Here is a 72,089-nt window from a genome sequence, read left to right on the forward strand (position 1 = left end):
TCTGCGCACCAGTCCCTGTTCAATCTCGCTGGAAAACATCAAATCCATGGCGCGAAAAAACTTCCTCGCGTCCTTCAGCATGTCACTATTCCCTGCCATCAGGGGCCGGACCCAGTCTCTAGCCCCCCCTTCGAGATGGCCAATCACAAACGCCACTCGCGATGCCTCATCGGGAAAGTCGTTAAACTGCAGTTCAAGAGCATACTGCATCTCTGTCCTAAAGGCTTGGTAGTTCCTGGGGTCCCCCCCAAACTTCTGCACCATTCCTGGCATCTTTCTTGCTAGTGTAGCGCCTTTTGCCTTTTCTGCATCCTGCGCCCTCCTTTCTTCTAGCCTCGCCGTTTGCATTGCTAGCTGGAGTTCCAAAACTCTGTACCTTTCTTCCAGAGTTGGACCTTCTCCAGCTCCTGCTGCTCCTCCGGCTCCAGCTGGGTTGCTCATGATGCCTCTCTGCACAAGCTGCTTTCAGGGACTGTCCGATTGCTGTGATGGGATGGTGAGCTGCTTGTGCGTAAAATCCTGATCCCTCAGAGTTTGGCTAAGTTCCCAAACCTCTGTCTGTGATGGAGCTCCTTAAGCATGGCTCCATCAATCGCTCGTTGGATCGGACAGTGGGCGTTTACGGAACTTCTTCCAGCATAAAAGCTCCTTGACGGAAACGCGTCTTCTGGACTCTCGGCGTGACAGTTTCCGCCGAGGAGTGGGTGTGCCTACGGGAGGTCCTGAAACCTCTCCACTGTTCCCGCTTGAAGTATCTCTGAGCTCTCCCTCCGACTCACTTTCCCTTGTAACTCCACTTCTCCCCCTGCTGGTCCCCTCCTCCGCTGAGTGGTCTCTCTCACCCTCCATGAGCCCTTTCACCTCCTTCGTCTCAGATGACAGTTCCCTGACAAAACCATAAAGAGTCAGAAATTTTAAAAGATACAAAATCACAGCCTCTGAAGAACAAAGGTGAAAAGGAGCTAGGAGCTGAGAATCATAAGGTCTAGGATATATTACAACATTCACATATGCTGCCTCCTCTTCTTTGATGAATTTATCAGACCCTTTAATGAAGAAACTCAAAAGGATCTCTAAGGCCCAATCAGGAAACTATCTCATAAGGGGATAAATGATGCATTCTGTCACCCCTTCATAGAATCTACAGTAGAAAAACATGAAGAGACTGTTTCAAGCACTAAATGGACCCAAGGACTTGAAGGGAACTTCAGCAAATCTGCCGTCTAGGATTTTGGAGAGTAAAATGTTAAAATGTGCCAACAAAACTGCTCTTCTTTACTTGGATAGTGTTAGAAAATAGATATATGGCATACGCTGGTTAGAGGCAGACATCCATCTCTTGCCTTCTGTTCTTAACAATAGATTTTGCTTCTACTAGGAGATAAGAATGGGACAAACCAACAATACATGTCTTTCTCATTAGCTCTTTTTTCCCTCTAGACAAGAAGCACCAAGCTGTTCCTATTATACCAGAGTCCCTGTCTTCTCACACTTCAGTTAAAGCTAAAGGGGATACTTCATGAGGCAACACCTCTCAAGGGCCTTTTATGAGATCAGCAAGCATGGGAAAGCTCTGGACTTCTAGATGTTGCTGAACTACAACTCCTATCAGCTTCAGCAAGAGTAGCCAATGGCCAGGAATGATGGAGGTTATAATTCAGGAACTTCTGGAGAACCAAAGGTTTAATGGGAAGAAAATCACACATGCCACCCTTTGCCTCCTCACAATGAGAACCAAAATTCTAAAGAAACTCTAGGGCAACTTTAAGTGAAATATGTGTGCACACATACACACACACACATAAGCAAAGCCTTCATGGAAGAAGAAAACTTCCAAGAAATTGAAGGGCATGTTTTAGCACGGCACTAGATGAAAGGTTTGCCATCCTATTCCTAAAAGTTGTGATTTTGGTGTTAGAGATATCAGTATGGTGTAGAAGACTTTGCACTATGGAACAAGACGAATTAATATAAAAGTTCAACCGGCAGAACCATTTTGTTTCATTAAAAGCCCTATCGTGATTCATGACCTTAACCTTACTGAAAAATTTAATGCTAACAAGAGGGAGAGTATAAATATTTTATAGCATTGTGAATCCATAGTTCAAAGTGAATCAGCATTTCATGAAATTTTAGGCCTTTTTTTAAAAAAAAAAATGAGGAGTGAGAATCCAGTTTACAGTGATTCTTAATGAGACAGAAGTGTCTTCCATATACATCTGAAAGATAGCATCAGGAATTAGTTCTTCATGAAAGGCGTAGGCAAATAATGCATACAGAGGTCACTAGTTTTTGAAAAATCCAGGAAGAAGGCCAGGTTCTATTCGACCTGACAATTAGTTCTTTATGTTCTTGGATGGCATGCATAAACTAAATGAATATTTGCTGACTGTGGATCTAACTTTCATAATTGCCGAAAAACTTGTAACGAAGATTCTGAGCAGAGTTGTCACTGTTCTGTTTATTTATTTAGCATAGCATGTCCTTCACCACAAAGTAGTTCTACTTTAAGGAAACTTCTACCTTAAGCAAACTTCAAGGCAAATTTGGAGGTTGTCCCTTGGGGAAAGCTCAGCGAGTTTCAATAAAATGAGCAAAATTTCTCAGAGGGGTTCTGCATCCTTAGGTTGTCACTGGATTTCACCTAAAGTTAAATATGCGGGGAGCACAGAAGTTTCTGTGCAGGCAAAATGTCAAAGGAATTTCAAACGAAGCCAAATGAATTCCAATCCCCTTTGTCAATTCCCCTGTTTAAATTTCTCTGAGGATTCTACACATCCATATTTTGGAGTGAATTTAGACTGTAGGTGCCCAGATACTTTTATATTCTCTCACACACTACTCGCTATCCAGACAAGCAAACCTGCCATTATCCAATTTGCTCAAGACAGCTAGAATATGGTCACATTCGCACCACGCTTTTAAAATTCCCAAAGAGCAATGGCTTCACCCAGAGAATCCTGGGAATTGTAATTTAGTTAAAGGCCTTTGAACAACTCTTAACATCAGTTCCCAGGATTCTTTGGGGGGGAACAATGACTCTTAAAATGGTATATGTGTGTTTTAAATCTGTGGTGTGGATGTGACCATATTCCTGGAAATACAGTGACTCGCCAAAGGGTTAAACCCAGTCTTTAAAATGTACTTTACTTTTTTTATATATAATAATATTTATTAAAATTTCAGAGGAAATACAAAAATATGAAAAAGAAAAAAGAAAAAAAGAAAAAAAAGAAGAGAAAAAGGAGACAAAAAATACAAAATACAGAAAAATAAAAATAATTAAAAACAAATCAGTCATTCCATATCCTATCTTTCATCTGTCTATTTCCCCGACTTCCTCACACCTCCCTCTTCTTGTATCCTGATTCAGTCATTGTTTCAGCAAATCCTTTCTATATTTTAGCTTATAACCAATTAATTTATACATCCTATCCATCTTTCACCATTTTCTGTTATTCAATTTACCTTACTTTATTTAACCTTATCTTACCATAAAATACCTTAACCTTATCTTACCATAAAATACCATAAAATACCTTAAAACTTAAAAACTTAATACTTATTTATCCTTATATCATTTCTGCTAAAGCCAGACAATTTCATTCCAACATTCTCCCTAATATTCATTAATTTTACACTAATTCCCAAAATAAAAATTTTTCTTTATAGACTCTTCCAATTTTCATCCAACGTCCCTTCTTCCTGGTCTCGGGTTATGTCAGTCCTTGCTATCCATTCCATCTAGTCCATCAACCTGGTAGTCTGATATCTGAGGCTCTTAAGTCTCTTCCATGCCCCTTCTGCAGATCTTTTTCTTCTTGTTTATACTTGCACTTTTCCTTGTCTTTTGTTGGTCTCTTTCTTAGTTTCTTTCCTTTTTCCTTAGGGAGTAGGTCTCTGGGGAATTTCCACCCATACTCATGTCCATCTCCCCACATCAGACCAGCCCATTCCCCACAGTCCCACTCCCCACAGTTATCAATATAATCCAAAAGATCTTTAACAGCATATTTCAAAATCTCTCCAAAGTTGAGAGCCTCCTCAGCTCCAAACTCCCTCTGGCCTAATTCAAGTTCATTCTTCCAAAACAGCGGCTTATACTCCTGCAGGGCCTCGGGTCTCTCCATTTGTGTTGCTTGAGGTAGCACCATAGCTTCCTCCATTATTATCTGCCCTTGCATTTGCCCAGTTGAACCAGTTTCCTGGATTAGTCCCTGTATGATTTCTGTCAGTATTCCCCATTTGTCCACATTCACTGATTACAACAGTCATCAAATCCAACTTCTCGTTCATCAAATCCAACTTCTCGTTCATCAAATCCACCTTCTCATGCAACTGCTCCAACAAAGCACTTGTCTTGCAAAAAGCAAGCACCAGGACTTCTTCCAAACACATTTGTATTCAAGGTCACAGTCTGGTCCCACAATGTTAATCTCGCAGCTGTGAAATCCCCAAGTGAACTGCAGCAACAATTTGACAAGCTCCCTCTAGAGGATACAATATCTATTTGTGTCCATCTTTTTAAATCACGTCCAACAAAAGAAAGTTACTTTCAATTTTCAAATATTTTGTTTCTTTAAAATGCAACAGGCAACATTGGAATCAATTTGTTTCTCTTTTTTCTTGCTATCTGTCAAAATGTTCCATTCACAGTCAATGGACGTCTCCGATAATTTCTGTCTCTGACACCCCATTCCCAGGTTTGAGACGGTGGAAACTTATTTTCCTTTACTCCCTCTCCAGCAGGCTTGAACAGTTTAATTCCCCCCCCCCTTTTCTCCTGCTTCCAAGGGGGTTTTAATGGTTATAAATGAAGGAAATTTTGACCTTTTTAAAACGACTTTCCAGGCTATTAGCTTACAAGATTTTTGCTTCAGTCTATTTACAGAAAGCGGAAGGCGGACTTCCTGTTTTGAACCTTCCCGCTTCGGTGCCAAATTAAGATATTTCTTGATCCAATTTTCCGTTTCTACTCACGGGTACTTGTTTAGAGTCCAATTGTCGACAGGAAAAAGCACTCTCCGGCAATGGCAATGCAGCTTCCCTCCGTGAAAATAGCAGTCAGTTCGCAGCACCGCGCCGATCACCCTACTTCACTCCGGAGCCTCAAAATGGGGTCCCCCGCGAGTAGGGGAGGTCTCCTGGTGCTCTGCCGAACCCCATGTTCCCAGGCTTCTTCCACCTGGGATTTCTAGCGGGTCCCCACCTTCGCCGTGGTGGGTAGACCCAGTTTCCACGGAGCCAGTTCCTCCAATCGGAGGAACTCCGCCATTTCGCCGATGGCGCTAACCCGGAAGTCCTTTAAAATGTACTTTAAGAAGGAAAAACAGACCGCTCTTTTGCATGTGTGAAATTCAGCACTGCTATTAAGATAGAAATGCAACACTGCAACAAATGAATAAAAACTTTGTTAGTATCATTATTTAATTAGATGCCTTACCCGTCCTTAACCATAAGGTCCTAAAGCCAGCTACATACAGAAGTAAGAACACAGTAATAAAATCAGTTATAACATTTGATCAATTTGGTTTGGGTTTAGGACTGAAACTGCCTTGGTCAACCTAGTGAATTAAGCCTGGATGGAACTATTTCACTCTGCTATGCATCCCCAGAGAACTGCAGGCCCTAGGGTATCTGTCAACTGCTAGATTCCACAGAACTCAGATTCTACTGTGGTTTAAATGCCATGGCTCATTCCAGTGCTCTCAAATGAGTGTTTTTCCTTGAAACACATTGAACTACAATAAAGAGTTTTGCATCAGTAAACAACAGAGCCATTTCTCTTATTTCTCCTCTTTATGTGAGGTGTTTTCCCCCTCCCTCCCATCCCTTATACATAGGACAAATGGAACATTGTCAACCATCATCATTGAAATCCTTCTGCAATGCAATGTGTATTAGCACCATACAAAAATTAAAGTGACATGGCCCTGCCAACAGACATACGATCTAATAAAACACAACATACAAGGAAAGGGAATTTAGAGGGAAGAAAGATTGTAGCTGTCAAACATTAATCATGATAATCATGAAAGAAAAGCAAGGGTTAAAATATGAGTTTCCCCAGTAACTTCTTAAATAAAGGAATAGACCAGTTGGATCAATGCTGAAAGGATGTTCTGGGCATACAGAACAGAGATAAAAAGAAGTGATCCAAATAGCAGCATGTGAGAGGTGAGGATGAAAAAGAACCTTCAGATTTCAAGAGTAGAGATACAGAGAAGAAGAAAACAGAGGTACAAAGTCATAAGAATGAACAGCACAACCCTAATTGTGTCTGTTCAGAAGTAAGCCATACTGAATTCAATAGGGTTTGCTCCCAGATAAGTGGGGTTGGGATTGCAGGCTTGGGCCCTTTGCAAAAAGAAAAAAGGAAAGGAAAAGCTAGATGGAATTTGATAAGGAAGACGGTTGATACAAATCAATATATAAAGGGGAAAGACAATCAACCCATAAGGAAAAGAAAATGAAGAGAACAGGAGAATCCCATTGAGAGAGATATTAAAGGCTTAAGAGAATAAATGAGAACACTAAATGAAAGATTACACAAACAATCAGTTCTGCAAATAATAAGAGACTGAATTAGGACTGGGTCGCCCCCATTTTTCTTTTGATAGTCTCCTGATTTGAGTGGGGGCAGCTTGGCTGAATCCTGAAGCGGGAGGGAAGAGGATGGCACAAAATTTGGAGGGGTGGGGAAGGAACAGCTTATATGGTGGCAAAGAGATACCTTACTCTGGCTTTCTGGTAACACAACAGCAACAGCAGAGCTCAGACTGCTACTATCTTCCTTCCCAGAGTATGTCTGAGAAGATACTTAGCAGAAATTCCCTTGCCTGCCCACAAACCATTTTAGGGATCAACTCTTGGCCCCCAAAATGGAACCAAAGCAGCCACACGCAGTTCTCTACGTGCAAATGAGGTGGCATTTGGGGATTACTGCTTGTGTCCAAACCCTGCCCTGAATACAGACTTACATTCCCAAGGAAGTCATCCTGGGGGCTATATGCCAGAGGACATCTGCTGAAGGGGATGTGTTTTAACAGGAGGCTGCTGCCACCCCATCTGCCATACTTCCCCATCCTGCATTGTAGCCAAATCAAGCCCATCTTCAGTAGCTGAGGGGCATCATGAAAGATAGGGGGCTGGGGCCAGACACTCTCTGTCCCCAACTGTAATTCGAGCACTAGGTTAAACTGAATGGCATGTGTGTATTTATGAAATCTAAATGTCCAGGCAAATGTCTGATTTTAGATCATTCCAGTTAAGCCTGATCTTCTATGCTACCTGTGTAGTATTTGCCAACAAGGAGAATCTTGAATAAAAGCTTTTTCTTGGTCTCTCCAACATTCAATTGTTGCAAACCGCCCTGAGATCTATGAATAAAGGGTGGTATGCAAATTTGATTGATTGATTGGTTGGTTGGTTGGTTGATTAACAATTCAGATCAGATCTCAGTCTCCAATTTAGGAGGGAGAACTCCAGCGTCAAAGAGAGAGATCCAATATTGGACCATCCCACTCTGCCATTAGTTTCTCTGAAGTTCTGACCCAACCAACATCCAAGCTCCAACATTGGTAGGCTACAAAGGGGACATTCTGGGGGTGTTCTGGGAAGTGGCTTGGAACTGAGGGTTGTAGCCAATGAAATTCTGCTAGCATAAGGACTTCTCCCTGCAGAACAATGCTTCCTCTCTCTTCCCCTGTACCTCTATAAATCTGCTCCGTGGGTATGGAGGAAATCCCAAAACAGGTTTGGGAGGGTGAGGGGGGACTCGGGGGAAGAAGAGATGGGAAGGAAGTCCCATTGCAAAGGTGAAAGTCCTTGCACTAATGAGACAACTTCATTGGTTAAAACCCTGAAAGCTCCAAAGCCTCCCCAGTCTACCAGCACGTCCAGAAATTCAAATATTTCTAATGGGAGTGGAACGTTTTTTAAAAATAAATAAATGCAAGAAACAAATAGAAGAATGAACTGCATTTTTCCAACCTCCTGCTTTGCCGGCTCAAGCCCAGCAAGGGCATTGAATATTTTGGTAGAATCATACTTGTCTGCTCCCCATGCACACACATTATGTTTGCAGCCGTAGCAGAATCAATGCTTCAAAAGGAATGGCTATTGGAATTATGAGGAAGGAAAAGTTGATACGTTTTTAACAAGAGCAGAAATGAGGAGCAAAAGAAAGTGTTGTCGAAAATAATTGCAGAACTGCAGACTTGCTGCAGAGACTATGGCAGAGAGAAGCACTATAGTCAGACAGAAGAAGAAGGAGAAGGTTTAGGAAGAAAAATGAATCTGTTCAGTTTTCTGCATATTGATCTTTGGTTTATGGTGAGACAACCATGATGAAATAGCCATCAGGTAGTACTTACACATTTTGAAGGACAGAAGAAGAAAGAGGTGGAATTTAAAGATACAACAATGCAACTCAATATACCTCGCCTAGAATCGATACAAATGAAGAAATAATGAAGCTGAAGGGAAGAAAATATATTTGAAAGCAGGACGTTGAGAGACACTGATAGCAGAATGGGGCTCGGGAAAGCAAGCCATTAAAAGAAACCAAAGGAGTGGTTAATGAGATTAGATCAAAACCAAGAAAAGAGCAAAGAGAAAACATAAGACAGTGAAACACAGAACAAAAATCCAGAAGGATTTGCCTAGAGAAAGAAAATTATGATTTAAGGTAAAATTAATAATTTTTAATCTAAGAAAGACGGAAGGAAGAAGAAAAGCAGTCTAGGATAGCCATAATCAAATTGGTTTATTTCTATACAATGTTTGTGCTCAAGACAGTAGCTGTTGGTTGGGCAGATCTGATTAACTGGCTTCATATTACCAGGATCACTACCAGTTCCTGAGAGGGAGACCTTGCACTTGTCATCTGAGACCCTTCTCTATCTCTCCGCTCCCAGAGAGGTTCAGAGGGTGGCAACAAGAGACCTTTTCTGTGGTGGCTCCCCATTGTGGAATGTTCTCCCCAAAAAGCTTCATTACATGTCTTTAGACACCAGACAAAAGCATTCCTCTTTTCCCAGGCCTATGGCTATTAAATAATCTATGGCCCATATTTTTTAGGAAATTCGCATTCTGACATGGGTTGCCGTACATCCAGATTCTCCTGGTCATTTCCTCCTGTACACTGCTTGTGTGGCAACCCTAATGTATGGTGATCCACAAGTAGCCCAATAAACACCTCACTGTTGTTGGCGCCTAGAAACAAATGGCTGTCAGGCATCTGGCAGTCTATGGGAGATGGCTGATGGTCTGGATCCATCTCGGTAGGTCACAAGTTGTTCCAGCCAGGCTTAGGTCCTCCCATGATGCAATGTGGGGAAATTTATTTTGGTGGAACGGTTGTTGCTGCTTTATTTCCCACAAAGCTGTCTAATAGAGATAAACTGGCACCTTCAGTTTGGAGAAACAAAACAGACACAAATTATATGTACAGAAATTGCTTGCAGGTAAACAGAAGGCTTTGGAAAGCCTTCCCTGCCGAATAATCTTTGAAGGCTTGATCTCCTCTCCATGCATCCACTCACTGTCGAGAGTTGCCTCTTTCCTCAATCCCATCCAGTGCTACCTATGAGTTAGCTGCAAGCAAAAGTTATTTTCATGGTAAATTGGAACATCTTTCAATGCATCAATTAATTAATTAATTAATTAAACTCATTATTAAATACAGAACTAAAAAAGCAACAACACAACAACCACTTTGCCCAGCCCCTTGCTGCAAGACACTCCTATGAACCTGCTATATTACACAGTGAAGAGGTTTGATGCCTTACCTCCCCGTGGAAGGCTGTTGCCGCAGGGGAAAAGAAGGGAGTTCTTGATCTCTCATGAATTGCTGCTCCTCCATAAAGAAAAGTCTCACTAGTATAAAACTAGATTTCAGGGAAAAAAGGTTTCTTTCCAGTGTTCTTCAGCCTCAAGTCCCCAGGCATTGTTGGGCCTCAGCTCCCATCATCCTTGACCATTGGCCATGCTGGCTATGGATGATGAAGGTTGTAGTCCAACAACATCTGGGGAGCAAAGGATAAAAACACTTCTATTCTAGCCTTCTCCCTCACATGCTAGTTTTCTGATTAGAAATGATACAATCCAAACACAGGTTTATATCCTCATTTTGCTTCTGTTCATTCATTCAGCATTTACTGGCATAATTCAGACAATGAAATAATAATAATGGGAGAGAGAGAGAGAGAGAGAGAGAGAGAGAGAAACATCCATAAAAATTTGGTAATTCAGACATATTAAACACATAAAACTTATAAAAGACTCAGTATCCACCATTAAGTAAAATTAAGTAGTTTTAAATTTGACTTTAAAAATCTTGGCTAAATATCCTGAAACAGTCTCAGTAGTTTTGGGTATGTCATCCCTTAACAGATACTGGATTACAAATTTTTTGCAAGTAGATAATTTCAGCTTCAAATGGGTCACCAGTAGGTCTCTCCAAAGAATGTCAAAGAGAGACCTTACCTCTGTTAAGGAAAGTGTTTAATGGGTTGATTTCACATGAGTGGGTAGTGCTGACTCATTCCCCACAATGCAACTGTCTGAATCTGGTAACTATCTTATCTCTGTGGCTGGGCAGAATTCACATGCAGCCCCTTTGTAGATAAGGAGCTTAAAATTACAGCATTCAGTGCTGATAAAATGTGGGAGATCTGAGCAGAGAGGACTGATTAGAAGAAAATGGAGCACTTTGCAAGGAACTGCAAAGACTTTGAAAGCAGCTGAACTCAGGACTTACTGTCGACTTTGAAAGAGCAAGAACCTGAAAGCAGAGAACCCTCTCTGGGATCAGAGAGGGCTGCCAACTTATAACTGTATATAGAGTGTATGTTTGTGTGTGCCAAGTAAAAGTGAAGTCTGCTGAGCAACTGTTTCACATGGTGAGCTTAACCACTTGACTGAAGCTTCCATGGTGTATATATAAAGAACACACCCAACAACCTCCTTGTGAAACCTGGACTTTAAAGAGCCATTGAACAATCACATTTTGGTGGCACTGATGACTTATGGAATTCTAGTGGACCATACGCCTTATCAACATATATTATGCTATGAGGAACTGGGTGTAGTACCCTCTGGGTGTGGGATGTGTTCTTTCATGACTGAAAGAAATCAAAACTGATGGATCCATCCATTCCTATGACTCAATAAGGTGCCTAGTTTGTGTCAAGCTCCTCCTTAAGCTTAGCCAGAGGAATTCCTCCAAGGTTTCCTGGAATACTTGAAAGTGAGTCACTAGGCAGCCAATACTAATGAACAGAATTAAAATTCAGTTTAACTCTGGAACTCTTTTATTTTTAATTAAAGTGTGGGGGACTCATACTCCTCTCCTTTGATATGTACCATTCACTACAATTTAGCCAGCCTCTATTCAGTTTTAATGGCATGGATTTGATGCCGCTTAATTTGGCTGCATTTAATTCTCTTTATCACTCCATTTGCTTTACTTTTCTACATCAAAATGTTTTCATCAACCTCTATTATCATTCAGATGTTGATGTGAATGGTCGTACAAATGAGTTCTGTGTTTGTGTGCCCGTTGGTGTATTCAGTGCTCTGGGAAGCTCTGAAATGTATTTAAGTTTTGAGGTGAAACAGTTGTACATTTAGGAAGAGCATTTCAATTAAATCTTTTTTTTTTCTTAAAAAGAAAAAAGAAGCTGCAGAGCTGAGCTGAAATCAGACAGCTTTATTTTATGTTTTTGTTAGCGGCATTAGTAGAAGAGAGAAAACCACTCAGCCTCACACCCGGCAAAGTTGCATTTTGCAATTAATTTAGCGCAACAAGATAAGCTCTGTTCTTGTGTTCAGAGGCAAAGGGTGTAAAAGGGTGTAAAGTGGAGAGACATGAGTATGTGTGCATACCCTGCTATCAATGTCCTCTTATACACCAGCTCCACCACAGACCTTCCTGCAATCAGTATAAATCCCATCCCAGCAGCCCAAGACAACATGGATGCTATCAGGGCTTTATTTCAGCTGGAACTCACTGGAACTCAGGTACAGCACCTCTCAGGTGGGCACCATTGCCATTATAAGAGAACAAGGGAGTTCTGGCACCTCTTTTTCCCAGAAAAAAATAGCATTGGTTGCAAAGTACTTAGCCTGGCACTGAAAACAGACATGCTGCCAGCCACAGAACTGTTATATCTCAAAGAGGGTTGTTTATTTGTTTGTTTGTTTGTTTATGGGGCGGGAGGAATCATGTGAAGACCTTTCTTTTTTAAGAAAGAGAGCCAAGTTTGTATTTATTCTCCATAAATAATGCAAAAGTAGCATCAAATTCATTTACGGGAAGCCAATCCTCCCTCTAAACCGACTGTTAATCCTTTGGCACCTCTGAAAATAGCAAGTAAATCCCCTGTTTCCCAGTCACTTTACCTAATTAGCCAATCTACTTCTGAAATATATTTCTCTTAGCTGTCCTAATCCGCAAGTGGAACAGATGGTGAAGGTTTTATTTGAGGCTAATTATTCATTAAAATAATACGTGTTCATTTTGCTGAAATATTTTTATTTTTGTTGATTGCATGCAAGCTAGCAAATCCATTAATAAATGAATAAGATTCTTAGCTGGAGTCTTAGATTGGTGTTTTTCGATCCCATTACATTTTACTTGATTTTGATTTTTTATGTACTATATTTTTTATTTAAAAAAAATAGTATGCTGCTTTGGATATGGAGTGGGGCAGGGAGGTCAGTGCAATGCAAGCAAACTAGTAGAGCCATTCCAGTGCTCCTGCCCACATGTTTGCACTGCAACTACCTCCTCACTACCTTGCCCCAAAGCAACAGTGGTCCACCTCCGTTGTGCCTCCACAGCAACTGGACAACCACTTCTACTGAAATGATAAAAGGTAAAGGGATCCCTGACCATTAGGTCCAGTCGTGACCGACTTTGAGGTTGCGCACTCATCTCGCTCTATAGGCCGAGGGAGCCGGCATTTGTCCGCAGACAGCTTCCGGGTCATGTGGTCAGCATGACTAAGCCACTTCTGGCGAACCAGAGCAGCACATGGAGATGCCATTTACCTTGCGCCGGAGCAGTACCTATTTGTCTACTTGCACTTTGACGTGCTTTCTAACTGCTAGGTTGGCAGGAGCAGGGACCGAGCAACAGTAGCTCACCCCGTCACGGGGATTCAAACCGCCGACCTTCTGATTGGCAAGTCCTAGGCACTGTGGTTTAACCCACAGCGCCACCTGCATCCCTATACTGAAATGATACCCATCAACAAAATCACATAGGACACCCCTGGAAATCATAATCTAGTGGTTGAGGACAAATGGGACCATTTACTACAAGTGTGGTAGTTAATTTATATGACACATTGGCAGGAAAGTTGTAGGTATCACATTATGGTGAGGTGTCGTCCCCCCTCCATGTGTGGGAGAATCAATGTGAAGTCCAGTCTGGGCATTCAATTTTCAAGTTATTAGAAATGCATAAGGGAGATGAGCACATTAGTTCCACTCCCTCAGTCCCTGCCCCTGCCATCACCATCACCCTTGAGATAGAGAGCTGAACATCTGCAGCAGAGGCACCAACTTCTGAGGAAGAATGGGGGGACTGACATCACATGTGTGACATCGTGTGCATGGCATCCCGACATTGCGCACATGATGTCAGGACACTGGAGAGCCAAGGGGAGGAGCCAAACACGTCAACAGCATGGTTTCAGTGGCCGCCAGCTCCTCCTGCTGCTGCCACCACCAGCGAGGAACTGCTTTCCCACTCCTTCCTCTCCGTGGCAGGAGGAGGAGGAGAAGGAGCTGGCCACTGAAGCTGCACTGGTCCCAGCTCCATTATTGGCCTCCTCTGCCCCCTATGAAAATTGGGGGGACTGGCTCCCTCCCAAAAATATTGGGGGCCCCCAAAAAGGACTCCGCCTCTAGGACAGCGGTTCTCAACCTGTGGGTCCCCAGATGTTGTTGGACTACAACTCCCATCATCCCTGACCACTGGTCATGCTGGCTAGGTATGATGGGAGTGGTAGTCCAACAACATCTGGGTACCCACAGGTTGAGAAACACTGCTCTAGGAGATAGTGTCCTTGACCTGTAGCAAGGGGCCATCTCTTCCCCTGGATGTTCTCAGCACAATGTAGAACCTTGATCTTCCCAGGGTTCCAAACAAAAGGTGATGAAACTGGTGGTGGAAGTAGACTCATCTCTACTCTCCCTTTCATCTCTTGAGCCTTGAACGTCTGAAGAGGACTCCAGAAGGAGGAGTTTCTAGCTTTGTCACCTAGGTTGGAATACTTTAGCAACAGGGAGTTTAATGTAAAGTTCATTGAGATGGAGGGCCATTGAAGTGAGAAAATGTTTACATGTCAAATGGACTGCTACAAATAAGCCTTTAATTTAAAATTAAAGTAGTAGCTGTTAAAAGTTAATTACAGATGATTAAGAAAAGCACATTAGTTAGCAGAGGAACTATGCTGAATCCTGCTCTCCTTACTGTTATCTCAGAATTACACAGGGAATAAAGTGAACATTTCTTGATTAAAAATTGATGGGTTTAATGATAATGCTCGAAAAGAAACCGCCAATCGCTAATTCGAATTATATGCATCATGAGAACTAGTTATCAAAATCCACAAAGTTCTGTTCTCATAAACATTCTGCTTGAAATCAGCCAAACTCAGGCGAATGGAACAAACTCCGCTTTAGGGTGGAAACAGTTGACCAGGAAACATCATGGTACCTGCATTACAAAGGAACTTAGGAAGCTGCCTTCTGCTTGATCAATCTGGTGCAGTCCTGTCCACATTGATTGACAGGGTCTCTCCAGGATTTTAGACTGAATCTCCCCACCCCCATCTCTACCTACAAATGCTAGAAATTGAAAGTGGGACCTTTGACAGTTTCCCCAAGATACAACTTTAAGTGAAAGCTATCACAACGTGAAGACATGGGTACCTTTGGCTTTCAGCCACATGATAAACTCACCCCAGCAATACAACCCATGCCACTTTTGCTAAATGGGAAAAATGATGGAATAAACTTGCTGAGTGTGCCTCTGTATTCAGAGTTATTTGTTCTCTGCATATGGAAGTTCCACTTAGCTTTGGTGGATGTGAACCATGGTAGCAAAGTGGAACTTTAATGTCTACAGGAGAAAACACACTTGTGACTATCAGGTTTGGGGGACAAAAACCATCCATTCTTTGCAAGCTTCCCCGATGATCTGGTTGGCTGCTCCTGGAAACAGAACACTTAAAGATAGGAACAAAAGGTCCAAGAGCCAAATATGGCCTGCCACACCTCTCAATCAGGCCCTCAGAATTCACCCCAGGCCATGCCTCTCACTGACCCTGCTTTGCCACACAAATGCTTTTGTCCGGATGGAATGTTTCCTTGAACTTTGATAATGCCTCTTGCTTGCCTGGAAACCTGGAAGATAGAGAGGGGTGTCCAATACAGCCTATTGTACACAAGCAAAATTCTGTATTCATTGCTCCACCCACTTTACCTATGGTTCCACCCACCAGTGACATGTGACCCCCAGAAGACCACTCAGCCCAAAGTGTGGAACATAGAAGGGATGGAAAGGTGGATGACCCCATGTTCCCCTCCTGTGATTCCAAGTCACACATGTTTAAAGGGCTAGAGACTGCCCCACTACGAGGAAGACCCTTTCCCAACAGGTCAATTAAAACTTGAGCCTAACACTTTCCAAATGGAGTACAATTGACAGTTTTAAGCAAGCATATGTTCATTGCAATTTAATTTGATATTTTTTGTTTTATGTGTGGTTTATTTAAAAAAAATTATCTGCCCCCAAACCCTGAGAAGGTTTGTGATGGACATTGAAGCACATGCACACATGAGTACATATATATGAAACATTTATTTTGTTCCAATTAGGCAAGATTCACACTTGGAGAATAACAACACATTGTTTTCCGTTTAGGCTTCTCTTTTCTGCCTCTCTTTTTATGAGCCTGTTGCCTCCCACTATTTTATGTATTTGTCCTTGTTAATGTTCAGCTGTTACTTCTGCAGCCTTCCCTTCATAGCTTTCTTTTGGGCTATTGGTGTTGCCCTGAGATCTGCAAAGATGCCTTTAGCTATTCAGATCCTTTGGGAAATACTTTGGCCCTCCCCTTGAATGGGAAGACTCCACGTGATGCAATTTGTGCCTCCTTTTCCCGCCAAGTTTATCGTAGGGCCCTCTCTCCTGCCCTACTACAGCAAACCTGCCTCTGGGTCTTCCTGCACTCCTGCATCTCTCTGAACAATCATACCAGCCTTTAGTGAAACTTTCTTGAGAGATTCTGCGTTCTGGAGGAAAATATGATCTCTCTCTGGAGCTCGGCAGGAAGGTTTGACTGTATACTCTGGCTGGCACACCCTTGCAATACAATGGGTCATCGTACCTGTATCTCTCGCAGTCTTGTCTATAGTAAAGGTATCTCCAGCCTGGCTCACTGGGGACCCTGTTTCTCAAATAATCATAGTCTTTGCTCCTTTGTTTTCTAAAGTGAGTTGAACTCTGAGACTTGGACTTGCTTATGTCTCTAGCCACAAAGCCCTCGCTTCTTAATGGCAGGCTGCTCCTTAATAGTAAGCTCATATCTCTTGACTTGGACTTTCTGGGCTCTCTTCTAAGTCTCTTGTCCCTGGAATAGTTTGAATGGTGCCTTCCTTCATGTGGATGCCTTGCTCTTCCTCTTCCTCCATGTTTTTCCTTGGGGGAAGAATAGGCTTCTTCAAAATTGTATTCCATATCCCTCAAAGTGCACTTTTTAAAGACACCCTTTCGGCCTGGAGACAATGCTGCGTGCCTCTCTGAAGATGAGCTTTTCGAGTGACCTATGGGGAAATCCAGATCTTTCCATTTGGTTGCTTCTTCCTTTGCAGAGTTGTGCACAGCCACCAGGCTAACAACATCATCATCATTAAAGCTAAATGCATTGTAATCTCCAGATCCTAAGACATTTGGAGAATTCTTAGAGACTTCAGTGTGCTTTGAGCTTTGGGTGTGGACAGGACGCAGTTCCCCTATACCCTCATCTTCCTCTCTGCATTGATGAGACTGGGGGTGAGATAATGATCCAACTGGTTGTGTTTTTTTACCGATCTTGATCTTCATAAAGCTGTCTGGTGTCCGTCTCCCTTTTTCGGTATCACTGTTGGACAAGTCCTCCAAATCATTTCCTTCATCATTCGCGTGGGATATTCCGTCTGTTCCAGCAAATGCATCAGTTAGATCTTTCTGTGAAGTAGAGTGCAAGCATCCTATGTCCCTGTCCTCTACATCACCATCAGTTTTGGGTGCCTCTTCATTATCATGCTCAACATCTGAAGATGCGGAAGAGACGGAAGAGTTAGAATCTTCCTGCGTGAAAGCAGGACAGGCATATGAGGCATTCCAGTCATACTTCTTCAAGTTGAAAGGGGACTGCACAAAACTGATGAACTCATGCAGGAAGTGGGCTGTGAATTGACGCAAGTGAGGCCGTAGCAGGTCCTCAAAGTCCTTGCTCTGCAGATCATGCTGAGTCATGTTGTTGAGGATAAAGTTCAGTAAGGTATGAATCAGTGGCCTCTGATTGCCACACAAGACTTTTAATTCTCGTTTCAGCCATGGAATCAATCTGTCAAAGCATCTTGGGTTTCTTCTGAATAATTCTGCTGAAGGAGTTCGGTTGAACTCTGGATTTTTAGTGGTTTGGACCTGGATGCCAGCACGGTATAGAGCTTTCCTGAAATGAATTACAGCTTGGGTTTTAAATTTCCCAAGGCTGATGACTTCTATATTAGCGTGTTTCTTTGTGACTGTGAACTGTTTCATGAGCTGGTAAAGATCCTTCTCTCTCTGAGACTGTGTTCCTTTAACTTCCTCATCCAATATGCCATTGTCAGGGGGCGATGCAGGTCTTTGGGTGGAAGCTGATGGGTGACCTTCCCCACAACCAGAAAGGGAGGCGCCCTTCAAAGGCAGAACATATTCACACAATGCACCTCTGGTGTTTACAGTGTGGAAAAAAGAATAGAAATGCTCCTTGCAAAGTGGGCATATCGCTTTCTTCCTTGACCACTTCTGGATACAGTCAAAGCAGAACCTGTGATTGCAAGGGTTCAAGTAAGTTGGGTCTCGGATTCTTTCCAAGCACATGGCACATTTTGAGTTTTTAGCTGTATCTGTTGGCATTCTCCTACCTAAAGAACCTCCACTTGAGGGTCTAAGGCCAGTTCTTGGCTTACATTCCTTATTCGGGGGTCTCATGATCTGAAAGAAAGCACACAGAAGACTTAACTTAGGCAGCAGAACACATACTCCACCTACCGTAGAAATCTGATCGTTCCCCAATGCTATTGGAACCTAGACTAAGGAATAAATTGGGCTGGATCAAAAATAAATGAGAGGGGAAATGGAGGGCCTCGGGTTGGAGAATGCTGCTTTGCACTAAGCAAGTAAAAAAAAATGCACTTCTTCCCTATATCCCCCACCTTCCATTGCCCCCAATTCACTTCTGCTCACCTCTTCCAAGTTATTATTTCTAAGAAGGTACTTGGTTTCAGCTGACTGTTCTCTTTCCCATGGAGACAACGTTCAATTTGAGTAAACAGAACACACTGAACGTTCTAGCTGTGAGCTCACTATGCAGGCAGACAAAGGATCCTTTTTTCAATCCTTGCATAAGATGGTGCTTATGAACCCATTGAAGGCGGTGGGCTTTAAACATCTGAACTATGAACAGAATTGCAGCCGTACCTATTAGGACCCCTGTTTAACTTATTGCTAGCATGTTTGGGCCACAGCCAACCTGACACTCCTGCCATTGTGTTTGCACTGCACTAACCTTCATACAGCTTGCCAGTAAGCACCAGTAACTCAGGAGGTCAGGTGAACGCAGCCACTCCACCATGCCATCCACTACCGGAAGTCTTCATGCTTGAAGTGCCTGTTTTGTATTTCAGTTCTTGCCTGTGCCATGTTGCTTCAGACCCCAGGAGAGGTGATGCTGGTGCAGTAAAAGGTTGTGACAATTGTGGGCTCCTTCCAGCTGATCTTGGCCTTCCAGTGCTATCAAATAAATTGGGAAAGGAGCCATTCTTCAGCAACTCTCATCTGGCTTGTTTTAGAAGGTTGTCTTGGAAGAAGGTGCCAACCTGTTACTTCTAGGGCCGAAAACTCCAAAGCTTGTCAGTTGGTTTAATTAAACACGACACCCTGTTTGCATTTGGTGAAAGTGGTTACTACTTAGCATATTGGCTCTCGGAGACAAGATCATTTTTTTCCAAATATGCTTTCAACAGACTATTCCTGCTTCAGCTATGATGGATATTCGTGATTTCCCTCATAATAAGTAGGTTTAAGAAATAGTCATCTGACTAAATTTCAAAGCTGCCATGGTTATTTGGGGACAGACCTTGTAACTTTAACTAACAACGATGCTTGTGGCATGCAGATCTTATGTCACCCTAAAATGATACTTCTGGATTTGGGTTACAGTGTAGGTCCGAGTGTCTGAGCTGCAAAAAAATTGCTTAAAGCACAGATTTCAGGAATAATTTGAAAAGTCATTGGCCTCTCTCAGCTCTCTAAAGTTAAGCATAAGTCCTCCTTTGGACCATTTGGGGGTGGGGTAAATGAAACTTTTCAAGTGGGAAGCTAAGGGAAGGGAGGAAGACATTTATCTGATATTTTTGAATATGGGTTGCTGCTTACCTTACTAAATCTTATGACATAGCAGCACCCCACAGAATTACATCCTATGCTCACCAGCTGGTAAGTGGAGAATTCAAACTTTTGGGTGCTGCTTTGGAAGCCCCTTCCTTTCAGCGGGGAGGAGTACATTTCCACACACTATTCAAAATGTTGGCGCTGACGTTTAAAGTCCTGAACAGCCTTGGCCCAGTATACCTGAAGGAGCGTCTCCACCCCCATCGTTCAGCCTGGATACTGAGGTCCAGCTCCGAGGGCCTTCTGGCAGTTCCCTCACTGCGAGATGTGAGGTTACAGGGAACCAGGCAGAGGGCCTTCTTGCTGGTGGCGCCCGCCCTGTGGAATGCCCTCCCATCAGATGTCAAGGAAATAAACAACTATCTGACTTTTAGAAGCCATCTGAAGGCAGCCCTGTTTAGGGAAGTTTCTAATGTTTGATGTTTTATTCTGTTTTTAATCTGTTGGGAGCCGCCCAGAGTGGCTGGGGAGACCCAGGCAGATGGGTGGGGTATAAACAAACAAACAAACACAAATAAACAAAAAATTCTGCATGGGGAATCTGTGACTGTTCAGATGTTGCCTGGGTTCAGCTTCCATCAGCCCCAGCCTGCAGGGTCAATGGTCAGGGAAGCATTTTCAGGGAGATGAAAGGCCTCTGAAGGGGACCTTAAGATTCAGCAGGCAAACAGTAGGAAGAATAAGGCAACCTTCCAGGAAATCTGGTCTCAAGCAATTTAAGGCTTTATAATCCATGGGTTAAAAGCAGCACTTTAAAAGCAGCACCCCTTCTTCCTGTTTCTCAGGTTTCATCCATTAGCAGTTCTGTTTTGATGAAAAGCTCTTTAGGGTTGGACCCTGTTTTTATTTTACTTCTGCAAAATATTGTGCATCATACCAATTGTATTATGCATATATATGTGTACATTTGTACACATATAGAACATTGCTGGAGAGCCAACACATTTAGTTGCCTTTTATACTCTGTGTTGCATGCAGAAGGTCCCAGGTTCAATTTCCAGCATCTCCTGGTCAGCTGGGAAAACGTGGCATAAAACCAGTTTCCTATGTCCTTCCTAACCAAAGAAAATATATCTGCAATGACTATATCTAGCCATGGTTGTATGTAACCTCTAGGTCTAGAAGCAGCATGGTACTCTATGGAATATCAGCTGGTGAGAGCAGTAACATAATAGGTTCATTGCCTTCTGCTTTTGGGCTTCCTTTGGGAATCTGGCTGACTGCTGTGAGATATATAGGATTCTGGAGTATACAGATTGAGGGTCTGACCCACCAGAACTCTTATTTTATTCCTAGAAACAACTGCACACAGTCTTCTTCTTCTTCTTCTTCTTCTTCTTCTTCTTCTTCTTCTTCTTCGGCGATCACTCGTAGCCAAGTAAGATTGTCTTCCATAAACACGGTTTTAACAATGAGTCCGTAAGTGACTGTGGAGGCCACTTCTGGACCCACACGTCCTTCCACAGTGGGGACATAGGTTCCCAGGTGGGAATTGATAACGGTGTGGATTTGCGAAGCATGCCTTCCTCTTCTCCTTGCGTTCTGAGTTCAAGTGTCTTCAAAGCCCATGACACCTTTGGTAAAGACTGTTCTCCAACTGGAGCACTCACAGGCCAGTGTTTCCTAGTTGTTGGTGTTTATACTACATTTTTTTTAGATTTGCCTTGAGACAGTCTTTAAACCTCTTTTGTTGACCACCAGCATTACGCTTTCCATTTTTAAGTTCGGAATAGAGTAGTTGCTTTGGAAGACGATAATCAGGCATCCACACAACATGACCAGTCCATCAAAGTGTATGTTGAAGAATCATTGCTTCAACACTTTGCTTCTTTCAGTACACTGATATCAGTTCACCTGTCTTCCCAAGTGATGTGTAAGATTTTTCAGAGACACTGTTGATGCAATCTTTTGAGAAGTTGGAGATGGCATTTGTAAGTGGTCCATGTTTCACAAGCATACATTAAGGTTGGTAGTACAATAGCTTTGTAAACAAGCATTTTGGTTTCCCTGCGAATGTCCTGGTCCTCAAACACTCTGCACTTCAACCAGGAGAAAGCGATGCTGGATTTCGGCATCAATGTTGACCCTTGTGGAAAGATAACTGCCTAGGTAGGAGAAGTGATTGACATTTTCCAACGTTACACCATTGAGTTGGATTTGTGGCGCTGCAGAGGGGTTATTTTGCACTTGCTGGTGCAGCACTTTGGATGTTGGTTTGGATGTTGAGCGACAGGCCAAGCTTTTTGTAAGTTTCTGCAAAGATATTTAGGATGGTTTGGAGGTCATCCTCTGAGCGTGCACACACTACGTTGTCATCAGCATACTGAAGCTCTATGACGGAAGTTACGGTAACCTTACTCTTTGCTTTCAGCCTGCTCAGATTGAAGAGGTTTCCATCTGTTTGATATATGATTTCTACCCCAGTGGGGAGTTTTCCTTTGACAAAGTGTAGGATCATGGCAATGAAAATAATGAATAGAGTTGGAGCAATAACAAAACCCTGTTTGGGGAACATTTAGGCCAACCTATAAAAGAGCCACAAATGCAAAAGGAGCCTAAGCCAGCATTAAAACACTGGTCCATGCCAAATTTTACTAAATTAAGGTGCTAGACTATAACTCCCATCATTCTTGACCATTGGCCATGCTGGCTGGGGCTGATGGGAACGGCATCTGAAGGACATCATGTTGTCTACACCCTACGAGGTTGTGCAGGGTAGATTGTTCCTGTCCAATGTAGTTTCTGATGACCCCACACAAAACAGAGGGAGTGTAATAGTCTTGATTCCCTCACTGCAGGAAGCAAAGTTACAGGGAACCAGGCAGAGGGCATTCTCGGTAGTGGTGCCCGCCCTGTGGAACACCCTCCCATCAGATGTCAAATAAATAAACAACTATATGACAGTTAGAAGACATCTGAAGGCAGCCCTGTTTAGGGAAGTTTTTAATGACTGGTGTTTTAATGTACAGTGGTACCTCAGCTTAAGTACTTAATTCGTTCCGGAGGTCCGTACTTAACCTGAAACTGTTCTTAACCTGAAGCACCACTTTAGCTAATGGGGCCTCCTGCTGCTGCTGCGCCACCGGAGCCTGATTTCTGTTCTCATCCTGAAGCAAAGTTCTTAACCTGAAGCACTATTTCTGGGTTAGCGGAGTCTGTAACCTGAAGCGTATGTAACCTGAAGCATATGTAACCTGAGGTACCACTGTATTTATAACCTTCTGTTGGAAGCTGCCCAGAGTAGCTGGGGAGGCCCAGCCAGATGGGCGGGGTAAAAATATATTATTATTATTATTATTATTATTATTATTATTATTATTATTATTATTACTACTACTACTACTACTACTACTACCACTACTACTGTTAGAAAACATTTATACAGTAATTTAATAGAAATTGTTTATGTGGGGTTCATAATTCACCCCAAAATAGCTGTCCTTTCTGTCCCTCAAAATAATTTGCTTGTGTGGTTTAAACATGATAGTAGCTCCACTCTCTAATAAAACAAATAACTAATTAATGAAGATTCTGTCAAATTTCTATTCATCATTCTTTTTTGCTCCCTATACATTGTCTCCTGTAATTGTTTAGGTACCGGTAAGTATTTTGGTTATCAGTGTTTTGCTTCAGACTCAACACCAGATTTCTTTTATCATTCATTCAACTCGTTTTTTTTCATATATACGAATTTATTGGTTTGAGCATAACATGTATAACCCCATTAAGAGAACAACTTAACAAGTTCCCTTGTGGGTTATTGGACTGATTTTCCTGATGTGTAAATCAAGGTCTTCTGATAAATGAAAAAAATCCACCCTTCCTCTTGGTATCAGAACCACTTGGTGTGTCTTCTGCAGAGGAGTGCAGTTCTGTAGAGCTACCCTTTTCTTCATCTTGCCATGCCATCTGACCAGTGTCATTAGTTTCTCTTGTTTTCAACTCTATGTGCTCAATAACCAAAATGTCTTCTGCTTTGGGTTGAAGCACCTCAATAACAATGATCTCCTCTCCTTTGTGATGGATCAGCTTGGTGCTTACCATGTCCTTTTGTTGCGATGGTGTCTGATCCATGCTATCTGCCTCTTGCTCTTGAGATGGAACCTGCAAAGCATCAAACACTCGATTACTGCTAGCAGTCTGGCCAACATTAGAGATAGCTGTACTTGCGCTATGAGTGCTGCCACCAAAGCTATGACTGTTTAAGGCATTCTGCTTGTTTACTGGCTCTTCTTCTTCATCAATATCATCTATAGTTTGATGTGCACTCTCCATACAATTGGGGATGGCTTTGCATAGCAATGGCATACTCTCTTCTATCTCGTTGAGGACACGTTCATGTAATGGGCAGTGCCTATTGTGTGACCCTAAATGTGCATCAGCTTGGAAAAATACGTGCATGTTGTCCTGACTTCTTACAAGTGCTCCATCTGAGGACCCAAAAGGAAGAAAAAACTCATCCAGAGTCTGGCTGGAACTGGAACTGGTTGCTCCTTGTATTTCGTCATCCCAAGTTCCTTCCTCATTACTTGTCACTGATTCTCTATCTTCCCCCTCATTCTCATCAGAGTCTTCAGTTTCCTCCTCCTCTTCCTCCTCTTCTGAAGATGTTGTAGTAAATGATGAATTGGACTGGAACCCATCATCATGGATAGGAAAGGGAATGTCATAAGTGGCTCTCCAGTCATAGGCCTTAATGTTGAAAGGGGAGCGAGCAAAATTGATGAATTCATGCAAGAAATGATTGGTGTAGTGGAGTAAATGAGGCTGCACAATGTCAGCAAAGGCTTGGCTGTCCAGATCAAAGATAGTTATGTTGTTCAATATGATATGTTGTATGTTGTTGATCAAGGATGCATGTGTACCACAGAGCACTCTCAGTTCACGCTTCAACCAGGGAACCAACCTGTTAAGACGGACAGGGTTTCTGTGGAAAAAATCAGCTGATATATCCCTATAAAAACCTCCACTCTGGACGTTCCTGACACGTGCTCCAGACCGATAAAGGCCCCTCCTGAACTTAATTGTAACCTGCTCTCGGATTTGCCCAAGGGAGATGCCTCCTGGATGGGATGACCTCCTTATTCCAAGCTGTCTCATCAGCTCATCAAGTGTTCTCATCCTACCTTCGGAGTATCCTTCATACAAGATCCCATTGTCTGGCAGCGACTCAGGTCGGTGATCAATTGCTGACCTCTCCCCACACAGGCCATAGGATGCATTTTCAAAGGGAATAATGTACTCTTCAAAATCAGTGTCGGAATTTATGGTGTGGAAGAAAGAGTGGAAATGTTGTTTACAGAGTGGGCATTCTGCTTTCCTTTCTGACCACTCCAGGATGCAAACAAAACAGAATCTATGGAAGCAGGGATTTAAGAAGGCCACGTTCCTTATTCTTTCCAGGCAGATAGGACACCTTGAGTCAGAAGGTCCATCTGTTCCTTGGGCACTGTTCTCATTCCCTGAGCCATTCACAGATGAAAAGCTGTTGTCAGAAGTAGGCTCTTCACTGGATGATGCCATAATCTAATAAATAAGGAGAAAAAGATGAGCTCAGGCAATCAAAAAAAGAGAAAGTCATTGAGAAAACTGTCCCTTAATCAAAAATTGACACAGGACCTAATTATGAAGAAATGTGCTATTTTGGTTTTATTTTATTTTTTTGGTGATGGATTCAACAATAAAACTGATCTGAATTGAAATGGTGCTATCTCTTGCACTTTTACGATGCTTTTTCAAACTCAAATAAAATGCAACTCCGTCAGGCAATTTAGTCTCATATATTGACTTCTGATGTCATAGCACAAGTAGCCATTTGCTCTGCTAAAGGTATATCTTAAGGTAGGGATAGAGGAAGCCCTTCATGTGATATTGGCCTACAACTCCCATCATCCCTGAGCATTGGCTATGCTAGTTGGGGTTGAGTTGGGAATTGGAGTCTAGCAACATTTTGAAGGCCACTCTGCCCCGCCCACCATAAGGAATGACTCAGTTATTATCCGCATTAATTTTGAAGTGGAAAAATGCTTTATATTTGTTTACTTTAAAATTATACCTACATGGGATGGGGACTAGTGGCAGGGCAACAAAAGTGGATTTTGCAAGTCCTTATAGCTGCCAAGAGATTTATGCTTCAAGCATGGGAAGACAAACATGCACCATTTATTATGCAATGGTCTGAGGGTCTTACCCAGGGGTAGGCAACCTAAGGCCCAGGGGCCGGATGTGGCCTTCTTAATCCAGCCCATGGATGTTCCAGGAATCAGAGTGTTTTTACATGAGTAGAAAGTGTCCTTTTATTTAAAATGCATCTCTGGGTTATTTGTGGAGCATAGGAATCCTTTCATTCCCCGCTCCCCAAAAAATATAGTCCAGCCCACCACATGGTCTGAGGGATGGTGGACCAGCCCACAGCTGGAGAAGGTTGCTGACCCCTGGTCTTACCACTCACCTTTACAGTGGGATAGGAGAGCTGAAAAGAGACCCCTTGGTTTCATATAGTACATGAGTAGATGATTCTAAAAAGTCCAGAACACAAATTTTCACTGCCCTCTAGCAGCTATGGTGGCTCATTTACCAGAAGTAATGTATTTAGTGTTAACTCTGGACATTTATACTCAATATTGACCAAACTAAGCCTCCTAGTTGCTAGAGGACTGTGGAAATTTGTGTCCTGGGCTTTTTAGACTTGTCTACCCATGTACGATTTGAATATGGCACATTGGTTGCCAGATGCAAAATATATCGGCATTATTTCTAGCTCTTCTATCCTACTATTACTACATTTTAACATATTTCTTAAAAATTATTGATTTCATCTGGATATCTATCAGAACAATTGGATGGCATATATTGACATAGGTTTAAACTGAGATGCATACATTGGTGGCCATTGTCTTATTAATGTGAGCTGATGTGTGTTTTCCTTGGATTTCATTCCCCTCTTCCTTCTTGTTAAACTTGCTATAAAAACTAATTATTTGTTATTTATTTAATTGACTCACAGAACCTTTGCCTCTCTTCTCAAAGCATAACATAAGACCCCCAATCATATGATCCATACCAGAGAATGGCTGCCACTGGAAAGTACTCAAAATGGAGACAGGTAATAATTACCAGCTGTGCAGTACAGTTTTTATCATGCCACTGAAACTGAATATAATTGGCCATTTGCAGTGGTCTTATTCCACCAGCCAATTCACAAAAAGCTCACAATGCTCCAGTTGCAATGATATTACTGAATCAATAGATTTCAATTTCACTTTCTTTACATTCACAGACCTGAACTTTCAAGGGGGTATCCAATATGCTCTGTCAACCAAAAGGAGGTGATGTGAATAGGCAGTTGTCATGCTTGGGAACTAGGGCTATATCTTGTTAAAAGGAACAGATCTGTAGCTTGGGAATACTCCTTGATTCAAAGCTGCTGCTGGAGGTCCAGGCAGTGGCGGAGGAACCCTCTCTGGCACCCAGGGCGGGATGCTGAGGGGCGGAACGAACCACCCGGCAGCGCATGCACGACATCTGTACGGACTGCACATGCATGGCATCCTGTATGGACTGCACAGGTGCAGCATCCCGTATGGACTGTGCATACATGGCAGCCTGTACAGTCACTGTGTGAGAGGCAGCCTGTACAGCTGGATGGCACGTGCAAGCAGCAGCCCGTATGGACAGCGCGCGAGTGGCAGCTCATACGGACTGCATACTCGTGGCAGCCTATACGGTCACTGTGCAAGAGGCAGCTGTGAAGAGGCCATACGGATGCCCATATGGATGGTGTGCATGAGTGGCAGCCCGTAAGGACGCCATGTGAGCAGCGCCCATACTGACTGTGTGTGCATCCTCGGCTGCTCTACAGCTGTGGGGAGGTAGTGGGCCATCTTGCCACCCCCCCATAGTGGTTGGTACCCAGGGTGGCCCGCCCCTCCACACATACCCTTCATATGCCCCTGGGTCCAGGAAGTCTTGGTGGTGAGGAGGGCTTATGCCCAGTTAGGGCTGGCTCACCAGATATGGCCACTGCTCAGTGAGCATGGCCTGGTGTCTAATGACATCTCCTTTGAATGACGACATTCCTCTTTAAGCAAGACTGTGCTTGGATGTGCTGCAAGTGTGGGAATGAACTGGAAGACAAAGACTTGGCCAAGGCCACTTCAGATATTCAGGGCTGAGGCAACACTCATACAAGACCTTTCTTCCAATTTCACCTCTTTAACCACTTTATTATACCAGTTCTTAAGATCACCAGATTCACAAAGAAAAACAGAGCTAAGCCCAACCAACGAGTCTGCAAAAGTCTTACCTAGAGATATGTGCTAATTTTTTTTTCCTTCTTGCCTAGTATCTCTTTTTCACTCCACTCTGAGGTCGTCTCCAGCCTCCTTTTCTCCTCATGTCTCTGCCTTTCCCTTAAGGAGCCATGTCTCTTGAACAGCTTGGGATAAGCAACATTCTGGCAGGGAATTTTAATGATGTCATAATCAAAGACTCAAAAAGGCCCAGCTCATAATGCTGCCTCTGCTGTTGGGCCTTACCTATGAAAAGATGACATCAAGCAGCTATTCTAGTTATAACAACAAAGAGCTTAAAGATGAATTGGAGGAAATATGCTTCATGGGATGAGATGCATATCTTCAGATACAGTGGTACCTTGGGTTACAGACGCTTCAGGTTACACACGCTTCAGGTTACAGACTCCGCTAACCCAGAAATAGTACCTCGGATTAAGAACTTTGCTTCAGGATGAGAACAGAAATCTCACAGCAGCGGTGCAGTGGCAGCGGGAGGCCCCATTAACTAAAGTGGTACCTCAGGTTAAGAACGGTTTCAGGTTAAGAATGAACCTCCAAAACAAATTAAGTTCTTAACCCGAGGTACCACTGTAGTATGTATCTCAACAACCCATATACTAGACACAGTGTTTTCTTTTCACAGAAAGTGTAACTTGTTGGGGGTGCAGACCTAATTAGTGTCCGTACTCAGAACATATCCTTCAGGCGTGTCAATAGTGTATCAAACAGTTTGCTCCAGAACAGGATCTAGCAACGTTACTGGTGTGTACAAAGAATATACAAGTACTATCTAAGAAATGGTTGGTGATAATTGTGGTTTAAATGGTATCTTTGGTGTCATAAATCACCTTGAAATCTTTATGCTTTCAAAGAAAACTGGTAGATGAAAATAGGACACCTTTATTTCAGGCAGTCATTCCATGGAACAGCCTAATATGCCTTTCCTCTGTGTAGACTTGATATTTCTAACCTCTGAACCTTGTTAGAAAAATTTATTTCTACTTGATCAAATTAATAATGGAATCACAAGAGAGGCATTTGAGAGGCAATGTACCTGCCACAGTCCTAATGAAACTCATATCTGCCTGGTTGCTTAAATTTAGACATTTTTATGCCATTTCATTATTAAAAGAATTAAGATTCCAAAGCCAGAGCTTAATTTCTTCCTTAGTTCAATCAATTATGTTTATAATACCAAAAGAGTTAGTATTTGATAACTTTAGTCATTCAGATTAAAGAATTCTTTCAGCAATGACTCCATACAGGACACCAGGAAACCAGAGTTTATTTACTTGTTTTATTAATGGAGGAAAGACCAACACTCAATTTTAAGAAGTTGTGAAGTTCCACATGTCTTAAGGAAAATTCAGTTTGCAGAATTCATACAAAGAAACATACAAAGCCAAGCTTGTCTTCATTGTTCCACCCACTTTAGGTTTTCCCAACTTCTAAAGAAAAAATATTGATTCCTGAATGGGACTCCTGAGCCTGTAGCTCTCAGACGAGTTTCATAACCCCAAAGCCATTCTTGAAGCCAGGGAGAACATACTACATGTACTGTAACAGCAGAGAAGGGATCTGGAAGAGAGCTCCCTAGACACCTGTCTGTTGGAACAGTCAACATAGAAGAAGAACATCTGGATTCAAACATTATATTAAGCACATTACGTGTGATGAACTGCATTGGTGTATAGCTCAACTATTTGTGTACACATGTACAGAGATTGCACACTTGTTAAAGGTAACATGTGAGCCCTCCTAGAAACTGGGATGAAACCAGCCAACACATGCAGCATGGAAATATTTTGTCCATCTCTACTTGTCAGCATAGGCTGAGGTGGGGGAGGGGAAACCCACAAGAATCTCAATTTAAAAGCTTAGCAATAAATGATTTGGCACCTCACATCATGCAAAAACCTGACACGGAAACCTGAAGTTGACTTTCACAACATGGGATGTGAGCAGAAGCACTGAAATGAAAAGCAATATGCTGGCGCCAGTGGAGCCTGGCAGTTTCTATTATGGCTGACTTTCAAACTGGTAGAGAATTTTGCCTACATGATGAAATGACAATTCAAAGCAAACTTTGGAATAGGGTATATTCAGACTCTGAGGTGAAACAAATCATGGGAATTTGAGCAAAGGCTATTTCCTGCTGCATGCAGAGTGAACATTTGAAACCATTAAAAGTTCACAAGCTGCCATTGATGGAGGAACCATCAAAGTACACGGCAAGTGAAGGAGTAATCTCAGCTGCCCTACTTTCCCCCAAGATGATCGAAAGGCGACCAGTCAATATTTGATGGTATTTGACAATAAAGATGCATTATTTGAAACTATCTTATGTAGAATATATACCGTATTTTTCGCTCTATAGGACGCACCGACCATAGGACGCACCTTGTTTCAGAGGGGGAGAACAAGAAAAAAAATCTCCCCCTCTCTGCTCAGCGCCCCTTCAGCGAAGCGGCAGGAGAAATGGAGCCCCTCCCATTTCTCCTCCCGCTTGGCTGAAGGGGCGCTGCGCAGCTCTCCCTCTCTGCTGAAGCCAGGAGAGTCTTGCTCTCCTGGCTTCAGCAAAAGGAACCCAAAGCCTTTGGAGTTCGCGTTGCTATCGCTGAAGCCAAGGAGCCTGCATTCGCTCCATAGGGGACACACACATTTCCCGTTAATTTTTGGAGGGGGAAAAGTGTGTCCTATAGAGCAAAAAATACGGTAGCACTTGACATACTGCTGCTGTTGTTGGGAGACAATGGAAGGCATGTTGTATTGCATATGGGGCAGATGAAGGTGTCCAATTTTGCTGCTACAGGTTCTCCTAGCAGTCCTTCCTCCTCTGGTCACTGCTGTGGATACACAGCCTGTCTGTCTCAAAGCACTGCGATCATCTGGCAAGGGATTCCATACAGCAAGGTTAATGTTGTCAGCCTTCATGCCATGTTTGTAGACAGAGTTGGTCTGCCAACAGGCCTAGTGCCTGAAGCCAGCTTCCTGTAGAGCATATCCTTGGAGATCCTGCCATCTTCTGTTTTGTGTACATGACCAAGCCAGCATAGACATCACTCAGACAGAAGCCTCAATGTTTTCCACATGTGTCGCGTCAGAAAGATTTCTGGGCATCACATGACAGGACAGAGTCCAAAGAAAGATGTGCTCTCCCAAGCCCACATTCGCACCATGTCATATAGCAAATAATGAGCACTCTCGATAGCAACATGGTTAGCAATATGATGCCCATCGTGTGACAAATAACATTTGGAAGTAGCAGACATGCAGTAGTCAACAGATGCCATTACAAGACAGTAGATGTGCAGTGGAAATAAAGATGGCTGACCTGCGATGTGTTGTTGTTGTTTAGTCGTTTAGTTGTGTCCGACTCTTCGTGACCCCATGGACCAGAGCATGCCAGGCACTCCTGTCTTCCACTGCCTCCCACAGTTTGGTCAAACTCATGCTGATAGCTTCGAGAACACTATCCAGCCATCTTGACCTCTGTTGTCCCCTTCTCCTTGTGCCCTCCATCTTTCCCAACATCAGGGTCTTTTCCAGGGAGTCTTCTCTTTTCATGAGGTGGCCAAAGTATTGGAGTCCCAGCTTCAGGATCTGTCCTTCCAGTGAGCACTCAGGGCTGATTTCCTTAAGAATGGATAGGTTTGATCTTCTTGCAGTCCATGAGACTCTCAAGAGTCTCCTCCAGCACCATAATTCAAAAGCATCAATTCTTCGGCGATCAGCCTTCTTTATGGTCCAGCTCTCACTTCCATACATCACTACTGGGAAAACCATAGCTTTAACTATACGGACCTTTGCTGGCAAGGTGATGTCTCTGCTTTTTAAGATGCTGTCTAGGTTTGACATTGCTTTTCTCCCAAGAAGCAGGCGTCTTTTAATTTCGTGACTGCTGTCACCATCTGCAGTGATCATGGAGCCCAAGAAAGTAAAATCTCTCACTGCCTCCATTTCTTCCCCTTCTTTGCCAGGAGGTGATGGGACCAGTGGCCATAAATTGCATATTTTCATTCATTTGCTCAAACAGAACAGGAACATTTCAAGTTTGAACACAGACAAGGAAATCCTATGCTTGCTTGTCTGGAAATAAGCCCCAATTAGTTTGATGGAATTTTCTTTTATATGAGAGAGCACTGTATTTCAGCCAAACTCCAAGTTTGGAAGATGAGAAGCTCTTTGGGAAAGATTGTTATTACACAGTATTCCAGCAATCTTGAAATACGTCTATAAATGACAGCATTGGTAGACACAGGTGACCATCTCAGGCACAACTGAATCAGTCCTGAGGCCCAACTCCACATTCTAACAACGGACCAGTGGCTACTTGAATATGCCACTACATAGAAGTTATGCCAAAAGTACTTTGAGGTTTCCTTTAAAACAAAGTGGTATATAAATTTTATTGAATAAAATAAATAAGATAAGTGGGGGCAGCCAACATGGTGCCATCAGGATGTTTTTGAACTCCATCTCCCATCAGCCGCAACCAGCATCACCAATTTTTTATTATTATTATTATTATTATTATTATTATTATTATTATTATTATTATATTATCTATAACCTGCCCATCTGGATGGGTTTCCCCAGCCACTCTGGGCAGTTTACAATATAAAACATAGTAAAACATCAAACATTTAAAACTTCCTGATACAATGAAGCTACCTTCAGATGCCTTCTAAAAGTTATGTAGTTGTTTATCTCCCTGACATCTGATAGGAGGGCGTTCCACAGGGAGGGCACCACTACCAAGAAGGCCCTCTGTGTGATTCCCTGTAACTTTGCTTCTCACAGTGAGGGAACCACCAGAAGGCCCTCGGAGCTGGACCTCAGTGTTTGGGCTGAACGATGGGAACTTACAGCATATGGAGAATACCATACTGCCTAACTGAGCAATAAGCTATTCATGTGAGAGGTCCTGATTATTTTCAGGAAGGGGAATAGCTATGGGGTGTTGAAAACTGCCGGCATGGTTCAGAGATCCAGTTTACATAGCTATTTTGCAATGTAGAATAGCCACTACACATAGCATTTCTAAACCAATTAGGCATCTGAATCGCTCAGGGCCAAAACACATTATATACTTGCCATAGGAATGCTGAGCCTTCTGACCCTCATTCTGGTCATAAGTCAAAACCACATATTGTGCTCTGCCATCGCATCATAATTGTGATTCTCCAAATCAGGGCTTTTTGTCAGCCGGATCTCAGTTCCAGCACCTCTCAGGTGGGTTCCATTGCCATTATAAGAGAACAAGGGAGGCATTCATGGTGAGTTCCGGCACCACTTTTTCTAGAAAAATAGCACTGCTCCACACCCATTTTTCCAGTGGTCACTGGCAGTGGCGTAGCGTGGGGGGTGCAGGGGGGGCCGGCCGCACCGGGCGCAACATCTGGGGGTTAGGGTTAGGGGGCGCAAATCCACGGGTTAGGGGCGCAAATTACTTGCCTTGCCCCGGGTGCTGACAACCCACGCTACGCCACTGGTCACTGGAGGGGGTGTGCAGACCCACTGCATCATGGCACAGTTCTGCATGTTAAATGTTTCCAGAACTGGGCAGGAGAGGAATTGGTTGTCTTGAGAGCAACAGCACCTGTATGACAGCTTTAACATGTGTTCCATCCCTGAGCAATTCTTATCAGCAGCAAATTCCATAGCAGCAATGTGAATCTGTTGCAAGAAAAAGAACAGAGTCTTGTGTCACCTTTGATTGATTGATTGATTATGGCATAAGCTTTAATGGAGCTAGGATCTACTTTGTCAGATGCATGAAGTGTTATCTGCAGTTGGCAGATATAATAGATAGAAAGACAGATATCTACCTACCTACCTACCTACCTGTCTATCCCATTTATGATTCCCCCCCTTTGTGTATACCTGCTGAGAATAACACTTCATGCATCTCAGGTGGGGTCTAGCCACTAAAGCTTATGCCTTGATAAATCAGACAAAGGAAGTCTGTAAGGTTCCACAAGTCTCTCTGTTTTTATACCACTATTCTATTTTTTCACTCCTTTCCAATGTTGGGAAATGTTTAAAGCCCTGCTGGGTAATTAATGCTCCAACAAGTTCCTTCTCAATAGCATAAAATGCTACTGCTTTTATACAAAAGGCTTGGTAATTCAATAAACAGGTACAGACAAATAACCTACACCTTGTTTTTAAAAAATCGTCTTGTACATCAACACAGTTCCTCCATGGGGGGCAGGGATCCACCCTTGAATAGGGATGGGGGGGATTGATTCAGTTCACATCTAAAGGCAAATCTCTTTAATTTTCATTTTGCAAAACAATGTGCAGCCGCAAACACAGGCATCCTCTGAATCTTGCAATGCAGTTCTACAGCCAAGTAATATGTTCAAACATTTATACACAAGGGTAAAGTAAGCCTTAAAAGGTGTATAATGGTAAATATAACATACAAAATTTAGTTATATATGGGGACAGTTCTTGGAAGAACTGGGACCTGCGGGTATAGGGTGCTATACAAATTTAATGAAGAATAATAATAATGATATTTTTGCAAAGCAATTTATGTTTAAAAAAATGATAAATTTTCATGAGGACTTCTATTTTTTGAAAACAAGAAAATCACAAACTGCTGTGGAAATCAGGATACATGAACTTACGAGTGGGAAACTGAGTGAGACCAAATTTGACAGATTTTCCCATCCCTGCTCTTGACAATTTTCAATTACTGTTTTGGGAACTTCTAAGTCTAATTATTTTTGTTTGTGACTGCTGCTCTGGAGCTTGATTTGACTGGAGTAGCCCTGATGGTAAAGAGAGTGTCTTTGTGTTCTTCCCAATTAAGCCTTTTGCTTGAAATTGTTTTGTGGCTTGGGAGGAGGGGTTGAGGAGTCATGTCAGCACTGCTACTACAATAAATGAAGAGAGCCAGCACTTTAGAGTCTGAATGATAAACATGAACATTTCCAAGGCTGAGAATTTCAAGTTGGTTGTTAATTAGCTGGCGGCAAACAGCACAGACAAATATTTTGCTCTCAAGAACGACAGCAGTCTGTTGTTGTTTTTAACAAGGCTTCAGCTGGAGCATTTTGCCCAGCGAAATAAAAGCTTGTCATTAAGTGTCATTTGAACTGGTGTCATAAATGAAATCTAACAGAGGCGACATTACTTGCTACTTGAACTAGTGCAGATAATCGAAGCGGGAGTGAGAAAGCAGCCCTAGCAAACATTATGCTCCTGCCTCAGGATGGTGTTCATTCAGTAAGTCACAAAACTTAATGGTGCAGCAATATACATTGGGTAGCCACAGCTATTTTCTGCTTAGCCACGGGGTAAGATACCGGAATATTTGGCAAAATGTCCATTGCTGAGTGTGCAGAATGACAAAAAGGTGCTTTGTTCTGTTTTCCTTCCTTGTTTCCTGGGGTTTTGCACTAACCTTAGAAAATGTGGTCTCAGGCAGCTGAAAACAGATCCACTGAATTCAGTCTTTAAAAGCCGTTCAGTTTTTTCTAAACAGTGACTGAAATTTAAGTCAGCAAAGCAAATGATACAATAGCCATACAATAGGCTACGTTCCAATCACACTTAATAAATTTCTACACACAAACACACACAAAGCAGGAGGTATGAACACAATTCAAGGATACGTTCCAGCCAAGCAAATACTCTTGAACAGGATGCAGAGCAAGGCTGGTGAACAGCATGGCCTAGGGAGTAGGCACAGTATGGGAGAGTCCCAAAGACCAGGCTAACAGACCAGGGCAGAAATTAAATTTGGTATCTGGGTCTGAGGTTCTCCATCCCTGAGCTAAAATAATGTTACACATTTACATTGGTGTTGGTTATGGATAGGGATGAAAGTATTGGTCAATATTGATTCTCTCATTTTTCCAATCTTAGATTTATTTTCTCACATTTTGCAGCAGTCTGATGTGTGTGTGTGTGTGTGTGTGTGACATGAAAATTCACCAGCGTTTTAGTGTGTCAGGCTTCGGAGAATCAGATTCCTCCCCCATGGCAGTAGATAAGAAAATCAAGCAAAAGGAACGTATTACCAGTTAGATTCTTTAATAATCACAGTGAGAGATAAAGAACACATCTACCTAGAAATGGCAGTGCTCCCAGTTAAGGGTCACTCCCATCTTCGTCCCTATTAATCTATGTAATTCCTACGTTTTGTAATCTGAGTTTGCACCCTCTGCACTTTCTGTTCTAACATTTTCTGAGCTCTCTGTGTCTTTGGAGAATGGGGGTGAATGCTGTCCAGAAGCATTCTGTTAACTCTCTCTTCTAGTGTTTCTTCTGCTAGCTGTTCCCCATCCTGTATTTCCCAGCTTCTGCCTTCTGAACTATACCCCTTTGCAAACCACTGTTCCTAATCTATACTGTTCTCCTGCTCCTAGGAAGATTCAGGATCAGGATCATGGGGAGGGGGTGGCTCCCACTATTATTCCTCGGTGCATCCCTCCTTAGCACGGTCCCTGACATAGTGTGGATTTCTTCTAATAAAGACATTTTATTATGCAGTTTTGACTAAGGTACACATTTTCTGCAGGCAATTTCCCGTAACACAATGCATTTCTGCATGTTATTTTCATCAAAGCCTTCATTTTTATGCACACTTTCCCCAAACATATGCATTTTTGTAAACATTGCTTGGTTGGAGAATTTCATTGCAAAATTCAGAAAAGTGCAAATTTCACAGGATAGCCGTTTTCCGGTTCACATATTATTTTGGAAAATTTGAATTTGATAGATTTGGATTTAAATGCATACTGAATTGAATTTCTCCTCCATCCTTACTTAAGAAATGACCTTGAATTCCCAGCAGTGAATAGCAGGCCTGCTCTACCTTGTCTTGTTATTTATTCATTCAATTTAGGAATATATATCCTGCCATTAAAAAAAGAAAGAAAAGGAAAAGGTGACTTGGAAGTTTCAATTAGTGAAAGATTTGCCTTCCAGAACTTTAACTGGAACAGCTAAATCAGATCACATTATATCAATCTTGAAATAATTGCACTGGATGTTTATTTGTTTCCAGATCCAACTTACCTTTAAATCCCTAAAAAAATTGGGAAGCAAATACCTATACAAACCCACCAGTATCTGAACATCTTCTATTGAGGCCCTACTCCAAGTGCCTTCATTAATGGAAGTGTGTTACGCAGCCACAAAGGAGAGGGCTTTCTCAGAAATGATGTCCCAAATTCGGGGTGCTGGAATCTATTTTAATAAATGGTAGTACACAAATGGTTTTAAAATAAATACATGAATAGCTTCCCTGGGGCAGCTTATGCAACATGATAAGTAGTAATAAAAATACAGATAAAAACAAACTCATAAAGATTTAACTACAAAAAGCGAGACCGTGATAAACAACATCTGTGATAACTCCTGCTTGAAATTATGCTTTGAGATTATGGAGAACACTACAATTTGGGTGTTAGCAGCCTCTGTGGTTGGACTGGGGTGGCCTAGTTGTTTGGGGATACCAGCATGATCTGTGATGATTTTGCATCCCTCCCAAATCAACTTGAGAGCCTGAAAGGCATAGGACAAAGCTTCCAGGACCATTAAAAACTAGAAATTCTGTGTATCATGGGGCTTTTGCAGAGCTCTGTCTAAGCTTCAATTAGAGTTCAGAACTTGGATGAAAAGAAACAGACATTTTCGAGCTTGGGTCTTTTCTCACTGAGCTTGCACATTTTACTGCAAAAATAAAATAAAATAAAATAAAATATAGCTCAAGGTAAACAATTTATAGCCCATTTTCTATCTTGTGTTTAAAACTTGATAGGAACACCTTTCTGCAACCTTTGATGTGACCATTGCTGAAACATTTTAGAGCCATTTCCTGTCCTGAAGAGGCGATCAGGCACATAAATTGCAGATTTGCGGGGAGGGGTGTTCCAGATTCCAGGAAATGGCTGAGAGATTGAGTGAAGCCGAAGGAAGGAGTAACACTGGTAAGAAAAACCTCCTTATCCACAGTAAGCACACTTCAGATGTCCCATGGCTCCAAAGATGCAGCTAAGCCTGTTCTTAAATCTGCAAGACACATACTTAAACCAGAGGCCACTGAGGGAATTGCTTATTTCCTTAAATGTCAACAAGCAATTCTTCCAGACTTCACTCAACAGTCAAATATGGTTACATCTTTCTTTATAACAGTTTTTAACCCAGGAAAGGTATGGGAAATGGGCCAGGGAGAGGGAGAAGAGAGAACAGGCCACAAGCCACTCATTGTTGGGGCTGTGTTAACCATACAATTGTGTGACTCAGGGGTTCCTCTCATATACTGTATTGTAACACAAACAAGGGGTATTTGGAATACCCATAGGGAATTCCCACATGAGATAACAGATTTCCCAAGCAGAGACTGGTTTCCTTTCATGTCATTCATGATTCTCCTCTTACACTCTTTATCCTCACAACCATGAGAAAACATAAGGTGACAGTGAATAGCCCAAGGTCACCCAAGTTGTCTACACCCTAGTCCATTTAATATCCCTCCACATTCTGGAAAGAAGGCATAATAGTAAATAAGTTGGGTTGAGGGAGTAATCTTTTTCCAAGGGGCTGAAAGTTTAGGAAGAACTTGTTAACAGCTCTGTGTGGCACCTTTAAGACTAGCCGATTCAGCCTCCAGACCTAACTGGGTGCCATCCCCTGAATTTTAGTGGGCCTTACTTCTAAGTAATGTATGGTTATTGTGACATTAACTCACACTAGAAATTGTGAGAGCATGGACCCCTCCTAAACCAAGGGTAGACACTTCAGTTTAGTGAGTTGCTAAGGATTTACACAACTGCAATGCTTTTGTGTCCACATCATTGTGAGGGAGGAGGATGGGAAGAAAGCCAGAAAAACTTGGTGTGTGATCTGCTTTGCCACAGGCTGCCACACTGGGTCCAGGAGCCACCAGTCACGTGTGTGTGTGTAGGAAGGAAGGAAGGAAGGAAGGAAGGAAGGAAGGAAGGAAGGAAGGAAGGATACTGTTGATAGATAAAAAGATCAGAACAGAGAACCCTTGAAATGTAGGGATGGATGACTTCGTTAAAATCAGTTTCTCTCTTAAATTAAGGTCTCCAGATTTCCACATCAGTTTGTCATTATTATTTTTAAAGTGCATGAAAAATCACCAGCATATTAGCATGCATTTCTCTCAATAGCCACATTTTAAAATGCAATTCTGCCTAATACATACATTTTTTCAAGCAGTTTCCCCAATTATGATCCATGTTTGCATGTCGTTTTCATGAATATGTGCATTTTATGCACACTCCCTACTCATAGATGCATTTGTGTACCTATAAGTAGGTTGGAGTATTCCATTGCAAAATACATTTCAGCTCATATATTATTTTGGAAAGTGTGAATTAGGTCAGTTCACAATGAAATGATAGCCAATCTGAATTTATCCCCCATCTCTATAGGCAAAATGTCTGCTTCAAATGCATAATATGTATGTGATCCAAGAGTTGGAGCCAGAGACCAGTAGGCACTCAGATTGCAAGAGCTGATGGCAAACTGTTACAAATATCAATATAGCAAGAAAGGTATTTAAGAAATAGGTTGTGGGGTGTGTGATAACAAGCACTCAGTTAATCAGAAGCTCAACAAAAAGTTCAGGCCTCTTGTTTATATATCTGCCATACACTTGAAAATTGAGTGGGCTGACAGTCTGGTGTATTTATAGATAGGGTTACTGTTTCCAGGACAGGGAAGCAGGGGGGAGAGCTAGAAAAATAAAAATAAAATGCTGTTTGCTCATTTATAAAGGTTTTAGGTCTCATGAGAATTATTTAAGGCACACAAAAACAGAGCATTCTCTGCAGAGGGGAACAACAAGTATGCTGAGAAACGGCCTGGAAAAAGTTGTTCCCGAGTTGATGCATATGCAGTCTTTAGTCTTTTCTCCATAGAGGCACACAGGACGCAGTACTTGAATCATGGTAGCTGGACAGTGAAATACCTCTATGACTTTTTTGTGATGGGCGTCCCTATAGCAGATTGTTAAAATGTTCACAGTGGACTTTAGTTGCATAATAATGGCAGGGAAATAATTACTTAAATGCTTTTGCAGAAACATATGGCATGACTTTCTTTTTCTTTTTTTCTTTTTTCTTTTACTGGTATCTCAGTATTTTGCACTGCCAAGATCCAAGATCTGAATATTTAGTGGTGGGAGGCACTTGATACTAATCCTTGCTTTCTCACTTTATTTTCACAGAGAGAAAGATTGTGCATCAAGGCCCCACACCCCCTCCTTTGGTGAATAAAACATGTGGCCACCATGGGTGAAAAAGGAAGCCACAACTTTTATTGGTTACAGAATGTGAGTGGTATTGGCTTTAGGCATTGGACCCTAACCGACTATATCTGACTCCTGCCCGCCATACAGGAAGTCCCACAAGGGTTAACCACCTGTAGGGGGAGCCCTGTTGATGTACATCAACTTGGAGCTCCCCCAGGGTGACCGGAAAGGTCATGCCATGGCCCTAGCCACCACCTGGGCTTCGGACAGGAACCACGACCCCCAAATTCCTTTAACTGAATACCTTTCAAGTGGAGGGGTAGGTGATGGCCACAACCTCCCCTCCCATAAACCAAGCTTTTCCAATGTCTAACCGCCAAACCTTACAAAGTTGTGACGATTTGCTAAGAGGTAGGTGAAAAACCAAATGGCCGGTGCCAATTTGCCAAGTGGAAAAATTCCTACCAGGCCACTTCAGCAGGTGACCAACTGAAGTCCATAGTAAGGTCAGGTGACAAATGCAAGAAGCAAGGGCAGAAGGGCAGGAGATCCGTGGAAGCTGGGAGCAGAAGGGAGAACTTCCAGCCGCTTAAATGTGGCAAGCCACGCCCCCCAGCCAGCTGGATAGGCTGGCTGCGGTCATGACACGCACCGGGACTCCCCAGTGATGCGGGGGCCTAGACACACCTCCCACTGAAGGCGGGAAGTGAGAGGCCCCGTGCACAACCCCTCCCCTCCCGGAAGAGGAGTGGCTTTGGGATAAAATTGTCATGGATGCCAGCACAAAGTGGCAGCAAAACAAGAAGTGGCAGTACTTTGTCCCAGTGAATACTATTACAAAAAAGCACCGGTACTAAAGTATTATTAGTACTACTACATCCTCAGCCAGCATTACTAATATTCAAAGATGGTGGGAGCAGTTGTCCCACGAAGTCTGGAGTCAGGTTCCTCACCTATGAAGTTGATTTTGTTAACTGAGCTTTTCTTGTGTGTTTCACACCCTTATTATGCAGCTACGAAAAAATCATTTGCTAATCTGAAAACTTAACAGACCATCAGCGCATGCACTTGGAGGGTGCCTGTAATTGCAGCACTCCTAAACGTGATGGACAGAACAATATTCTCCCAGTGAAAGTCACATCAAACTGCTCCTTTCATTCTCTAACAATTAATTCAAGGTAGGAGGAAAGTCTATTATTTCATACTTCCTCCAGGTTGCATTCTCTGCTGACTTCTCGTCATTAAAGAGTTGATTATCAATCTCGGCCCTTACTTTCCACATAGGCCACTGAATGATATAATGAGCAGAAAATTATATACAAGAGTGCTTCCTCCTTTACAGAGCATTGCATTAATAAAACAACCCTCAAGGGTGACTACAGGATCAAGGAACGAGATAATAAAAGAGAGAAATGAAGTATATTCTTCGGGCATTTTTCAGAAGCAGAGGAAGTTCTCCAGAGTAGATGAAAGAATTATCTAAAGGGAAAAATTAAATTTAGGGATTCACAGCCTGAGCATAAAACATGCACGTGCCACGTTAATTTTGCTCTTGAAATTTACAGGACAGAGGGGACCATTGCTTCTGTCTTGGTATCAGAGCCATTCTACCTAACAGGCAGGGTGTAGTGGTAGAATTTTGGACTGAACCACTTCAGACATGAAATGGAAGGCATTTTTGAATGCTCAAAATCTAAAAATAAAAATCTAATGCTCTGTAGCAACTATCACATCAGAGGGAGGACTACCTTAAATATTTCCTCTTGATGTTCCAGGTTGGGGAGTTTTTTTGGGGGGGGGAATTAAAAAATGTGAAATACTCTCTAACCCCCAACTATAGTCTGAACTGCTGTGGTCTATAAGTCTAGCATCTTAATATACTAGTCTGAAGTCACCATTATCTTAGCAAATGTGTGTTCCCAGATGTGTATGCTGAGACAATAGGCTTGTTCACACACAACAGTGAATGCATACACAAGCTATCTCTACATACCGAGAAGTGGTTGCATGAGTGTCCATTTGCAGATTTCTACAGCTAAATTATTGTGAGCATAGGTACAGAGACTGTATGCTTATTGAACATTACACACAAATAACTGTACAAGTGTATAGTTCAACTCTTTGTGTTGTTGTTGTTTAGTTGTTTAGTCGTGTCCAACTCTTTGTGACCCCATGGACCAGAGCACACCAGGCACTCCTGTCTTCCACTGCCTCCCGCAGTTTGGTCAAACTCATGCTGGTAGCTTCGAGAACACTGTCCAACCATCTCGTCCTCTGTTGTCGCCTTCTCTTTGTGCCCTCCATCTTTCCCAACATCAGGGTCTTTTCCAGGGAATCTTCTCTTCTCATGAGGTGGCCAAAGTATTGGAGCCTCAGCTTCAGGATCTGTCCTTCCAGTGAGCACTCAGGGCTGATTTGCTTCAGAATGGATAGGTTTGATCTTCTTGCAGTCCATGGGACTCGCAAGAGTCTCCTCCAGCACCATAATTGAAAAGCATCAATTCTTCAGCGATCAGCCTTCTTTATGGTCCAGCTCTCACTTCCATACATCACTACCTTCACATCCCTTTATGGATCACTGCCTTGCCATGGTGAAGGGGCTTGAATAACTCAGAGAAGCTGTGAGCTATGCCGTGCAGGGCCACCCAAGATGGACAGGTCATAGTGGAGAGTTTTTACCAAATGTGATCCACCTGGAGCAGGAACCGGCAAGCCACTCCAGTATCCCTGCCAAGAAAACTCCATGGACAAAGACAACTCTTTGTGTACAGAGGTACAAAGAATGTACTCTCATGGAATGTAGCAGGTGAGCAGCCTTCGGATAGGGAGCATTTCAGGGGAAGAATGGGAGGACATGAAGAAAGTATAGCCCAGCCTTCCTCAATCTGGTCCCTTTCAGATAGTTTTGACTACAACTTCCATCAGTCCCAGCCAGCAGCTGTACTCCAAAACATATGGGGACCCCAGGATGGTGAAGACTGGTCAAATCCAACATGGCAAATTTTATTTGAAGAAGAAAAAAATACTATGGAAAGCAGAATAGGTGAGCATCATAAAAGCAAGATTCAAGTAGAACAGAGCATGTTCCAGTGCTGAAACAGAGTTAATAATTAAAATATATTCTTGCACTAGAAATATATACTGCAAATGCTGAAATCAGCAAGTACTTGATGCCCAAATTAATTCTGGCTGCCAGTTTTGAAGTGGAACAGCGCGTTCAGAGCCAGTTGCAGCCCATGAGGCAAAATACAATTCTAGCTTTGAGATACATCTATATTAATATGAATTATGTGTGTATCAAAAGAAAAAGGTAGCCTAAGGATTCATGTAACTGGTCACTAGGCGTAACTTTTGTTATGTACATTATTACACACTTAAAATTGCAATGCAAACAGAGAAGATTTTAATCAGGAGTCTTATAAGGAGGATCCCCTTGCCATTAAGAAGCATCCATGGAAATTCAGAATCTGTTAATGTTCGGAGACTTTTATTCCTAATGCAAATGAGCTGGGGGGGGGAAATCACTAAAGGTAAGTGCTTATGCTACATAAAATATTACATTTTATTAAATAAAAAGAAGTCAGGTGGAGATTTATACCATTTTACAAATTCTTTTCCCATTTGTGCAGCAGAATACCAATAATTTTCCCCATCCCCCAATTTCTTGGTCATACTAGCTGGTATCTGCCCAAAGGTTCCAGCTCAGGAGAAGCATTCAGGAATTTCAAATGAAGCCATACAACAACAACAAATGTAACCAGACCAACAAAATTTATTAGGAGGGTTCTATACATGCATTACCGGGACTTACAAAGACTATTGCCACAGCTGCATAATCAGGTGGTGTTCTGAGTATCATCAGGCTCTCTCAACAGAACCCAGATATCCCCCAAAGGTATGGATCTAGTGAAGAAACTTCCCACATACCTGTGTAGTTGCGATTTTGCTCTGGTAGGAAAGCAGCCAAATTATCTTCTTGCAATGGAATCCTTGTGCTGGAGCCTCATAATCCCCAATTCAGCACAATGGAATCTAGGAGGTCCATGCTATGATCCTGTAGTCCTACAGACATTGAATTGCAACCCCCATCATCCCTGCTGGTGGAGGCTTATAGTCCAGCAATTTCTCAAGGGCTGCATATTCCCCCTTCTTGCTGTAAGATATTCTGTTGTGTGTATCAGTACAGTTTTCATTTGATATGAACTGGACTCCCTTAGCATGCACTGGCAGTGATATGTTGGACAGGGCAGGCAACCTATGGTCCTCCAGATGTTTCTGGACTCCAACTTCCACTGGCCATTGGGTGATGGAGGTGATGGGAGTCCAACAAAATGCAGAGAGTCACATTGTCTCAATACCTGCTGTAGTAGCAGCCATTCTTGTCTGATGCGGCTGAGAATTGTGTACAAAGGCCAGAGTAATCTGAATGTGGCAACTCTTTCATACCTGATAGTTGCCAAGTGGAAGGGAAGTTCAGGTAGGAAAGACCCATATGATTCAATCTGTATTAGCAAGAAAATAGCAACCACGTGGGATTGCACTGCTGTGGGAGGTGTGAAGGAGGCCTGTTCACATTAAGTGGGTGATTTGTATTGATAGATGGGGAGGCATTTCTGAATGGTCTCTTTCTCCCTCCTAGTAATTTCCATGGATGCTTCCACAAAAGGATGTTTTAGCCTTCCCTTTTCTTCCCATATATATTATGCCAATTTGCTGCAGTGTGTGCCACTGTAATCCATTTGCCTTTCCTGAAGCTAGTTTAGAAATCAATCTTTACATTCAATTCCAAAATTACCTACAAGGTACTTAGATGGAGCACTCTGTTCCTGCTGAATAAGATGCCCCTCTGATGTGCTTCCTTCTCACTTGGAATGATTTATAGGTGTCCCGTAAAAAGTCTGCGCTCTCTGAAAGGATTTAGGAAATGCTGTGTGTGTTTTCACTATATAAGTAAATAGATAGCTGGAGCTCAATGAAATGACTTGATCCTCAAAGCCTGACCAAAAAGAGAGAGAGAGAAGTAGTTTGTGTGATGAGAACATAAAACATCACCAAAGCCATCAAACATTGTCACATAAAGCAGTAGTCTCTTACCTTGGCATGGTGATAAAAGTGTTTGCATTTGGAAGACCCCATTAACATTTGTCCCACTGCAAGGAATGGATGGAGAGCATCAAAGGACCCGCCCCTTCTTAGCAGTATCAGTGAGAAAGCAAAACCCCCAGAGCAAAAGTAGGAAAACCAGGTGCACACTTGCAAAGGTTGTCTGTGTGCACCCACAGCTTCAAGACACAAAAAGATGTGAGTTGGCAAACTGATGCAGAATTTGACAAGCTATGCTTTTGTTTACTTTTCTTTTATTAAAGTCAGTAGGTTCTCTTACAGTCACAGAGAAAGTTCCAGGAAAATGTTCAAGGTCAACTTACAAAGGGGGAGAGAGACATGATCAGAAGAGAGCTCCCAAGGACCATACAGTGGTACCTCGGGTTACATACGCTTCAGGTTACAGACTCCGCTAACCCAGAAATATTACCTCGGGTTAAGAACTTTGCTTCAGGATGAGAACAGAAATCATGCTCCAGCGGCGCGGCAGCAGCAGGAGCCCCCATTAGCTAAAGTGGTGCTTCAGGTTAAGAACAGTTTCAGGTTAAGAACAGACCTCCGGACTGAATTAAGTACTTAACCCAAGGTACCACTGTATAGAGAAATTTGGAGAGCTGCATTCAACCCCAGACCTCCGGTCTCTGCACCACTTGTCTCCAATGACTGGCACTGGATCTCCAAGATTTCTGGTAGGGGCTTCTTCCGGCCCTGCCAGGAGATTTTGGTGGTTGAACCTGTGACCTTCTGTGTGCAGATGAGCACCTTAAGGCATTAAAAAGCATGCATAAAGGGGCTGTGGAGGCTAGCCTTGCCACAGATGTGTCTTTTGACAGCTTTGAGACGAGAATGTATCAATGGGGAGATCCTCCATGCATGGAGGCATTGTTCTTGGCCCAGGCTATACCTTCACAATGGAGGAACTCAACATCTGAATGTCAGAACATGAGCAGAGCCTTTTCTCACACTTGTTAAATGTGTAGTTGGTGGATGTAGCAGGGCCAGGAGCTAGTCCCAGCAGCTCTGCAGTCCTTTGGGCATGGTGTTAATCTGTAATGGTGTTCATTAGAACCCTCCTATTTTTTATGGGACACAATAAGACAATCTCTGCCACAGTGGCCAACACGATGCTTCTGTTATAACTTGCTAGCATCTTCATCACTGTAGATCAGGGGTAGCCAACGCTGTGCCCATCAGATGTTTTGGACTGCAACTCCCATCATTCCAGACCATTGGCCATGCTGGCTTGAACTGATGGAACTTGTACAGCCCAAAATTTATGATGATGATGATGATGATGATTTATATGTTGCCCATATGACTAGGTTGCCCCAGTCACTCTTCCAACAAATTATAAAACCACAATAAAACATCACACATTCCAACAAATTATAAAACCACAAAAAAACCTCACGCATTTATAGCTTCCCTATACAGGACTGCCTTCAGATGTCTTCTAAAAGTCAGATAGTTGATTTCCTTGATCTCTAACGGGATGGTGTTTTACAGGGCAGATGTGACTACTGAGACGGCCCTCTGCTTGGTTCCTGTAACCTCACATCTTGCAATGAGGGCACAACTGTTAGCTACCCCTGCTCTAGATCTAATAAGAAAGATGAGGCATATGTGAGTTCTTCTTCAATGCTTCTTTTCTGTTTTAGAAAATGGATTTATCTTCTTTAAAAACACAGTAAGCCACAAGCCTATGAAGTGCTAAGTCCCAATACACAGAATCTTGGTTTTTTTCCTGGAGAGCATTACCTAATTAACATCTGATTGAGGGAAGGCAACCACAAGGAGTTTAGCAGCATGCTCCCGCCTCCTCTTCTAGTGTCGAAGGAGTCATCAAAAGCTAAATCTCTGCAGGGTGTCCCAGTTATTTGCTAAGCTCCCAACTGCACAAGGATCACAAATTCCCCACAAATTGGGTTCTGAATCTGTTGACTCAGAAATCCCTTCTGCCATTTAATTTTTTTTAATCTATTTCTTTCACCTGTTACCACATGAATGAGGATTCATTCTCTCCTTCTCTGTTCCATTCCCATAGCCCTGTTGATGATAAAAGAATATCATCATTATGGGAGCTAACGCCCAGACATAGCATAGCTGTTTTCAGGAAATTGCCATGAGCTCATAAACAACGGAAGACAGGAGGAGGCAGAGAGATTGAATTTGGTACTTAATTTAAATTTCAAAACAGCTTAACAGCAAATGTTCACTCAGATGCAAGATCTCATTAGCCTAACTGTCATGTGGGTAGGAGTACATCTCGATAAACTGCAGATGGGTTTAACAAAACACATTGAAGTGCCATACTACTTCTTCCTAAGTTGAGGATACATTTTATTTTCCAGGTAGTGAATTGTTTTCTGATGCCAGAGCCAAGTCTTTTCTGCCTGGAGAAATGGGAGCATCATTTGCCCGCTGGTAAGGATTTGTCTCCCACTTGATGGAAGTCACTCCAGTCTTCCCTTGACAGGAGGGTTGCTATTTGAGTCACAAGGCTTTAGGCATCTGACGTTCTGTGCTGATTTCAGTCACTTTCACCTGATGACGCAGATAATGTGATGGTGAAAGCAATGAATAGTGTTCATTATCTGTTCATGAGGATGTACATTATCTGTTGTGGAGACAGCTTCATTAACGTGTGACTAAGCATACTATCTACAGAGCACAACACCAGAAGAAAGAGAGATAGAAAAGAAAGTAAAACCCAGGCTTCTTCTGGCCTATATTTATAGTCAGTATGACATTAATTGGAAGAGATAAGAGAACCAGTTTAAGCCAGCTGTACTCAGCTTCTCTGAAAGTATAACCCAAACAATCATGAAGCTTCTACCATACAGAGAAGCTTCCAGAAACTTCCAGAAACCTCTTGATTGAATTAGAATAGAAAAGATATCTACACATAAGAGCAGTACTTCCTGCACTAAGAAATGCAAACTTGCAAAGATTTTCTCCAAGGCAGCCCATAATACAATGCTCATTTTAACCCAGTCACATCCATTAGGGACTGTCCCCATTTGAACTGCAGGTAAATATGTAGATGTCAGTTAGGAACCAGAGTTGAAGGACACATTTCAGCCAAGCAAAAAACACTCAAGGAGGGTGTAAAGATAGCTAGAGAGGGGTGTGGCATGGGGGCAAGATAGAGAATCTTGATGAGGCCCAGTTGGGTTCCCTACCCTTGCTTTAGTCAGTTGCAAAACTTCTGCTAGTTTCAGTGCAGTTTGATGACTGCTGGAGGGTAACCAATAGCCTTTGCTTGTTTACTGTCCAAGAGATTTAGCTGTGTCACTTTTGCTCTATACTTCGCTTCAGTGCAGCTACAATAAAACACGGGAAGGCGTTTTCTGCGACCCATCAAAATGAATGTAATGGGTCTCCCTCACAGGTGTTCACTCAGCACAATATTATTAACCTGAAATGTCAGCCCTCTATTTCGTTCATCAGATGCTTGTGGCCTTGCTCTTCAATCATTTACCATAGAGCAGTCTTATCCAGGTCAATGGGGCTAATTGATGTAGGAATGGCTATGGACATTTGATCTTTGTTGAGAATGGAAAGGAGGGGCTTACGAGCCAGTCAGGCACCAGGCGAGGACTGAGTGACATGAACAGATATTGGTGAAATAAAGGGCCAGGTGGCAGATACCTTCACAGTGACTACTTCTGAATGATCAACTCAAACATTTCTTGACCAGCAGCCTCTCATACTAGGGAAGCCCAGGTGAACAAGTATGTCTTTGACTGAAGTCTAAACACTAATAGTATGGGAGATAGCCATATTTCCACACAAGGTTTGGATTGGTCAGCCCTGTGGCAAACCATGAAAGAGAGCAGGAGAACAGCAGGCTGGGGGATGGACCTTATTAGTAGTATGCTGGGAATGAACTGGAAAAAGGCTACCCATGCCCTAGTGGTAAGAGTCCCGCCAGGTGGTCTCTGAAACTAAAACACAACCTGAGGCTCAGAGGATCCTGGGGGCCTTAAGTAGAAATCAGACAATAGCCATCAGAGGAAAAGAAAGCCAGGCTAATCAGTTTGCAACCAATTTCATTTTAAAATTCAAATGTGGCGATGTTAGCAGCAACACTTTGGTCCTGTCCCCCCCCCCTTAATCTGTTCAAAACAGATGTGCAGCTTAGTCATGTAGTAGACGCTCTCAAAGAAACCGTGCACGTCCCAGAGATATCTGAAAAATAAACAACAGTTATTTTCTACATTGGCTGAATGTTGATGGAATCAGATGCTAGAGGAGATAACATTATTATGAATGGGAATGGTTTGTAAAGGACAATTGATTCTTAAACAAAGCAGATGTGAATAATATATTTCAGCAGAAGAAGAATAAGCATTGGAAGTTCAAGGAGCGTTGCTTATGCTATGAGCACATAAGAAGCTAACAAGGCTTACCATCTTATGGTGTTCTAATGAGAGCCCAAGGTCTGCTAAGAACCTACTAGATATCCATCGAAGAAGTACCCAGAGTAGTTGCACTAGGATTTCAATGGTTCTGCTTTGAGCATCACTGATATTAGATATCACCCTATATCCACCAGTGCATAAAATTATGCTAATTGAATGTATACATCAGTGTTCTAAATCTATACACATTTGCTTAACTGGGAGTAAACTTAATTTAAATCAATGAGACTTATTTCTGAATCATAAAATCTGCCTCTCATCTTGCCAGAGTTTTTTTTTTTTTTAAATTGCCTTCAGAAACAGGTCTTCCAGTCACCCAAAGTGGATATCGGGTAGCTCCTTGCCACTACACACTTCAAATACAATATGATTCTACAAACCCTCCTTGGAGCGATGAGACTGTAAATGCACAGAAAGCAGGAAAAATCCAAACAATCACAGAGAAGATGTAGAAATAGCAATATGGAAGGCTGAAAAAGATCATTTAAAGTAATAAAAAAACCATGTTTAGGTATAATAGCAAACGGCAATTGACAATTAAGATCTAGTGGAAGGACTGCTCCCTGCAGTCACAAAAGAAATTTGACAAATGCATACCCTCCAACATTCCTCTGATGAACAGGGGCATCATATTCAACAACAATGTTTTTATTTATACCTTGCCCATCTGATTGGGTTGTCCCAGCCACTCTGGGCAGCTTCCAACATATTAAAAAACACAATGAAACATTTAAAAATGTCCCTATACAGGGCTGTCTTCAGATGTCTTCTAAAGGTTGTATAGATCCTTATTTCCTTGGCTTGGGGGCCGGATAATCCCATACCCTCCAACATTTCTCCGATGAAAATAGGGACGTCCTAAGGAAAAGCAGGAGATTCTGGGATCAAATCAGAAACCAGAACAGCTTCTGTAAATCCAAGACTGTCCCTGGAAAATAGGGACACTTGGAAGGTCTGCAAATGGAAACCAAATAACGGAGAATGATGTTTTAGACTTCAACCCTTCTATGTTGCCTGTTACATGTTGTAACTTTTTCTGCAGCTGCTAACTGTCATATCTTCTTCCACCATCACTTTGGAGTACAATGGCAATGATATTTCCAATGCTGGGCCAAGTCCAGCCTAGTCACTGTTACTAGGTGGATGATAGCTATACTGAGCCTCTTGGGCTTGCCGATCAGAAGGTCGGTGGTTCGAATCCCTGCGACGGGGTGAGCTCCAAGAGGCTCAGTGGTTTAGACCACAGCCCCACTTGTATCCCACTACACTTGCTTAGCAAATGCTCAATAATTGTTGGATGATGCATATCAGGATTACATACCAATTCTGCTGATACCTGCAATCACAAGGCAGAGAGAAAACTGGTAAGCTGCTGATTAAGTAGTTTTGTGCTATTTAATGATAACATTTCTAAAGTTCATAAATCAAAGGCACAACACATCTGATCATCAATGAGCACTGTGCTAGGATGTACCAGCATGTCATGATTTTCAGGTATATCTAAAGGCATGAATGAGGCATGTATTAATTACCGTACTTTTTGCTCTATAAGACTCACTTTTCCCCTCCTAAAAAGTAAGGGGAAATGTGTGTGCGTCTTATGGAGCGAATGCAGGCTGTGCAGCTATCCCAGAAGCCAGAACAGCAAGAGAGATCACTGCTTTCGCTGCGCAGCGATCCCTCTTGCTGTTCTGGCTTCTGGGATTCAGAATTTTTTCTTCTTGTTTTCCTCCTCCAAAAACTAGGTGCGTCTTATGGTCTGGTGCATCTTATAGAGTGAAAAATACTGTAAGTAATGTGCATCCATTGTAAATGAAACCTAGTGATGAAAAAGGTGGAGGGGAAATGGGAAAAACAAAACAAAACCCTAACTTCTACCTGGTTTGGATCAGCAGAACCAATTCCAGACATAGGATGACCTTAATGTATCCTGGCACTGGGACTCTACAGTTAATACAAGATAAGTCTACATGCCTGATTTATAAAGTTCCCAGGAACTCATCAGAACCCTCAGTGAAGGCCAACATCTTTGATTACAGTTTCTGCTTTAAGAAAAAGCAATCCTCAAACTTTCAGAGGTCTCTCTCTTTCTCTACCTTAAGACTGTGGGATCCTGTGGCCATAAGCAGCTTATGTTTTTAATACTTCTGTTCAAATTTGTTCCACTTCTTGCTGCACAGTAGAAATGTTTTCTAATTTTGGCTAATTAGGATTTATCTGGATTTAGCCAGTGCATGCAAAACGGGAGCTCAGAAAGAATATTCTTTGGCATAGGCTATGTGCTTCCACATAACTTCTGTTTTACAAGGAACAGATAACACCAGCCAATAAATCTAAGACAGATTTCCCTCCTGAGTTATGAGTTGTAACAAATGTAGGGGAAGGTTTTCATCATTGGGAGGGGCAGTGGCGTTGACACTGGCTCTGCTCACTTCAGCTAAAAAGCATCTCAACCAAGAAGTCCATGTTTTATTCAAGTCCTGAGATCATGTTCCATTAGAGAGCAAGAGTAAGTCTCCAGCCATGGGGCATTAACCTTGGCAAAAGCAAGGGAGTGATACATGACAAACTCACCCCAATGACACCAATGGAATGAAACAACAAACAAAAGTCTGCCCCCACAATGTTCAGAGAAGCTTACTTCTAGGTAACTGTGCAGAAGATGTCTTTTGTGTGTGTGTGTGTGTGTGTGTGTGTGTGTGTGTGTTTAATTTGCCTTGCCCTGGGCACTTACAACCCATGCTATACCACTGCTGCATGCTAGAATATACCTGCATATTAATGAGATTCCTGGCAAGTCTGTCAAGGAAACAGGCCATTTTTCATCATTTAAGTCAATGGTGTCATGCCATCAGGGACCCACACAGTGAATTTAGTAAGAGCACACACACCCAGACACTGCAGGGCTGGCTGACCAAATCTTGGCATAAGCAGTGCTGGGTTTACGTATAAACTAAACAAGCTGTAGCTTAGGGCCCCACTCTCTTGGGGGCCCCCAAAAAATTTAAAAGGAAAAAAACAAGATGAGCGCCACAACCCCAGAGTCGGCCACGACTGGACCTAATGGTCAGGGGTCCCTTTACCTTTACATTTCCAAAATATAAAATAAAAAACAAATAAAATAAAACCTACATACAGCAACAATGTTTTGTGTTGTGTAGGCTCCGATGATGTAAATAATGGCCCCGCCTGCTAGCCTGCTCCCTAAAATATCACTGGTTTGCTCATTTCTATATATAGGATACCATATAGCATATATTCAACACAAAAAACCACAACAATTTGTTGTTGACAAAGGACAACTGGACATATCAAGGGCCCCATTATCTTCAGTAGCTTAGGGCCTCATCAAACCTAAATCTGGCCCTGGGCATAAGCGAAGTGATGTCCATTGCCAGCTAAAGAAACCTGATTGTGACAAAAACCAAATATTGTAAATTAATAATTTATTATGTAAATTTGTCATTATATTATTCCACCCCATCCATTTCAAAGCAAAAGAAGCACACTGCAAATGTGGGGAGGGGGAACAGTAATCAATTTATTATTATTTGCGGATTGAAAGCAACAATGAATACCAACTGTATTGGCTTGATTGATTTCCATTCCATACATGAAAGAAATGTGGAAATTTCTGCCCACATATCCATCAAAATTATCCAATATCCATAATTCTGAATCCCTCAGGATGGGGCTAAAGATAGTGGGAGCTACACTTTGACTCAGAAAACCAATGAATTGGGAAAGGATCAGTAATCTCCCTGCTCCCACAGCCCTGTCTTTCATAACTATTTTTTCTTTTTAACAGCTTGCATTTGTGTAGAATGTGTAAATTGTCCCCAAGGTTTTAATTATTTCCTCCCAACTTATCCCAAAGTACTTTCTTCATCTTTCATGGAGACCCTCAATGTACTTTGAGAAGCATTAAGAAAAACGCACCGTGAAATATTGAGCCATTGGTCTGATAGCATATGCTAATTCCTCTGTGGTTCGAGGATAAAGATGAGAATTATTTATAACATATTTTTCATACAGATGATTACTGTTAACAAGGTGACGTACTAAATGACAATGGGGAGCATGCTGTTAATGTCTTAATGGACCACTTGGGTCTCGAATCGTTTTGTTTCATGGTAATAAATACGATTAATTTGGCTTTCCTTGGCTCTGTTCTCACTGAATTGTCACGTCTTTGGGTGGCTAAATTTTAAACCCAAGAAGTAAGCGAATTACAACTGGCTATTTGCTATGCCCTCCCTAATTAACTGACTGCATGTGTAAGCAAATAATCAAAAATTCAGCTATAATACTTGGAACAAAACCAGGAGAGAGAGCAAGAGAGCGACCAGGGGAAGAGTATTTGTTATAACAGACTGGGATCTATAGCTGTTTGTGCAGCAGGTGAGGGGTGGGGAGAAACACACCAATCCTCTCTCCTTTTCACTTATCAAAAAGAAAAGGAACTCATTCATTCCCCCAGATGATAAATGGAAGGAGGAGAAAATGGAATAGTGGTAGTAGTAGCTCCCTCAGTGGGCATCTTTCCCAGGTGCCTTGAAACCTAGCAGTACCCCTGCCACAGCTTTCCTTCTATTATCTGCCTTACTTCCTTCTTTGCCCCTGATCAAGTTGGGTCCTTGGCTCTTCCCCTCACTCCTCCTCTGAAACATGGCCTGGCAGACCTTGGCAGTCACTGCCGACTGTCAGAGCTCAGTAGGATTCTTTACAGGCAAGCCACAATGGGCTCATTGATGTGGTGACAGGTTGCTTCTCTCACCACTTTTAGCTTTCCAAATGCACTATGGGGGAAGGGATCAAATTCTCACTGATTCTGCTGTTAATGTTTGGCTGTTATGTGTTCTGTCACAGCCTGGACATGGATACAGTCTAGGTTAGGAAACGAAGTGTGTGTGTGTGTGTGTGTGTGTGTGTGTGTGTGTGTGTATTAAATAGATTTAAATTTGGATACGAAAGCAGCTAAGTCAGAATGCAGAACCAAAACAGGTGGGATGAAGCTCCTGAATGACTTCAATAATGGGGATTGATCCTTGGGGCGGGGGGGGGGGGTGGGCTGTAGCTCAGTCGTAGTGCATCTGCTTTGAGTGTGGAAGGCTCCAGGTTCAATCCCCAACATCTCCAGATAGATTTGGGCATGTATGAAACCCCAGAGAGTCACTTCCTGGCAGTGTTGCCAATACTGACCCAGAAACTACAACTAGTCCAGAATGTGGCAGCTAGACTGGTGACTGGGAGCGGCCACCGAGACCATATAATACCAATCTTGAAATACCTACATTGGCTCTCTCTCAGTATGTTTCCGAGTACAATTCAAAATGTTGGTGCTGACCTTTAAAGCCCTAAATGGCCTCGGCTCAATATACCTGAAGGAGCGTCTCCACCTCCATCATTCAGCCCGGACACTGAGGTCCACCTCTGAGGGCCTTCTAGCAGTTCCCTCACTGTGAGAAGTGAGGTTACAGGAAACCAGACAGAGGGCCTTCTTGGTAGTGGAGCCCACCTATGGAATGCCCTCCCATCAGATGTCAAGGAAATAAACAGCTATCTGACTTTTAGAAGACATCTGAAGGCAGCCCTATTTAGGGAACTTTTTCATGTTTGAGGCTTTATCACATTTCTAACCTCTGTTGGGAGCTGCCCAGAGTGGCTGGGAAAACCAGTCAGACGGGCAGGGTATAAATAATTATGATTATGATTATGATTGCTAGGTGGATCAATGACCTTACTGAAACTAAGCAGCTTCCTACGTTCACAAGTTTACAATTCTCTTAGCGACGGAGTGTGCTGTCCTGGTTCCTGAGGTGTACTTGCAGGAGGGGGCACAGAGAGCAAACAAAACCCGCCACACACCAACCCAGCCCTCGCCGCCAAAGCAACACCAGCACCGAGCTGTTTTGTGAGGCTGGAATAATCCCAGCCTCGCCCTTGAGGGGTTGGGTTCAAAGGGTGCATGGCATCCTTCTCATGCCGCCCTCACAAAGCAGTACAGGGCTGGCTCAGGGAGGTCAGTGTGAGCTGCGTCCCCCCCCCAAAACATGCCTGGAGCAATCACCCCAGCAACCCAACCCCATGCTATGCTCCAGAATTATTTACAGCTATCCCCTTAGGCTAGGAGTAGGCAATCTAAGGCCCGGGGGCCAGATCTGGCCCAATCGCCTTCTCAATCTGGCCTGTGGATGGTCCGGTAATCAGCGTGTTTCTACATGACTAGAATGTATGCTTTTATCTAAAATGCATCTCTGGGTTATTTGTGGGGCATAGGAATTCGTTCATTCCCCCCCCCCCAAAAAAAAATTAGTCCGGCCCCTCACAAGGTCGGAGGGACAGTGGACTGGCCCCCTGCTGAAAGAGTTTGCTGACCCCTACCTTAGGCCAATGAAAATACATTAATGTGTTGAGGTGGTACTGGGGAGCAGGAAGTTCTAAGTTGCAGATGATGCTGTCCTAAGAACCAGAGCAGAATTTGTTTGTTGGGTACCTGTTATGGCTATTTTACTAGCTAGTCTATCTTTACCTACCTATGTCTTAATGCAAAAAGCCCAGAGTCAAGCTATGGCCTATTTAACAACATGTGCTTTTGTCTTCCATTCAGCCTTCCCCCACAAATGACGCACAATGATATTTCACACTTGACAATATTTGATGGCTGGTATTAAATGACATTTAAAACTTGACCTTATTTGATAGTTAACATGCAATTGTATTTGGTATTTGATTGTACTTGTTAATTGACTTTAATGGCATTTCATAACTGACAGCTTTTGATGGATGGCATGCAATGACACTTAATATCTGATAATCTTTCCCATCAACAGCTAGAAGAAGCCATCTCTGGTGCCTCCCAGGCAAGTCCAAAGTAAAAGTTCTCATTCAAAATGTAGTTTTGAATTTTGCACTCAGAGTTTCACATTCTAAATTAAACAAAATGTAAGCAAATTTCAGATACATTTAGCTTTACAAACTGGCTCTATCTTGGACCTTTTCTGATACTCTAAGCCTATATCTAATACAAACTAGTGAGCCTAAATGCAGTACTTGGATTGCCTTAAAAAAATCCACACAGTCTAGTATTGAGATAAAATATCTCTGAAGACATTTCCCCAAGGTTTTTCTTGTTTATCAACCCCCTAAAAAGAAGAAGTCTATTTTGCAGAATTTTATCCTAATATTCTCCACCACTATTTTTTTTTACTGGCAGCTGCTATTTCCTGCACAATGTCCAGGAATGACGCTAGGTTCAGGGTACTGCTAAGAATGCAAAATTGTCACCAGGCAATGTTATAAAAAAATAAAAAATAAAGAAGCAATGCCACTGCTAATAGTGAGATCTCCTTAAGAGACATTCTGGTGAAATATACCCCCAGTTTCTTTACCCAATGAGGGGCTGGTGGCACTTGATGTTAGTTTCCACATCTCACCAAGTCTAGCCAAACTAGCCATGACCAGGATTCATGGCTATTCAGCAGCACACAAAGGAGAGGGGTGGCTGGGAGGGAGAGAGACCAGCTCCTCAGCCAAGACAAGCTATTTCTCACCATTACCATCGCAGAGACAGATTTCTAAACAGCATTTGAAGCTTCAGGAAACAGTGATGTAACAAGGCTTGGAATCAAGGAGATACAGGATGGTCTGCTGATAATATAGGGAAGAGGGACCAGGTTAAACTGGGGCAGGAGGACATCCATAGGGGATGGGCCATAGCTCAGCAGGAGAACATCAGCTTTGCAATGCAAGAGTCTTTGGTTCAATCCCCAGCACCTCCAGGTAAGGCTGAGAAATTATCCTCTTCTGAATCCCTGGAAAGCTGTTTCCAGTTGGTGTAAACAGTCCTTAGCTAGGTGGACCAGTGATGTGACTCAGGCATCCGCCTATGTTCCTATGCTTATGGGGAAAGAGGAAAGCCAGTTAGGAGAGGAGTCCTGGACTTCCCAAATCAAGGAACAAGGAACTCACCAAGTTCCCTTCCTGCAGTGAAATAAAGGGTTTTTCTTTTTTTGGGGGGGAGGGGGGACACTCTGACTGGGAGGGCTCCAAATAAAGTCTGCTTCTTCACACATTTGTTGGTCTCCACCCCAACCACCACCATTGCAAAGTCTTCAGCGTGTGGATCACTGTGCCTAACTATTAGGATGTTTATGCAGACTTGTGTTCTTAGTATACAGGGCCTGCCTTACCATTAGATAGAATGAGGCAGTGTTGGTGAGGTGATGGATGGAGCAAAGTTGTATGTGTGTGCTACACAGCCTTCATGTACTCTTTAAGCTAGCTAGCTGCCCTCAGGTGTGGTGAAGGATGCTATTCGGTTACCAGTGTTCCAATCCTCAGCCTAGCCAGCTCCTGTGCATGTAGAAGGAGAGGACCTTTTTGTCCTTTGCTCCAGACCAAGCCTCTTAGCATACAATTTCCTCCTAAAGTACCAGTGATATGTTTCCTACTGCTTATTTTGTTTTTGTATCGCAGTCCAAGGCCCTTACAGTATATCTTTACCTGACTGAAGAATTCCTGAGGTGGTATTTAAAATGAAATGAGAAGATTTAGAAGAAGAAGAGGAGGAGGAGGAGGAGGAGGAGGAGGAGGAGGAGGAGGAGGTGGAGGAGGAGGAATTATGCAATTTCTTCTGGAATAGAAAGTGTCATTTTTGAAGAGCTATTTCCTGTGTGGCTTTGATGACACAGGGAGAGAATAAAATAGATAGCACCTAGAGAAATAAATTAGGACTGGGCACATGAAAGTGGGGTTTTTTGGAAGCCAATAATGAATGTGTGGAGCAGCTCATCAGTGCACAAAATATTCTGGGGTCATTCAATAAACAATTATGGAAGATGACTTCCTTAGGAAATGGAGTCATAAAAAGAGATGAGAGCAGCTTCTACCTTAGTCGTATCCTGCTTGAGGTGTGTGTATAACTAAAAGAGTAGTAAATTTGGCCACTCAAAAGCAATTTCATGTGTTTTCAGGAGATAACCACCAATTTAGGCCTCCAAAGAAACTTTCTGATGTAATTTGAGCTCTTGTTTGACATACACATAGCTATCATGCTAAGATCTCATAACTCATGGCTAGGTGCAAATGGGAAAAAATATTATGATGCTGGATTTGCAAAAGGCAATTTTCTGAGTAGAAAAACATATGGCATTTTTTATATATAAGCAGACTCAAAGTTTTAAGCACAGATTTTAGCCCCGTTCAGTTGTCTAAGCTACATGTGTTGTGATAGCGGGAATGTGATTATGGCTTTCCCCCATCGTCCCACTGGGGGTGTACTCTGGATGTCTATGCATCAGTGTACATAGATTTCTGCATATGGAAAGCATGTGCAGAAGCACCAGATCACATACATGCTCACAGACAATAGGAAGCCCCTATTATGCAGGGCTTCTGATTGTGGGGAAGGAAGGCTACAAGTATCAGCTGAAGTGTAGGCTTTTCGTATGCAGATGTCAATGCCAGTGATAGATATCTAAAGAGTGTGGCCAGATGGGGGGGCAGCCGCACAGTCCTAAACAGCTCAGGACCGCAATACCTCAAGGACAGCCTCTTCCCATTTGGACCTACCCAGACCCTGAGATCATCTTTTGAGGCCCTTCTTTGTGTGCCTCCTCCTCAAGAGGTCCATGGGGTGGCAACATGAGAACGGGGCCTTCTCTGCAGTGGCTCCCCGTCTGTGGAATGCTCTCCCCAGGGAAGTCCGCCTGGCACCTTCATTACACATGTTTAGGCACCAGGCAAAAACATTCCTTGCTTCATTTGACTGACATCCTATGCCTTTTAAAATGTGTTTCCTGGGGGGGGGTGCTATTGGGTTGTTGTTTTTATTTTAACTATGTATTTTGTGGTTTTGTTATCTTGATTTTATAGGGACGCAGGTGGCGCTGTGGGTTAAACCACAGAGCCTAGGGCTTGCCGATCAGAAGGTCGGCGGTTTGAATCCCTGCGACGGGGTGAGCTCCCGTTGCTCGGTCCCTGCTCCTGCCAACCTAGCAGATCGAAAGCACATCAAAGTGCAGGTAGATAAATAGGTACCGCTCCGGCAGTAAGGTAAACGGCTTTTCCGTGCGCTGCTCTGGTTCGCCAGAAGCAGCTTTGTCATGCTGGCCACATGACCCGGAAGCTGTACACCGGCTCCCTCGGCCAATAAAGCGAGATGAGCACCGCAACCCCAGAGTCGGTCATGACTGGACCTAATCGTCAGGGGCACCTTTACCTTTTTATCTTGATTTTATACTGTGAACCGCCCCGAGACCCCCGGGTATAGGGTGTTATATAAATTCTAATAATAATAAATAAATAAAATCTGCTTCTTCACACATTTGCTCCGATTCAGCAGTAAGGAGCAGGTTTACATGGGGAAAGTGCCAAGGGGAATAAAGTGCTTGGATACAGCACTTTGAAGTACAGTTCTGTGCCTAGAAACATGTAGCAAAAGGGAGTCTGGATGATCCTTCCATTGCAGCTGCAAGCCTATGTGAGCATGGAGGGCCAGGATTAGTCAGTGTGTCTCCCTTAGGCTGTCATTTCCGAGATCCTTTTATAGTTTTTATTCCCAACCACCCCCGAAAACATGGCTGAGGCTGTTCTGGAGTTAAATGGTTTGAGAACTCAAGCCATACAAACCCTTCCTGGGAAATAAAGACAGCTGAAATCCAAATGCTGAAAACACTTTTTGTTTGGGGAGGTGAGGAATTGCCCCCAAGGAAACTCTGCGCTAACGATTACTTCTTGCTAATTGTGTAGCTCTTCTAAAATTATCCTTTCCAGATTGTTCGCAGCTCAAGAGAAGAGCTTTTCGCAGTATGCTGCAGGCTTCCAAGCACAACTCTCCAAATCGGAGAGGAATTTAATGTCAGCAGGAATACATTTCAGAGCACCATTGGTACACATGAATGCACAAAGTCGTTTTGCTCTGGGCAAGACCCCTGCATCAGAACAGACTGTATCAGTGTTCAGCGCAATCTGCCAAGCAGAGCTACCGGTCACAAGGGGGGTGAGTCCAGGTAACAGATGAAATTGACTAGTCATAAACCCTCAGTAAAGGAAACATTGGTAGGAAAGATAAAAGCATAGGCAGTCCGCAAATGAGAACATTACTGGTTAGGATCCAAAGAAGTAAGACTATATAAACAACACACTCCTTTTTTTCCTATAACTTGCAAATGCTTGTATAGACACCACATTTATATGTGACATAATTTTATTGTGGCATTAGTTAGATAGATATTTTGTTTTTCATGGTTTTGTTTATTTATTCCTATTAATTAATCTTATATCCCACACTTCCTCTCAATTTTGAATTGCTACAAGCTTGAGCAAAAAAGTAGAGACATCACCTTGCCAACAAAGGTCCGTATAGTAAAAGCTATGGTTTTCCCAGTAGTGATGTATGGAAGTGAAAGCTGGACTGTAAAGAAGGCTGATCGCCGAAGAATTGATGCTTTTGAATTATGGTGCTGGTGGAGACTCTTGAGAGTCCCATGGACTGCAAGAAGATCAAACCTATCCATTCTGAAGGAAATCAGCCCTGAGTGCTCACTGGAAGGACAGATCCTGAAGCTGAGGCTCCAATACTTTGGCCACCTCATGAGAAGAGAAGAATCCCTGGAAAAGACCCTGATGTTGGGAAAGATGGAGGGCACAAGGAGAAGGGGACGACAGAGGACGAGATGGTTGGATAGTGTTCGCGAAGCTACCAGCATGAGTCTGACCAAACTGCGGGAGGCAGTGGAAGACAGAAGTGCCTGGCGTGCTCTGGTCCATGGGGTCACGAAGAGTCGGACATGACTGAACAACTAAACAACAACAACACAAGCTTGAGATTCTTGCATAACGGCACATTAGACCAGATGAATTTCAGGGACTTGTCCAACTCTAACATTCTTTGATGCTTTGATACTATAATAATAAAAGCTGGCAGAAGGATTGATTCAGACAGAAAGGGATTTCAGGAGATGATTGGGCTTGGTAAGGAAGGAAAGTTTAAAAGGAAGGAAGAGAACCTGTACAAGTAACGCTGACACAACCTCTCCCCACTAAGTAGAATAATAGAAGCATAACCACCCCACCCCTTTATGGGCTAATAGCCGTAAATAAATCGTAAATCGTAAAACCACCCCACCTCCTCACCACTCCCCTCTCCCCCTCTTCCCCCTTTCTTTCCTTCTTCTTCTTCCTCATTGTTTAAAGCAGTTCATAAACCAAGAACTTATACATTGACCGCTAATAATGAAACATACGTTGTAGATATTTTCCCACATTTGTTATGCTATTTTTGTGATATACAAATGATATGAGAAAACTTGGTATACTTATTTGTGTAACATTATTCTTGTTTATGAAACCCATTTTTTAAAAAAGGGGAAAAAGGAAGGAAAGTCATTTCAAGCAAGACATAATAATAATAATAATAATAATAATAATAATAATAATAATAATTTACTATTTGTACCCCGCCCATCCGACTGGGTTTCCCCAGCCACTCTGGGTGGCTTCCAACAAAGATTAAAAATACATTAAAATGTCACACATTAAAAACTTCCCTGAACAGGGCTGCCTTCAGATGTCTTCTGAATGTCAGGTAGTTGTTTATCTCTTTGACATCTGATGGGAGGGAGTTCCACAGGGCGGGCGCCACTACCAAGAAGGCCCTCTGCCTGCTTCCCTGTAGCTTTGCTTCTCGCAATGAGGGAACTGCCAGAAGGCCCTCAGCGCTGGACCTCAGTGTCCGGGTAGAATGGTGTGGGTGGAGACGCTCCTTCAGGTATACTGGGCTGAGGCTGTTTAAAGGTCAGCACCAACACTTTGAATTGTGCTTGGAAACGTACTGGGAGCCAATGTAGATCTTTCAAGACTGGTGTTATGTGGTCTCGGCGGCTGCCCCCAGTCACCAGTCTAGCTGCCACATTCTGGATTAGTTGTAGTTTCCGGGTCACCTTCAAAGGTAGCCCCATGTAGAGCGCATTGCAGTAGTCCAAGCGGGAGATAACTAGAGCATGCACCACTCTGGCGAGACAGTCTGTGGGCAGGTAGGGTCTCAGCCTGCGTACCAAGTGGAGCTGATAGACAGCTGCCCTGGATACAGAATTGACCTGTGCCTCCATGGACAGCTGTGAGTCCAAAATGACTCCCAGGCTCCGCACCTGGTCCTTCAGGGGCACAGTTACCCCATTCAGGATCAGGGAGTCCTCCACACCAGCCCGCCCCCTGTCCCCCAAGAACAGTACTTCTGTCTTGTCAGGATTCAACCTCAATTCATTAGCCACCATCCATCCTCCAACTGCCTCCAGACACTCACACAGGACCTTCACCGCCTTCACTGGTTCTGATTTGAAAGAGAGATAGAGGAAAAATTTTGGACCCTATTGCTGCTGCTTTCAGCAGTCAATCAAGTACAAAGGAACATTGAAAACACCAAGTCAACTTCTGATCGCTTCCTTCTCCATCCCTCCCTGAAGCAAAAGTTTGGAAGTAAAAGAAGAGCTCAGGTAAAGTCATTCCCTGTTTGGGTGAAGATGCTAGAGCAAGCGGGGAGGAGACAAAAACAAAGGAGTGTCCTCAGACATTTCAAGTCACACAAGAGGCATTGCAGATTGCAACCAGCTTGCAGTCAAGCACCCTTATCACAACACCAATACCCATTTGCATTTACCTTTCAGCACTGCTGTTTCTGTAGTTCTCTGGTTGGAAGGCAATTACCAACTACAGTTTCCTCCACAGTTCTGCTCCTTCAAGACAACACCCAGAGTTATCAGTCATCTCTCTTTCTCCCTTGTCCCTTATGCTTATGGGGCCCATATGTACACTGACGGATTTACGTATAAGCTAAACAAGCTATAGCTTAGGGCCCCACTCTCTTGGGGGCCCAAAAGAAATTAAAGGGGAAAAAACCAGATGTGCATTTCCAAAATATAAGATAAAAAACAAATAAAATAAAACCCATATACAGCAACAATGTTTTGTGATGTGTAGGCTCCTATGATGTAAGTAATGGGACCCCCCCGACCGCCACCACCGCTAGCCTGCTCCCTAAAATATCACTGGTTTGTTCATTTCTATATATAGGATGCCGACATTCTGCATGGCGTGATTACATGGCAACAGGTACAAATGGCTTTAGATACCTATTAGGTCCATAAATTACCATATAGCATATATTCAACACAAAAAACAGTGACAATTTGTTGTTGACAAAGGACAGCGGGACATATAAAGGCCCCATGACCTTCAGTAGCTTAGGGCCTCATCAAACCTAAATCCGACCCTGTATATGTATACTGGGACACTACAGCTACAAATCAGTGGTGGAGCTTCATGCTCCTTCACTGGGGGCGGAGAGCAGGCAGGGGCAGGGCTGGTGCACATCCTGGGGGTGGGGTGTGCCACCTGCGGGGGCGGGGGTCCCAGCACGGGTGGGGGGCAGCTGTGATGGCACCCTGGGGATCACGCTGCCGGGGGTGGTGCACTCCCCCCGCACTCCTCTTCCTCCGCCAGTGCTACAAATATGTGCATCTTCAGCAGAAAGCAGAAGGGATCAAGTCATATCAGAAATGCATGTTAGATAAACTCCAGGCTTAGCAAAAACAAGGTTATCTTCTGCAGGGGAGATCCTCTGTGGACGAAACAAAGTAGGGACTTTTAAAAATGTTGCTAACAAACAAGGTTTGCATTCTTAGTATAGCACTCTCTCATTTCGGTAAAGCTTGATATCAGTCTGTGTTTTATTAATAGATAAGTTTAAATAATATATTGACCCATGTCATTCCACGGAGCTGCCCTTTGCTTTTAACATTAGTTATTATGCAATTACATGGAGAGCTTTGACTCATGGATTGTTTGCATAAGTACATAATAAAGAAAGAAAATGAGGCATCATCGTATCCTCATTGTAAACCAGAAAGGCAGGAATACTGAGCAGCTAACAAATTAGATTTTAATGCCATGGATTAGTCAAGAGGAGGACAAATCTTCTCCCATGAAAGATGGATTAACTATCTTTCTGCGACATAAGGGAAGCAACATGACAAGAGTGAGGGGCGGATATAATGAAAGCGATAGAAAGGACAGAAATAAACCATTGGGCTAGAAACATGCAGAAGATGGCAGTCTCCTCCTCCTTTTAAAACTGATTTGTGATCAGGAAATGATTAGATCTTATGTTTTTGGTTGTCAGAGAAAGTCTGAATATTCAGCTGAATGTAACCCTCTTCCCCCATTTAATCTGTTCTCTGGAAAAAAAAATCAGCTTTCCTTTCCTGAAAACACTAATATAAATAACAGCCAAGAAAATGAGCCTTAGCAATGATCTGATACCCCTGTTAAGGACTTTTCTGCTAGTGCCAGATTTTTGTTCCTTCTGTAATAGTTTTAGGAGACCTAACCCTATTAGCAGACTTAGGGGATCCCAGCATTTATGGTAGTACATTCAGAGCCCAAGGAAAACTCAGCAGTAACAACTAGACCTTTGGATGAGATCAAGCCAGTTTCCCACATGGAAAAGGACTAGCTTCAGGTTTGAGGAAATCCCAACGTATCTTCTGGTCGAACACTTCCTAAATTGGTGGTCCTTGGCAGGCTTATCTTGTCCTGGTAGCATGCAGCTACCAGGGGTATTTTCCTACAATACCCCAGAACAATGTTATGGGGATACACAATGGCACCTCCAATACATCCATCATGCAGGATCAATGCAGCAGGACTGGTTGCAGGTTTCGGGGACAGTGAAGTCATATCACTCCACCAGGGTAGGAATGGGATATGGGAAAGTTTAGAACTGGGCAGGAAAAAGCAGGGTAAGGGTTAAGTGGTTGGGTGAAGAGAGTCCAAAAACCCTTATCAATTACCCTTCCAAAGGGATGTAGGAAGACATCTATTCTGTTCTGTGATTGCCACATGCATAGCTATTTCCATTCTACAGTAGTACCTTGGTTTCCAAACTTAATCCGTTCCGGAAGTCTGCTTCAAAACCAAAGCGTTCTAAAATCAAGGCATGCTTTCTCATAGAAAGTAATGCAAAATGGATTAATCCATTCCAGATTTTTAAAAACAACCCCTAAAACAGCAATTTAACATGATTTTTACTATTCAACGAGACCATTGATTCATAAAATGAAAGCAATAATCATTGTACTGTACTATAAAATAAAAAGATAGTATTGTAGATGATTTAAAAAAAATTAATTTCCCCCCCTTACGTGCACTGATGATAGTCATTGTTTGGATGGAGGGCTTTTATCCATTTCTGCAGTCACACAATCAATTAATCAGTAGCTGAACTGGGTTCCACACAGTCACAAAAACAAGTCACAAAAATGGAGTCACAAGCCACAGTCACATGTCAGTCCCATGAAATGAAGAACAAGTCACGGTAAAAAAAAACAAAAAAACCCCGAAAAAGCCACGCAAACAAAAATGCAAAAAATAGCAAAAACAAAAGCTCCAAATATCACCTCTGTGTTGCGTGGGTGCTTGGTCCTAAATAGCTGACAGACTCAACAGGAAGCCTCTGATTAGCAGAGGGGGACTCAATTTACAAACAGAACACACTCAACAGGAAGTGGAATATGTTCCGCTTCCAAGGCAAAGTTCACAAACCGGAACACCTCCTTCCAGGTTTGCAGCATTCTATTTCCAAGCTGTTCTAAAACCAAGGTACCACTGTACTGCACTTTTGATGAAAACCATATTATTTCTCCTTATTTATATTTCATCTTTATATTATGACACCATTGGCTACGGTGAAAATTTGTGTAATTAATCATGTTACCATTACATTATTCCACACCATTCATTTCAACGGGAATGAAGCACAATGCAAATGGGGAAACGTAATCAATTACATATTGCTTGCAGACTGAAAAGAACCACAGCAAATACTGAACATATTTACTGCATCCATTTCCATTCTGAACAAGGGATGAGTAAGCTAGCACAAGCAATTTCCACCCCCCCCAGTTCCATCAGAATTTTTCAACATCCCTAGATGAGATAGTACATACATGAATGTTAGTCATCTGTTTTGTACGCATAAAGATTTGCAGTGATGAGCAAGGCAGATAGCATTGCATGCTTACTTTTCAAAATCATGGGAAGCTAGCCTCATTTAAGCAGAAAATGAAAGAGGGGTTGGAAATAACTTGTTGTAAAGTCTAAGTTATCTCAACCCTCTGCCCCTGTGGTTTTAATACATCAGTTAATTGGCTGATGTTCTGGTGCAACAGGGCACATTCTCTAAGGCAACTCTTTCTTCCTTTACTGTTACTAGCACAGTCTTCATAATTTCCCCACATCAGTTTACAGATTTCTGTGATGTATTGGATGTGCTTATGGTATGAAAAACACTTTCAGACTGTCGTTTCTAATCTTACCAAGAAGGCATAATCTATCGCTTCTTCACCCTTCCCAGCTGTGAACACTTTTGTCACGAATTTGGTTTTTATTTTATCAAGGGCTTTGAAGGCTTATTGCCACAGGGATGTGTTTTCGTCACACAACTATGCAAGCTTTCCTTTTCTCTTCTGAACTTTCTGCACAGATAAAACAGAACAGATGTTACATTTCATTCCTCAATTTCCACAAAACCATTTATGAAAATCCTAAGTCCAAACCCTATTCCTAAAATAAAACGATCATCGGGAAATAAGTACATGCTGCTGAAGACTTTATTCCTGTCTCTAGCAATTATCTTTTTCTTTTGGCAATGTCAAGGCCTTCCTTCCTGGACCTATCACAGTGTTCAGGATTTCCATATGCTCGGAATATAGAATTTGTTGAACACATAACTGAATTCTCTAGCATGTAGAATACATCTGTCCCTTCTAAAACACACACACACACAACAGTGTAACGAAGATATGGGATGGTGCTTTCCACTTTCTTCAAGCCATGCATAATTTCATAAAGTTCTATTGTGTCGCCTCTTTTCTTTTTTCAAAACTAAAAAGTCTCAGACCCTGGAAGGTAGCTATTGAAAAGCAGCATGTTAAACTTCAGGGAATATCATAATGTAGTTTTGATCTAGCAGAGACATCAGCTAATGTAACAGAAGGGTGTGATCCTTCGTGCTACCACGCTGTGTCTGCCACAAAACAAAACAAAATGAAAACTGTTCTAGAGATTTGGGAAACCCTCCAGGGAGCAAGAACTGACAAATACTGCCTCCCATTTTCTTATATCAGCAGATGCCTCTCTGCAAGGTCAATTGCTGTTCCGGGAGTGGAATGCCAGGATCTGAGATCACCCATTTCCCATTTTGCATGCTATATAGAAGTAACACACCTGAATTATAGAGACAAGTTCTGTAGGTCCCCAAGAGAGACATGGCAGGAGAGTCCTCGATTTGGAACCAAAAAACTGGAGAGAAGAAATTTGTTGGAAGCAGAGAAAAAGAAGTTGGGGTTGAGGGTTGGGAGAGAACTTTAGAGATACCACACCTTGGTCTGGTGGCAATTCGTTATTTTCCACTGGGCTCTTTTGCGGCTCAAGACATAAACTAGAAAGAAGAAAAAAAAGAAGGCAGAAGAGAGGACCCACAAAAGTGCACCATGAGGTAGGGAGATTATTTGAATTGTACCAAACCATGTCATTTTGAATGCTATGGCACATTTAAAAAATAATATCTCCTTGCATGTAATGAATTAATGAAGTGAGAGATTTCCCCCTTTGTATACTTTCATTGGAGAGTGTTAAGTGCTAAACAGTGTCAAGCTCTGTTCTGCAAAAGCTACAGAGTCATGCTGGGTTTTCTTTTGTTCTTATTCAGAGTTCTAAATAAGTAAGCCTCAGTTCGAACTCTGCAAAAATTTGGAGTTGTCATCATCATATACAAAAAGTACTGAATCACAGCCTGAAATATGCCAAGTAATGATCTGCAAAAAAAATTGCTTAGATTGTGCAAATTATGTGAGCAAATGCCAACCTGCTGCCTGCTCTACTGGGTACCGCTTCAGGATGCATAAGCCTATGGTTTGTAAAAATGCAGACTCATTGGATGATATTCAACAATTTCAGAATAGACCCACTGAAATCAATTGACCTAACTGAAATCAATTGATTTCAATGGTCCTAATTTAAGTATGACTAACATTGAAGTATCCCTCATTATCAGATTGTGCTAAATCACTATATGAAAACGTGATGTTTTGCTCTTCATTCTATGTACCAGTTCATATCATATCAAAGTACTATTTGCCCAATGGCTGTTGTGTACTTAAAAGATCCCAAATCATCCTTCTCAGCATGTTGAATTATGTTAACAGGTTCAGAATCATAGAACCTCAACTCATGGTCTACAAAAGCACTACATTCATTCAAAGGAATTAATTCATGCTCCTAGCTGAATTGTGTACAGGGAACGTGCCAAGTCATTCTCTAGAAAAGGTGCTGAGTCGTGGCCTGCAATGCTTTGGAATCATCTAGCTTGCTCCCCAGTGTGGAGAATCTGGTTGAGTCAGGAGTACATTAAATGCTTACCTTAGCCCTCAAGCAATTTAATCAGGAGGACTCTCTCTCTCTCTCTCTCTCTCTCTCTCTCTCTCTCTCCTCTTCCAACCATCCTAAAGGGATTTCTCTTCAGCACTCTCACCTCATCTCAATTTTCTCAAACAATTATAGTGCCTCTTTGTTACTTCTGGCTGGGATTCATTTGTGTTTAATTTAAAGACTTCGGGGATTATTAAGCCTATTATTAAGCAGCATCACATCATCTAAGAGTTTCTGAAGGAATGCCAAGTCTGAATATGAGCCACGATTAAGCAACAAACATTCCCCAGCAGCAGGGGAGAATGAAGAGTGCTATTGCACAATAATCAATGGACACAAGTCTCAAGTTAGAACCATGTTCATAATTTCTAAACTAGCTATATCAGGGGTTGATTTATCTACAATTCCTCTGCTGTTAAAGAGAAGGAATGGCCTCGGCTGTGAAATCTGGATTCCTCACACAACTGCATGGCTTGTATTGTCGACGTTCCTCAAACTCTTTCACGACATGAGTGAGGAATGTTTATCAAAGGACACATTCCCTTGTTGGCATCCCCTCTCCTTGATCACTGAGATACATTATCCAGCAAGCCCCTCCACCAAAATCCTTTCCCCAAGACACACCCTGCAATGTTACATCTACCTCCCTGAAGCTCAGCACTGGCACCCCACAGGAATGTGTGTTGAATCCCTACCTGTACTTGTTGTATACATATGACTGTATTTCATATGATCCATCTATGCAAATATTAAGTTTGCAGATAATACTACCATAATGGGTCTAATTACAGGTGGAGATGAATCAGCATACGGGGGGGGGGGGAGGTTCAAAAAGTATCTACATGGTGCCTAGAGAATAACTTGCACCTAAATATTAGCTTTTGAATTATGGTGTTGGAGGAGACTCTTGAGAATCCCATGGACTGCAAGAAGATCAAACCTCTCCATTCTGAAGGAAATCAGCCCTGAGTGCTCACTGGAAGGACAGATCCTGAAGCTGACGCTCCAATACTTTGGCAACCTCATGAGAAGAGAAGACTCCCTGGAAAAGACCCTGATGTTGGGAAAGATCGAGGGCACAAGGAGAAGGGTACGACAGAGGACGAGATGGTTGGACAGTGTTCTCAAAGCTACCAGCATGAGTTTGACCAAACTGCGGGAGGCAGTGGAAGACAGGAGTGCCTAGCATGCTCTGGTCCATGGGGTCATGAAGAGTCGGACACGACTAAATGACTAAAACAACAACAAAAATATTAGCAAGACAAAGGAGATGGTGTTGGACTTTCGGAGGAAGAGAGGGGAACTAGCCCCATTGTATATTGGGGGGGGGGTGTGGAGAGAGTCTCTTCCTTTAAATTCCTGGGAGTTTACCTTAGTGAAGAACTCACTTGGAAAAACAATATAACTCAGGTGGTTAGGAAGGCCGAACAGAGACTCCATTTCCTCAGGGTCTTGCGAAAGAATTATGTTAAACAACAATTGATGATCTTCTACCGGTCCACAACAGAAAGTGTCCTCTCATATTGTATCACAGTGTGGTACGTTGGCTTGACAGCCACGGACAGAAAGTCTTTACAGAGCGTGGTGAGCACAGCACATGAAATGTTGTGAATGGCCTTTTAGGTGCCTGCTCAGTATTTCTCACCATAATGCTTAGTCCTGTCCTTGCAAAACAATTCTTGTTCATGGAGCTGAAAGCATCTGTGTCTACTGGAAAATTAAGCCAAGGCCAATTCACAAGGCCACTTTAAAGCAAGATGGCTGTGATTCCTTTATTTATTTTTTGCTTTTAAATTTATTTGTATGGCTTGTGTTCAATGTTGGTTCTGCTTAGAGTAGACCCACTGAAATTAATGAACACGACAAACCTACATTAATATCAATGGATCTATGCTTACTTGGCTACAACCCTATTTTAATGGTATTTTATCCTCTTTGTAGGCCACTTTGGTTTTTCAAAAAATCATTATTCTGCCTGAAGATAGGCACTCACATGATGTTTCCCACAAGTACAGAAAGTGGGCTTCTGACCCCATTAGAGAGTGATCAATTTTGGGCCCCTTGTATTAGCCCATAGACTTCAAAATTAATGTAAGCATAACCCCACCTCCCACAAGATAAAATAAAAAATGCTGCTAATGGCAACTGCTGCTTCCTAATTGTATTTGTTTAGTCAAGTGATTTATGTGATATTTAGTTTCATTTCTTTGCTACTTGACTTTCACTACAGGATAAGTTTACACAAAGCTGTGAGCAAATGTGTGTGATGAAATTTAAACCCTACAACGTAATATTTTCATTCCTGGGGAGGGGGGAGAAGAAATGTAATAATGTAAATACCAGGATCAGTAAGCTATAGTTGTTTTTGCCTAATGGTCATCATATAAAGACTTTCAGAAATTCTAGCTCAAGGTTAAAAAGAAAACCAATAAACCCTAAATCTTAAAAATGATGGACAGGATTCATCTAATAAATCTTGTCAGCCCTTTGCAAGGACTTCTGCTTACACAATGAGGCTTTCCTCCCTCTCCTTCCCCACCTGCCCCCCCACACCCTGAAATTGGCTCATGGGTGTGGGGTCAGGAGAACCCCTAGAAGAGCATGCAGAAGGAGGAGAAGAGAGATCATTCCATCTGTCAAGCCGAAATGCTTGCAATGAAATGCTTGCAATGATCGGAAGAGCACGGCGTTGAATTCCTTGCAATGAACAGCAAAAAAAGTTGAATATACCAAAGCGTATGACAGATCAAAATGTCACCATGACAATTATCAGCCAAGTCTGAAACAGTTTTTGCTCAGATTCTCGAGGCTGTCAAGGC

At 42.5% G+C, this 72,089-nt stretch overlaps 2 protein-coding genes and 1 long non-coding RNA gene across 4 annotated transcripts; 1 reads left to right on the forward strand and 2 right to left on the reverse strand.

The window, feature by feature from the left end:
• Positions 1 to 15,858: 15,858 nt before the first annotated feature.
• LOC310752581 (uncharacterized protein) lies at positions 15,859 to 18,615 on the reverse strand. 2 transcript variants are annotated; one of them, XM_083593267.1, is made up of 2 exons: positions 18,515 to 18,615; positions 15,859 to 18,262 (listed from the first exon to the last, which is right to left on the reverse strand). In XM_083593267.1, exon 2 carries the CDS (start codon positions 18,257 to 18,259, stop codon positions 16,094 to 16,096), a length of 2,166 nt encoding a protein of 721 aa, XP_083449393.1. In that variant the 5' UTR covers positions 18,260 to 18,262; positions 18,515 to 18,615; the 3' UTR covers positions 15,859 to 16,093. The 2 variants fall into 2 exon arrangements, with proteins under 2 accessions (XP_083449393.1, XP_083449394.1); XM_083593268.1 differs by lacking the exon at positions 18,515 to 18,615 and adding an exon at positions 18,484 to 18,506 and having other exon boundaries at positions 15,863 to 18,262.
• A 4,776-nt stretch (positions 18,616 to 23,391) lies between these two features.
• On the reverse strand, positions 23,392 to 28,172 carry LOC310752637 (E3 ubiquitin-protein ligase Topors-like). The gene is made up of 2 exons (XM_083593479.1): positions 28,026 to 28,172; positions 23,392 to 25,246 (listed from the first exon to the last, which is right to left on the reverse strand). The coding sequence occupies exon 2, from the start codon at positions 25,241 to 25,243 to the stop codon at positions 23,507 to 23,509; it is 1,737 nt and encodes a 578-aa protein (XP_083449605.1). The 5' UTR covers positions 25,244 to 25,246; positions 28,026 to 28,172; the 3' UTR covers positions 23,392 to 23,506.
• A 78-nt stretch (positions 28,173 to 28,250) lies between these two features.
• On the forward strand, positions 28,251 to 30,353 carry LOC310753109. The gene is made up of 2 exons (XR_014543190.1): positions 28,251 to 28,368; positions 29,450 to 30,353. It is a non-coding gene; the product is annotated as an uncharacterized lncRNA (long non-coding RNA).
• Positions 30,354 to 72,089: the final 41,736 nt, after the last annotated feature.

The sequence above is a fragment of the Podarcis filfolensis genome (genome assembly GCF_964270895.1).
Source record: "Podarcis filfolensis genome assembly, chromosome: 17".
Taxonomy (NCBI): domain Eukaryota; kingdom Metazoa; phylum Chordata; class Lepidosauria; order Squamata; family Lacertidae; genus Podarcis; species Podarcis filfolensis.

Coding starts and splice junctions, on each gene's coding strand:
- LOC310752581 (XM_083593267.1), bottom strand. CDS start 18,259: ATGAGACCCCCGAATAAGGAATGTAAGCCAAGAACTGGCCTTAGACCC.
- LOC310752637 (XM_083593479.1), bottom strand. CDS start 25,243: ATGGCATCATCCAGTGAAGAGCCTACTTCTGACAACAGCTTTTCATCT.